Below are 69,511 nucleotides of genomic sequence, written 5' to 3'. Positions count from 1 at the left end.
TCCCAGCTTTAAGGGCTGCATCTGGTGAGGGCCTTCTTGCTAACGGGGACTCTGGAGACTCTGGAGGTGGTGCAGGGCTTCACGTGGCAAGGGGGCTGAGTGCACTAGCTCAGGTCTCATTTACTCTTCTTATAAAGTCACGGGTCCTACTCCTATGGTGACTCATTAATCCATCAACACATCAATCCATTAAATCAATCTATTAATCCACCAACGGATTAATTGATCTAAGAGGGCAGAGCTCTCATGACCCAATCACCTCTTAATGACCCCACTTCTCAATACTGCCACATTGTGGATTAAATTTCAACATGAGTTTTGGAGGGGACAGATATTCAAACCATAACACCCAGGTAGCTCTGGAAATGGTGCAAGGCCCTAGGCTTTGTGTGTCCCTCCAATGGGGGAAGGGCCCAGGCTGGGGGAGGCCTCGTGGGGAAACCAGTGGCAGCAGCAGCCCCTTCCCAGGTCCACTGGAGTTGGCCACCCCATTCCTCCTGGCAGGGCCTCTGGACACAGCTTGAGGAGAGCTCAGAGAGGGGTGTCCAGCTCTGGGGGAGCTCAGAGAGGGGCATGAGCTGATAGGGAGGCTCCTTAGAATGGTCTGAGAAGGGATAGCATTGCAGTCCGGGGACGGTGCAAACAACAGCCGGGTGTGACATGTCTGAGCTGCTGGTCCTGCTGGCCCCGGGCTGCCCGGGTCCCCACAGCTGAGGTTTGGCCTCCTCCATGTCAAGCTGCCCTTTCTCCTTGTGTTTCTGATTTCTGCTTTTCGGACATTCAAGCATGCCCTACCCGCCTTCTTCCCAAAGTTCTGGCATTTTTATTGATCACCCAAGCAAACTGAAAAACATCATATATTCGCTGTCACTGTAAGGGGACATTCAGTTCCTCCCAAGGGACTCTCATAGTTGGCTGTCTCCACAAAGCTGGGTGGATGATGCTCATTGTCAAGTGGCCCAAGGCACACCTACACTCACAAATTCATACACAGAATACTCTTACATTCATGCACATATGCACACTCACACTCATATACTCACACACATGCACACATGCACACCCACACTCATACACTCACACACTCATGCACACAGTCACACACGCACCAAGGTGAGAGGCAGCACAAGACCCAGGGCTTGGCTGAGCTGGTGTGGGTTTCAGTCCTTCGCCCAGGTCAGGGTGAAACAGTAGCTTTTCTCCAAGTTGTCAGTGCCAGAATTTCGCACCCCCTACACATGAACCCTCCTCACCTTATGCCCCATGTAGCCCCTCACTCCTATGCACCACTGGGAGGTACCCAAGCTTTGTGGGCACTGTCATCTGATCTTATGCCACTTGGCAACAGGAAAAGCAAAGGCTTGGAGATTGAGTGGTTTGAGATCAGACAGCTGCAGGCTCTCAGAGAAAAGGGCCCAATGAAGCAGAGAAACTCCAAAAAGTCAAAAAGTAACAAAATATGTTTATTTCAAAACCATAACTGCCCAGCTCACCAAAGTTCCATAAAACCTTCTACCACATTGCACCAGCGGCTCTGTTGGCATGGATACTGAAGACTCAGCGTCTTGCCAGACTGAGACCAAAGGTGGCGCCTGGACATTGCCAGCCGCGTGGGAAATGACAGGAGGCCCGATGGCAATGGAAGGCAGCTCCCAGCTGGCTTCAGGTAAGTCCCCATCATGAGGCCAGCCAAGTGAGGGCTTTCGCCCTTGGCCACAGCTGTCCTTGCCAGGGTGGAAGAGGTGGGGAGGGCACTGGCTCGGGCCACACTGACATCAGTATCATCATTCTGTTCTGATGAACCATGAATAGGTTCAGGGACACAGCTGACCCCCAAACATGGCCTTTAAAAGCCTAAAACTCTGGTTACCAAGTCCTTGCCCCATCTATGGGGACTGGGGAGGTGCCTGTCAGCCGGAGCAGGTGGAGGAAGCAGGCCTCAAGCGACAGGCCAAGGCAGGCACATGCATGTAGGGCCACCTGAGATGGGGGGCTCCCAAGCCCAGCCAGGTGTGCCCTGTGCCCGCTGGGCCGGTGGCCAGGTGAGTGCATACTGTAGCTCTTGAAGAAGGGTCCTGGGGCCGGCAGCACCTGCATCCTTTGGGGTCTTGTTGGAAAGGAATTTGCCTCGCGTGGCCACAAGCCCTCCAGGACCTCTAGTGCAGCCGCAGATAGGAGGGGGCAGAGTAGTTGAAGAGCAGGAAGTCCATCTTGTAGAGGTCGAAGAGGCGCCGCTGGTAAAAGGGGCTGATGTCCCGGAAGAGGCGGGCTGCCAGGTCTTGGGAGGCAGCGGCTGCCCGGGGCCGAGGCGGCGCGGGGAAACTCAGGTCGGGCGCGCCGGCCAGGGCCAGTACGAAGGCCGCGTCCTCCGCCAGTGTCTCGAACTTGCCTACTACATCGTAGCGGAGGCGGCACGGGTGGCAGAGCGCATGCGCGCGCTCCCAGTGCTCATTGAAGGGCTCCTCGCGCCGCGTGCGCGGGTCCAGCAGGTAGGCCAGGAACTCGGCGAAGCGCACGTCGTGGCCGCGGGCCCTGGCGACGGGGAGCGCGCGCGGCCGCAGGCGCTGCACGATGCGTGCGCCGTAGCGCCTCTGGAAGTCGGCGCTGTAGGGGCGCGCGAGCTTGTTGCGGTAGGCGGACGCCAGGCGCTCGAAGGGCTCCCGCACGAACAGGAAGGTCAGGTAGGCGCGCAGGCGGCGGTTGATCTCGGCGGGGCTGAAGTCGGCCAGCGAGGGCAGGCGGCCGGGCGCGTGCGCCTCGTGTGCGGGGATGGCGCGCGGGTCGCCGCGGGCTTTGCCGCTCAGCGCCAGTAGCACGCGCTTCCAGTTGGTGCAGGCCACCTTGGGCACGTAGCAGTAGAGCAGGCCATGCGTGTCGTCCACCAGCACGTGCCGCAGGTCCTCGGGCTGCAGCAGGCGCTGCCGGCGTGTGTGGCGGCTACAGGCGCTGCTCAGCAGGTCGCGCCGCTGCCGGTGCACCTCGGCCAGGGCCGCGAGCGGGTCCTGCCGGCGACAGGGGACAGAACAAGGGGACGCATCAGGGCAGGCGGGCTCCTTGACTCTGGTGCTGCCCTGAAGGGCTGTGCTCCGGAATTGGGGGCAGGAGCTGGGCCGGGCACAGACTGGCACCCCAGGGCTGCCACTGATTCCTGTGTGGCTTGGGGCCCGGACATCTATCCTGGGCCTGGATTTGGGAGAAACGGATTCTGACCATGCTAAGGCAGGGAGAAGGACGGGCTGGGTATGCTGTGGGGCGCTCAGAGGAGGAGTGATAGGAATTGTGGCATCAGAGTGTGCTCCCTGTGAGTACGGGCACACATGGGCTCCTCACTATTTACTAAAAGCAGGAGGCTGCACAAGAAGCAGCGCTGTTGAATTCCATACCCACCTGAAAACTGCAGCCGCTTGCGGGCTGTTCGGCTGCTTTGCCTCATTAATAAATGGGCTGATTCTTTACTTACGAATCGGCACTCTCCTTTGCACCCCCACACGCCTTTTCTTCCCCCAGCAAATTCTCATCTCAGCGCTGAGGCATGAGGCTTGCCCCTTCTGAGCCTGCCCCTCCTCTGAGAAGGAACACCGACTGGCTTTAATCTAGCACCAGCTGTGGGCCAGCCGCCTCACCGCTCTCCAGATTAGGTCTGGACTCCCGTAGCCTCAGCCATGCAGAGAACCAGGCCAGCGCCTCCAGGCTTCCAGCTCCCCTCTCTTCAGATCCCTCCTGTTTCACGCGGGGTTCTTATCTCCAAGATTAACACCCCTACCTATATTTTTTGTGTTAAGAGTTCATAAAAGAGTTTTAACTTCTTAAAATTACATTAAGTGCTTTCAGGATATAATTTAAAAGACAACGAATTGGTGAGGATGTGGAGAAAGTGGCGCCTTCACACTTTGCTTGTGGTAATGTAAAGGGATGCAGTTGTGGAAAACAGCTTGGCAGTTCCTCAAAACCAGTAAACATGTGACTCAGCAATTCCACTCCTAGGCATATTCTCAAGAGAACTAAAAACATATGCAAAAGCTTGCACATGAAGTTCATAGCAGCAGTATTCGCATTACCCAGAAAGCCTAAGTGTGCACTGCTGACTGGGCACATGTATGCGGCCATCCATGCAATGGAATATGACTCAGCCATGAAAAGGAATGTGGTGCTGTCACACACCGCCACATGGGTTGACCTGGAGGACGTTATGCGAAGCGAATAGGACAGTCACAAAAGGACGAGTGCTGAACAATCCCACTTAGTGAGGTCCCTAGAGCAGTCACACCCAGAGAGACTGAACTAGAACCTGAGTGAACTGTGGGGGACTGCTGATAGACACTGAGCTGCTTTTGAGGGTGATCAAAATGTTTGGAAATTAGATAGTGGTGATGGTTGCAAAACCTTGTAGAAATACTGAAAACCAATTGTATAGTTTGGAAGAGTGAATTGTATGGTATGTGAGTTCTCAGTTCAGAAAAAAGCCTTCAGGGTGTTTCCATTTCAGAGGAGGCCAAAGCAGCCTTTGGAGGGACACTAGAGCCAGGGCCTGCTTGGGAGGGTGTGACGCCAGAGGGGTGGGAATGTGTGTGTGGTGCACGCATGTGGTGTGTGCCTGTGGGGCATGATATCCCGGTGAGGTGTGTGGTGTGCATGTGTCTGATGTGTGGTGTGTGTGTTGTATGTGTATGAAGTGTGTGTGTTGTATGTGTATGAAGTGTGTGTGTGTGTTGTGTGTATGGTGTGTGTGGGGTGTGTGGTGTGTGTGTTGGTGCGTGTATGGTGCATGCATGTGGTGCACATCTTTGGTAGGTGGTGTGTGTGTGGTGCGCACACCTGCAGGGCCTGCGGGCTACCCTCTTCTCCAGGCTACCCTGGCGCACCCTCTCCTGTCCTCTGCTCCCTGCAAGGCCTTCGGCGCAGCTGTTCCCTCTTCCCTCCCTCCTGTCTGCCTGTTGACTCTTGCTCTTCAGCCTGAGCTCCAATGTGCCTTCTTTAGAGAGGGTGTTCTCTCCCCCATCTAAACTAGGACCCTCTCAGAAGAGCTCTTGTTGCACCTCATACTCCCCTTTAGAGCAGAATTAGTTAAGTATTAGTGTGGGTGGTTAAGTATCAGATGACGTCTTCCCCTGCTGAACTGGTGGCTCTATCAGGGGAGGGACCTGGCCAACCTGCTTGCTGCTGGATCTCAGCATCCTGACCACAGCCTGCATGCAGTAGGTGCTCAATGCATGCTGTCCAAATAAGTACTTCTGTGTGTGTGTGTGTGTGTGAGAGAGAGAGAGAGAGAGAGAGAGAGAGAGAGAGAGAGACAGAGTGTGGGGTTCTTGGTAGTGGTGCATAGTTGTATGTATGTGTTTGAGGTTGTGTGTGGTCCCTGCAGGCCTCTAGCTAAAGTTGGGTGTGTGGGCCAGGTAGCTGCCTGGTCCATCTGCTTGAGAATCACACCAGGGGTGGGGTTCCCTGCACGCCTCCCCACTGCAGCACACACTGAGATTTGGGCTCCCACTAGACTGTGAACTCCCTGAGGGCACGTACAGGTTCTGTTTTGACTTTTTTTTAATCCCCAACATGAAGAACTGTGCCTGGCCTCGGATTATTGATGGATAGGAAGATAGGTGGGTGGAGACCCCAGATCTCTCATCTTACCCCCAAGATTTGCCCTTGTCACTGCTCTCTGACAAAGCCTGGGTTTGGGGAGGATGCCCTTCCGTGCCCCAGTGTGGGTTCCAGACTCATGCCAGCAGATCTGCACTGTTGCTGTCAGGCTTCTGGCTGGGATGGAGAGGGCATGCCTGGGGGTCAGAGGTCTGTCCACCTACCTGGTCCAGGTCATAGAGCTTCTGCAGGGGACTTCTCCTCTCCCCACCAAGCCAGCTGGAGCCCAGAGCTCTGTTTCCAAATGCTGTGGGCATAAGGAGAGAGGTATCGCCACCACATCAGAGGGACTTGCATAGACCTGGGGACTTAGCCAACCCATCTAGGCACATTTGACCCATGCCTGGCACTCAGTTTCCTCCCCAGGTCCTGCCTACCTCCTAGGGGCTTGATGGAGTGGGAGATAACAGGGGGTCCTAATCGGGCAGAATTATATCAGGGTAGTGTCTTGTGTCATTCCTGCCCCCATGTCCTACCCTCCAAAGTTGGAGGGTGCCGGGCAAGAGGGGACAAGTGGGAAGGTGGTACCCAGCCCACCAACCCTCTAGAAAAGGCCAGATCACCCAAACTCACCTACTGCCATCTACCCTGGCCTCATGCCTCACCCCTGTGGGGGTCACCAGGCTGGCTGGCTGCCTAGCACCCCCAGATCCTGCATATGGGCAGCCAGAGAGGTTCAGGCAGCAGTGGAGATGGCACAGTGGGCTTCAGGCTCTCAGTGCCGCCTTGCTAGGCTGGGTGACCCACTGTGGATGCCTGTGGCCTCAGTGCTTCCCCATCAGGGAATATGCTGCTTCACATAGAAGCAGGTTTAGCCATCTCCAGATGAGGAGAGGGATGCTGTCTGTCTGTCTGTCTCCCGGCTGGGGACAGGGATGCTGTCTGTCTGTCTTCTGGCTGAGGACAACCATGGTGTCTGCCTGTCTCCTGACTGGGGACAGGAATGCTGTCTTTCTGTCTCCTGGCTGAGGACAGGGATGTTGTCTCTCTGTTCCCTACTGCACTCCTTAGTTTTCCTAGAACTATTATAAGTAAAAATTCATTTACCTGTAAGTTTATTATTTTACTCAAAATCTGTTTTAAGGAATACCATTTCAAACATAGTCAATTAATATTAATATGTTCTCAGTAATATATGATCATATGCTCCTGGATCCCATTTTTCATGAATATTATCATGTATATTAATACACTAATAAGGTGTAAGGCAATTTTTGAAGAGATCACAAAAACTGGCAAGCCTTTAACTAGGCTGCTCAAGAAGAAAATAGACTCAAATTACTAAAAACAGGAAAGAAAGAGGGGATATTACTACTGATGTTAAAGAAGCAAGAAAGGATTATAAGAGAACTATGAACAATTGTAGCCGAACCAATGAGAAAACATATAGGAAACAAATTCCTAGAAAGACAGAAATTTCTGAAATTGACTCAAGAAGAAATATAAAATCTCAACAGGCCCATAACAAGTAAAGAGGTTGAATTAGTAATAAAAAAAATTCCCACAAAGAAAAGCCCAGGATCAGATGGCTTCACTGGTAAATTTTACTAAATGTTTGGAGAATTAACACCAGTCTTTCATAAAGTCTTCCAAAAAAACAGAAGAGAAGAGAACACTTCCCAACTCATTTTATGAGACCAGTATTATCTAGATCCCAAACCAGACAAAGGCATCACAAGAAAAAGGAACTGCAGAGCCATGCCCCTTAGGAATATAAATACAAAGTTCTCAAAAATTATGGGCAAACCCAAAATAACATCCTATGAAAATGTTTATACACCATGACCAAGTAGGATGGATCCCAGGAATACAAGATTGGCTAAATATATGCAGATCAATCAATGTAATACTCTATATTAATACAATCAAGAAAAAAGCCCACACACTCATCAGTAGATTCATAAAAAGCATTAGACAAAATCCTGTACCTTTCTTCATGACAAAACACACTTAACAACAGATTAAGAATAGATGGAAACTTTGCCAAACTGACAAAGGGCATCAACAAAAAACTCTCAGATAACTTAATAGTGAAAGACTGGAATCTTTCTCTCTAAGATCAGGAGCAAGGCATGAGTGCCTGCTTTTGCCACTTCTATGAATTGTACTGGAAGTTTTAGCCAGGGTAATTGGGCAGGAAAAATAAATAAAAGGCATCCAGTTTGGAAAGTAAGAAGTAAAACTATGTCTATTCATAGATGGCATAACCCTGTATATATAGATAGAAAACCCTAAAGAATTCATAAAACATTAAAGCTAATAAGTGGGTTCAGCAAGGTTGCAGAATATAAGATTACTATACAAAAGTCAATTATATTTCTGTACGCTAGCAATGAATAATCAACATTAAAAATAATAAAGTAATAATGAAGATGTTGATAACAAAGGAAGTATACGACCTGTACACTGAAAACTAAGATATCATTGAAAGAAATTAAAGACCTAAATGAACAGAAAGTCATTTCAGGTTCATGGATTGGGATACTTAACGTTGTGAAGAAGGCAGTACTCCCCAAAGTCATCTACAGATTCTTTGCAATTCCTACCAAAATCTCAGCTGCCTTTTTCTGCCAAAATTGACAGCTGATCTTTAAATTCATGTGGAATTGAAAGGATTCAGAATATCCAAAACAATCTTGAGAAAGAACAAAGTTAGAGGATTCATATTTCCTGATACCACAACTTTACTATACAGCTACAATAATCAAGACTGTGTGGTGCAGGCTAGGAGAGGCATTTAGATGAATGACATAGCATTGAAAGTTCAGAAACAAACCCTTACATTTATGGTAAGTTGATTTTTGATGAGGGTTCCAAGACAATTCAGTGGGGAAAGGACAGTCTACAATAAATGGTGCTGAAACAACTGGATATTCATACGCAAAAGAATGAATTTGTACCCCTTCTTCACACCACATACAAAAACTAACTCAAAATGGATCATAGCCCTAAACATTGAAGTTAAAACTATGAAACTCTTAAGTGAAAACACTGTCATAAATCTTCATGACCTTAGAGTAGGTGATGATTTATTAGATATGACACCAAAAGCACAAAGCAACATATTAAAAAATAGATAAATTGAACTACATCAATATTAAAAACGTGTGCTTCAAAGCACACTATCAAGAAGGTGAAATGATGACCCACAGCTGGGAGAAAATATTTGCAAATTATCTCTCTGATAAGGGACTAGTACCCACAACGTATGGAGAACTCCTACAATGGAACAACAAAAGACAAATCAATTTTTAAAATGGGCAAAGAATCTGAATAGACATTTCTCCAAAGATACACATACGGCCAATAAGCACATGAAAAGGTGTGCGGCATCACTAGCCATTAGCGAAATACAAATCAACACCACGAGGATGGTTTAGAGACAGTAAATAACAAGGATGTGAAGAGGTTGGAGCCCTCACATATTCCTGGTGGGGATGTAAAGTGGCGCATCCATGAGAGAAAACAGTTTGGCGATTTCTTAAAGCCAAGCTTAGAATTACCATACAACCAACCCAGCAATTCCTCTAAGTATGTTCCTAGAACTGAAAACTTGTGCACACAAAAACTTGTGCACAAATGTTCCCATCAGCGTTATTCATGATGGTCCCAAAATAGAAAGAACCCGAATCCATCATCTGGTGAATAGATAACAAAAATGTGTTGTATCCATAACATAGGCTATTAATTGGCCATAAAAGGAATGAAGAACTGACTTATGCTTTCATATGGCCGAACCTTGTAAACGTATGTTAAGTGAAAGAAGCCAGACACAAAAGACTACCTAAGATACAATTCCATTTATGTGAAGTCTGTCTTAATATGTTCATAAGAACATTGAATATTCGTAGGAATATGTTCAAGAATTCAGGAACATGTGAGAAAAGAAGGATAAATATTTCTGTGATCCTTGGCTTTCAACAAAATGAAGTCTATAAATGTAGCTAAGAAGAATATATTCACTAAAAAGATTCAGTGACTTTCCTTGAAAGAAACTTCTGGCACACCAGTAAACCTGGGAAATCTGAGGAACTGGTCTGTTGGCAAACTGACCTAGAGCAGTGGTTCTCAAACTTCAGTGTGTGTGGGGCCCATGGAACTCAGAGTCGCCAGCCCCACCCCTGGGGTTTCTGCTCCAGTAGGTCGGGAGTGGTGCCCGAGAATCTGCATTTCTAGCAGCTCCAGGTGAGGCTGCAGCTGCTGCTCTGGGAGCACGCTTTGAGACCGACTGTGCTGGTGCAGTGCCCGGCAGGCAGAACGTGGTCTGTGCTGGATAAACAGAGCTTCGTGGGAGAAATAGATGGCATCTGGACGGGCCTTGCACTGGCCTCCAGAACCCTGCTGCATGTAGCCAACACCCACCGTCCAGGATCCCTGCCACCCCCTGCCTGCCTCAGGCCCCCTCTGCGCCCCAGGCCATGTCCTGTAAGGCCCAGGAACAAGGGCTAGACTCCAGTACCCAGGCCATGTAGAGGGGCTGAGGCCCTGGGAGGCTCAAGGCTGCCTGTGTCTTATGGCCACTGACCGGCCCAGCATTTGCCCTTCGGTCTCCAGATTGAGTCAGAGATCTGAACTGCCAGACCTGTCCTAGGAACGACATTGTCATCAGAAAAGGAGCTGACAGGACAGGACAGCAATGTTGGCTAGTCGCACAGGTGTGGGGAGGCCCAGGCTGGGTCTGGCCACTGCTGCTGGCCTGAGTGTAGCAGCAGCCATGGGAGCTCCACTGGCACCACACCAGGCAAAGTAGGACAGGGCAGGGTGCCCAGTGAGAGGAGGCCAGCCCTTCTCACCATCTTGCAGATTAAGACTTGTCCCTTTCCTGGGGGCTGTGACTGGGGACTGAGGAAGAGCTGGTGCTCAGCAGCCCAGGTCTGTGGGCAGGGGGAGGAGGGGCAGTCGCAGTGACAGGAGCAGACCCAGGCCTGTCTCCGCCCCAGGGCCCTGCTACTCAGAGGCTCTCAGCCTTCCTGAAATGCTAGCCCTTGCATAAGGCCTCTCATTTCCTGGCCAGACCACAGCCTGTAGGAAAGCGGGTACCATGACAGACCCCAGGGGCCAGAGGGTAGAAGGGAAAAGGGAATAGGCGTCAGAGAGAGGCCCAGAATAGCTACGGCCAGTGATTACAGGGCTGGACCGCCTCCGCCCAGCCCCACCCTGCCTGCCACGTAGCCCGAGGAGCCTGGGCTCTGCAGATGGGCAGGCTGCCATGGAGGGAACAGATGGACATGGGAAGTCAGAAGGGGGGTGTCTTGAGGATACCTGGGTCCAACCCTGACTTGGGCAGCTGGGGCTGGCCCCAAACAGGGCTACACTGGGGGATCCCCCGGCTCCATCCCCATCATTCCAAACCCCCTTGCCTGTGTCCTCTGTCCCCCAGCCCCTCCACTGGGCTCTAGGTCACAGGCCCCCTGCCACCCTCTGCCAAGGGGACAGTGAAGCAGACAGGCCAGGGAGAGCCAGGCAGCATAGCCCAGGAGGTCCCCATCAGAGTAGCACAGGGAAAGCCACGTGGTGATGCTTAGAAAAAGGAAACAAAACCAGCAGGAGGTTAGGGAGACAGGGGAGAGAAGAAGGAAAGGACAATGGGAGGGAAGGAGCAATGGGGACGGGGGAGGGGGAAGTGCCAAAAACAGTGACAGAGACAGGGAGACAGTGATGGATGACAGGGCCGAGGCTGGGAGAAAGAGGAGGAGGAGACAGCAGGGTGGAGGGTGCAGGCTCAGCGCAGTGCTGGGTGCTTAGTGCACACTGACATGCCTACCCCTCTCAGGTAGAAACCATAATTATCCCACTTGACAGATGGGGAAACTGAGGCAAAGATACTTGCCCAAGGACTCACAGCTTCCTTGCTGTGCCAGAAACAGAATTTGAACCCAGGCCACTGGTGTCAGCGTCTGCACCCTTAACGCCCATGCTGCCCTGACTCTGTGTGCCCCCTCATCCTGACCATGACACCTGTCCCTCCTCATGGCACCTGCAGGCCAGTGGGCCCCGTTGCACTGACCCACGAGGAAATGCCAGCCCAGGGAGGGAGAGTTGAGAGAGCTGCTCAAGGCCACGTGATTGCCACACACAGGACACCTGCACACATCATTTTGCAAGGCCTCTTCTGCCAGTCATGATACTGGGTGAAACACTGCACTAGAAACCTACAGCAGAAGCATGGCCATCATCCTCTGCATGCCCACCACCCGTCGTACGCCCACCTCAGCCAAGGCAGGGCTTGCACCCCGGGCAGGGTGAGGGCACAGTCATGATGTGGGGGGATGCTGTTTGGAGACTCCGCAGTCCAGTGAGCAGAGATGTTGACACCCAGCTTCTGGTTAATAAGTTCCATCGGGTCACAGTGTTGCAAGAGCAGACAAGCAGGACAGCCAGGCCCCAGCAAGCTCCTGCCAGCAGGCATGGGCTCCCAAGAGGCCTCCGAGGGCCTCTGCCCTGCCCATTCCTTCCCCTGGGGGCTTTCTGGGGTCACCTGCATGTCTCAGAGTCAGGGACATTCCTTCTGGGAATCAGGCCCAAGGGAGGGACACATTGGACAAGGCCTTTTCCAGTATTATAAGAAGCAATTCTGCTGTTTAGGGGGAGAGAACTAGAGCTCTCCCTGTGTATTTAGTTCAAACTCCATTTGCTGAATTCCTCAGGCCATCTGTAGTGGAACCCCGATCTGCCCAGATCCTCGCTGGGCAGTCCCGTCGGCTGTGCCTCCAGAACCCTCTGGTCTCCCACTTTTACCTCCCCTGCCCACAGCCAGCCCTGGCTAGGTCTCAGGGCTCTCCCTGGGGCAATTAGCAAGACTGGAGGAAGATGCCTCACCTGTGTCTTATTTCTCCTCCCCCCACCTTGGTGATCTCTAAACCCACAGGGCTTCTCGCACCTCACAGCAAACCCTGGTTCCCACCCAGTCCCTCCAGTGCACTTTACTGCTGAAATCTTTTGCTTTCTGTATAAGTTGACCCCTCTGGAAGGTTAGTTCTACAAGGAAGGGGACTTTTTGCTTTTCTGTACCCTGCCAGTGCCAGTGACTATTTTAAGACCGATGCCCTCTGACAGTCATAGGAAGAACACCCCAACCCCTAGCGTGTCATTCAAGGCTATTCATGACTGAACCCCAACTTAGGGTATCTTCCTGCCTCCGGTCCCACCACTCTCTCTCAAGGACCCAGAGCTCCACCCACAGCACATTGCTTCACACCCCAGGCATTTCACTCCTCCGTGCTTTTGTCTGTACCATTCCCTCTGCTTGCAGATTCCTCTCTCATTTTCCTATCTAGTAAACTCCTATGCAGCCTTCATAGCTCAACACCAATGCCTCTGCTTTGTAAAATGGCAAGAAAAAAGTTTTGGGGTTTCAACTGGGATTTAAATCCTGGCTCCATACTTCCTGGCTTGAGCAAGTAACTTCCTTTCTCTTGATCTTTTCTCCTCTGCAAAATGGGATTGCCAATTCCTGTTCTGCAGAGCTGCCCACTGCCAGCTTGTCTCTTCTCACTGTACTCTCTGGAGGTCTTCTGAGCTCTCGACACTCCAGCAGTACCTGAACATGGACAGCAGCATGGGGAACATCTACCGATTCGGCCCCAGCAGCCGCTCCCTCTCCCTTTGCCAACCCACTAGAGGAGGAAGTCTGCCAGGCACTCAGCCCAGGTGGTTCTGATAGGCTACCCTCCGTCTCCACCTGCTGAGATAGGCATGTGGCCCAGGCCTGTCCAATCAGAGCCTTCCAGCCCTTCCTGCCACCTGATTGGCTCAGAGATGGGCACGTGAGACCCAGACCAGGCCAATGGATGCCTCCTCGGGACTTTGGCTAGAACCAGTGGCAAATGAGCCCTCTCTAGCTTTGGGCTGGGTTTGCTGAGCTGATGCAGCTGAGAATGAGGCTATGGCAGAGAAAAGCCAAACTATAGCTGGAGGTGTGATCTGAACCCCGAGATCTATGCCTGTCTGAGGCAGAGGCACCTGGCCTTTTCAGTCACAGGTACAGACCCACTCCCTCCCAGCTGAAGGGAGTCTGAGTTGGGTTGGGTTTGTCCTCGCCGAGGCTACCATTGTGTGCCATCGGGTGGTCCACAGTTTCAGCTTCTTCGACTCCCTGAGGGTGAGCAGGGGCTGGGATGGGATGCAGAGCCCCACCTGGCTCCAAGAGGAACACCTGTGACTCCAAACACTGGGACAGGGCTCAGCCCTGCGGCTGTGGGAATGGAATGGGGGAGGGAGCCTGGTGCCAACATCACTCTCGCCAGTATCTCAGAGGCAGAAGATATAGAGCCGAGACCTTGGGCTTTCATATTAAAAATGTAAGTTCCTTGAGGCAGGGGTATTTCTAAGTTTTGTACCCGACTGTCTCCCAGCACCTAGACATATGCTTGGCATGAGCAGGCAACCAACAGGTCCGTGGTCCATGGTGTGCCAGCCATGGGAAGCATGGCCACCATGCCCAAGAGACCCAGGGATGACAATGGAGCTGCTGCTGGGCCCTGGGGGTGAGGGTGGGGTGCTGAGGGCAGCGGTGCTCTGCGCAGCTGTTCCACCTTTCTGGAATCTCCTCTTCCCTGGGACTCTAGGCATTAGGCCAGTGCTGGTTGTGGAGCCCTGGGGCTTAGGCTGTAGCCCTGAGGGGGCTGCCACAGACCTCTCCCTAGTAGAATATCTCTAAGCTCCCTGGGGCAGCAGGAGCCCCAGGTCTGAGCCAGGAACCTTCAGTGGCCCCTTGCCAAGCTTACAGCAGCAACTCTTGCTTTGGAGAAGGAGGGGACAGTTCTGGGCCTGCTCTCCCCGGAGAAGGGGCTGAAATTCCTCCTGGGTTCCGGAGCCCTCAGCCCCAGGCTAGAAGCCCTCACAGGCCACAGACCACATCCCTTCCAACCCAGGCGTGGCTGCAGAGACACTGCAGGCCCTAGTGAGGCCATTTCCAGATGCCATGGGCAAGGCATGCCCCTCCAGCAGGACTAGCCTGGCAGGAAAAGACCTCTTGCAGCTGGGTGCCCTCCCTAAGTGCCACCTGCAGGCCCACAAGCACAGCCTCAGCCAAAGCTTCAGCTTTGGGCTTGGGAGGGAGAGAAGCCAGTGGGAGAGGCTGGACAGTTTGGTCTGATTAACTCTTGCTGACCCAAGGTCACTGACAAAGCAGTGATGGCTAGAAACAGGCCATGGGAGAGGTACAAGAGAGCCTGACAGAAGCAGACAGAGATTCTGAGAGATGCTGTGTGAGAAGCTCATGGCTAAGGGCAGGATACGCCAGGTGGGAAGCCCAGCCTGCACAAAGGCTGTGAAGGGAGGTTCGGAGCCAACCTCCTAACACCTGCTGTATCTTCCCAGGCTCTGCAGGAGAGGGAGAGAGGTCAGAAGGAACAAAGTCCAGAAGGTGACTAGTACCTCTGTTTTTCATCCCTCAAACCTGGGTGGAGTAGGTGACAGGAGAGAAGTGTCCCACAGAGCCATGGGGATGCAGACACTCCATGCAGCCCCTCAAAGATGTATGTGTCTTTGCAGACACTCCCCAGGACCCAGGCGCTTAGTTGTCCTCTAACATCCCACACTAAGCCCTGAGGGGCCAGTAGCCACCAAGCCCTGCCCTGTCTTAGTACTGGGTAAACATCTGTCTGCTTAGTGACTGGGAGGACAGAGGCTGTGGCAGACACAGACACTGAGTCCACACCCCAGACTGCCAGGAGACTCTCCACTCCATACCACCAGCCAGCTCATGGAAGGGGGACGGAGGGTGGGCTGGAAAGACAGACCCCAGCCCTATCCCATGGGCCTGAGGAGGCATCCAGGTCTGGCCTGCTGTGTCTGGACACACAGGGAGCAGGGGGCAGAGGGCAGTGTGAGGGGCAAGGGGGATGGGCAGAGGCCTTCCCAAGCCCGGATATCCTCAAGTCTTGGGCCACTCCTGCCGCCACAAGAGCCCCAAGCCCTACCTGGTGTAGATTTCAGGATGGAGTAGGGAGTGGCACCCAGTGCACAGCAGGACAACCAAGGGACCTGACTGAGTGGCCCAAGCTTCCCCTCCTACGCGCACAGGCCGAGCGCGCTCAAGTCCAGAGGCTGCCGGGTGCATAGGGGAAGGGGGCGAAGGTAAGGGAGATGGCCTTTCCGGATTGGCCAAATGTGCCCCACCCCCCACAACTGACCCCCGTCTCCAGGCACGGGCTGTGGGACCCAAATAGTCACCGCTCCTGGAGTGGGGAGATAACTCTGGAGGAGGAGCAAGAGCCTTTGCTCGCGGGAGGTGTCTTTCGGCCCCCCACCAGCGCCCCTGCCCGCCACCCCTACCCCCAGCTAGGAAGGAGATGACAGGTGTCCCCGTCGCCGTCGAGGGGTCAGGCCGCGGTGGGAAGCGCAAGGAGCCGGGTTTGGTTGTGGGAGAGCGGCGGGGCCGGCGAGCACTCACCTGGGCCCAGGGCGCGGGGCGCGGCGCACAGGAGTAGGAGAAGCGCGGTAACCAGACAGGCGGCTGCCAGCCCGCGCCGCCGCCAGCAGCGCATCCCCATGCTGTGCCTGGCGCGCGGCAGAGGACAGTCCGCTGCGTCCGGCTGGCGGCGACTGTGCCAGGGCCCGAGACCCGCCCCTAGCCCGCCGGGCCCTGGCAGCGCAGCGCCTACCAAGATGCACCGTGCAGGCCAGGGGAGCACGGAGGCGGGACCCCAGTCCCCTACGAGCCCCTGCGACTCCCTGGGGATTGAGGAGGCGGGCCACAGTGAGGCTGCAGGCCCGGTCCTCTTTTCGTGCCCCCATCCTCACCCCATGGGGCCGAAGTCCAGGGCTGGAGGGTGGAGACTGATTGGGGAAGCCCCTCGCAGCTAGGCCCCGCCCCTGGGGTTTCCCTAGGGATGCCGTCATCCACCCAAGGCCAAGAGGCACTGTCACCATGGCATGGCCCCCACCCCCGCGAGGTGTCCCCTTGCCTTTTTGCTGCCTTAGATGCCAGGGGCCCAAGGGCTGATCTGGGATGAGCCAAGGAGCCTAGGAGAGTGTCCGGCTGTCCATGGCTCTCCGGGACCCCAGCCCTCAATAGCAGGCCTGACTGTCCTTTCTCCTCCACCCAAGGCTACCCTGCAGCCTTGCTTTCCTCCGGGGTCTCCAGGTCCTGCCTGAATCTAGCTCATGTAGGTCGGGCTAGACTCTGGACAGAGAGGTAGGGTGTCAGCTTACATTTTCCGGGCATGGAGCTTGTTGTACCTCATCATGTCACCCACAACTGCTCTGGGCACCACATGAGCACTGAGGACTTGCCAGGGACTCTGTGTGTCTGAGTTTATGTGTCTGTTTTGCGGGGTGGAGGGGCGAGGTGAGAGTAAAGTCCAGAATTTGAAAGATGCATATGTCCAGCTAGCCCAGTGGGTGGGAGCCCACGGCCCAACCGCAGGGTCTTGCTGTGCAGAAGTCAGGCTAGCAGGGAACCGGAGGGTGCAGCTGGCACTGTGTGCGCTGATGAATTCACTGGAGCCAACATTTAGCAGTGTGAGTGCATGGGATAGGCTACTGTGTTAAACTCCAGGGTTTTCTGGAGATTTTTGTATAAATTTAAGGAAGACAAGTGTAGTTTTGTTACATGGATATAATATGTAATGGTGAGGTCTGGACTTTCAGTGTAACTGTCACCTAAATAATGTCATTGTACCTGTTAAATAATTCCTCCTCCCTCCCACCCCACCCATTCTCCTATCCTTCCAAGTCTCCAATGCCTATTATTCCACACTCTAGGCTCTGGTTATTAAACTGCTCTTGAAAAATCTGGTGACTCCAAATTCACCTGGTCCCACTTACTGCTGTGGGAGATTAGAAAAGTCACTGCACCTCTCTATGCCCCATTTCCCTGTACAGGGGAATAATCCTGAACCTCCATATTGTGAAGATTAAATGGGATATGGGAAATGTTTGCAGCGGTGCCTGGCACTCACTGAGTGCCAAGTAAGTATTTGATATTAGTAATTAATTTAATTTATGGTTACTGCCTGTTTCTGGCGAGTTGCTGGTTTCTGTTACAGTGGTGAAATAAAAATTTCCTCCTATTACATTTATTTAAGTTGTGGATCTCTTTAAGGAAGAATATTAAGGAAATAATAGTTCTGCTGGTTTTGTGATACAGCTTTAAATGGTGTTGATGTTCTCAAGGACAGAGGCGTGGGAGTCCCCCCTCACAGTAAGCCAAAAGCTTCTTATCATGACTTTCCTGGCCTTGGGGAACCTCCAGCCCACCCCTAGACTGGCCTAGGACCCATGGATTCCAGGTCATCCGCATTCCCTGCCGGCCCTAACTCGCATCCAAAGGTGCCTTCCAAATTTCCCCGGACCCGCATTCTCTGGCCCCAGTGCCAGCCCTGGAATCTTCAGCGCGCCTTATGTGCTGCCACCTGGTGGCCAAATTTGGGAATAACATCTGAGCCCTTTTTTCAGAGATGTCACTGGAGACAAGTAGAGAGATGGTCTTGGGTCTTGGGGTGGGAGGATGCAGATCCTGGCTAGACACCTGGGGCCTCAGGAGCTTCCCTATGAAGATGCCCTCTCCCAGGGACTCACATTCATTCAGTCATTCAGTCATTCATTTGAGGGATATAGGACACCCACTCAGTGCTGAGGCTCCAGTGAGAGGGCAAGACTCATGCAGTGTCTGCCCTCACAGCATTTCCATTACAGATGGGAAGCATGGAAAATCTGGATAAAGAGATGGTGCAGTGAATGCTACTGTGAAGAAAACACAGCGGGTACCAGGATGGGAAGTGTGTCTGGTGTAAGGAGGTTGCTGGGGCAGGCCTCAGGAGGTAGCATTGGAGCAAAGATTCCAGAGAGCAGAAACCAGCAGGTGCCATTGCAAAGGCCCTAAGGTGATGTTCCAGTGGCTGTTGCTAGGTAATGAACTGCCCTAAAATTTAGCAGGTTAAGGCAACCATTTAAATTTTGCTTACAAGTTTGTGGATCAGGAATGAGGGAAAGGGCTTGACTGAGTGCTTCTCATGGGAGTCTCAGGCTGCCGCAGTCAGATGTCGGCTGGCCCTGTATCACTGGGAGGCTCACCCAGGTCAAGTGTCCTGCTGACTCACGCTGGCCGGGGAGCTCTGCTGGGCAGTGATCTGAGGATCCCCTCAGGGCACCCTTCATCCTGGGGGTTTTGTGGGGCACCCTCCAGCCTGGGGACCTCCTAGGGTACCCTCCGGCCTGGGGCCCCATGTGCTTGGACTGTTCCCATGGAGCCTGGCTGTGTGGCCATTTTCTGACCTGGCCTGGGGCTGCCTTTTACACGAAAATCGTTGAGGCAGGACCAGACTCAGGAGTGGGGCCACGCCCCCCAGCAGTGCCCAGGAATTTTCAGGCATGTTTTAGAACCACCATGGCTTGTCCCAGGAGCAAAAGGGAGGCTCTGGAGTGGGCGAGAGTGGATGGGTGAAGTCAGACAGGCAGACAGGGAGTCCAGATCCCAAGGGTGGGTTTTTCTAAGCACGGAGGAAAGCCATCCATGAAGAACTGCTGAATCACAGGTGCCACCTCTGCTGCTCTGTGGAAGGCAGGGAAGAGGTAGGGACCAGGAGAGGAGACAGAACTGTCTCTGGGAGACATGATGCTTTTTTCATGGAGAAAACCATTAGAAAAATAATACCTCATCTTGTCTGGTTTGTGTTCTGTGTGAGGTGCTATTCTAAACCTTTTGTGTGTGTTATCTCATACGATCCTCAGATGCATTCCAGGAAGTACATAAAAGACTTTGATTTTACAGATGAGGAAACTGAGGCACCAAGAGGCTCAGTAACTTACCCAAGGACACAGCTAAGGAGTGGTGTAGCCAGGGTTGTTTGAAGCAGGCAGCCTGCCATTTTTAACTTCTGTGAGATATTCATTATTATTAATATTTTGGGGGGGCTATGGAGTCTCGCTCCTTCAACCAGGCTGGAGTGAAATGGCTTTGTCTCAGCTCACTGCAACCTCCGCCTCCTGGGTTCAAGCGATTCTCCTGCCTCAGCCTCTCCAAGTTGGGATTACAGGCACCCACCACCATGCCCAGATAATTTTGTATTTTTAGTAGAGATGGGGTCTGGGAAGTAGAAAAATTCCTTTTTAAAGTTACCTATCTTGTTAAAGAATAAGTGTGCTAATAACTTTGTTAAGCCCTATCCTATGTAGCTGTTAGACATGCCATGCTTACCAGCATGTAGTACATTCTATGTCCTTGTACCTTAACCAAAATATCTGTGCTAGACATGCTCACAGACATGTCCCAGCTCTCCATTGCTTTTACCTGTTTAGAAAAGTTTTAAGTTGTTAGCCAGCGGGGTTTTAGTTTAGATTGTGAGGTCTGACTCCAGCCAATGGAGATCAGACACAGCAGTAAGGACAACCCCAGATGCGTAAGGAATAAATTTGTGTGTTTTCCTTTGTTCGTTGTACTTTTGTGGCACGATGGCTAGTGAGGGTACCCTTCCTGCAGTTCAGGAAGTAAAAATTGCATTGCTGAAACATCCTTTATCTCAGTGCTGATTCTTTCTTTGTGGCGCTGAGCATCTATTTCCAACATCTGTTTCCAACATGGGGTTTCACCATGCTGGCCAGGCTGGTCTCAGACTCTTGACCTCAGGTGAGCCACCCACCTCGACCTCCCAAAGTGCTAGGATTACAGGCATGAGCCACTGCGCCCAGCCAAGATCTATATACTTCTACATAGTTTGGCAATGTTTGTTTGTTTTTAATTAAACTATTTGGGATCACTAGGTTTGTGTGCAGTTGCAAGGAGGAAAGATTCCGTTTCTCCTTTGCCCAGTGTCCCCCAGTGCTAGAATCTTGCAGAGCCACAGTGCAGGTAGCCCAGTTGGGATAGGGCATGGAGCCATCCACACGACTTTTGTACAGTGTTCGCCTTTCCACAAATTGGTTGCAGACGTTTAAAACTCAGCAGATGTCAGAAAACCTGCTGGATTTCTGGCTGCTCTTGAGCCGTGAGATGAGGGGCCTCCTGTGCAGCGCACCCTGAGACTAGGTCTCAGTGCAGTTTGCTGAGGGTCTGTCTGTTGCGGGGTGCAAGGTGAGCTGGGGAGGGGAAGCAGCTGACCAAGGTACACTCTCCCCACCCTGAGGGGAAGGGGACCTGGGGTTCTTAGGGGCTGCTCCCTGGGCAGGTGGGGAGAGGCTGCTAATTCCCCAGCCCTTCCAGCTGCCCTCTGAGTGGGAAGAGTAGACTCAGGGTCACCAGAAGACGCCCTTGAGAAGACAGCTGAAGGTGCTGGCCGCTGGCGTCCAGGTCATGCAACTTCTTCTGTCTTGTGCACTCTGTTCCTAGGACCTGCAATGGTGCCTGGCATGAGAAGGATTGAGTGGGGGATGCTTAAGCCTGGGCGCCTTTCTACATGTCTGCCCCAGGTGGCCCAGGCTGGTGAGGAGCAGAGATGCAGCAGGCCCAATGTGAGAACAAACCTTTTCCTCCTTCATTCACACAGCACGCTGAGCCCCAGTCACCAAGTGCATGTGGGCTTTTCCAGCACCTAGCTCTCCAGCTGTGTGTTCTCTCTAGCTGGGTGTCCCAGTCACCTCAACTCTGACACCACCTGCCGGGGATGGCATGAGATCCCACAGGTTGAGGGCTCAGTCCCACAAGACCGCACCCCCACTTCAGATGCTGCAAGCACGGGTTATGGTCTGTGCTTCAGATCAACTGGCTATAAACCGAGGTTTTCAGCGTTCTTTTAACTTGCTAGTGTGGATCAGAAAACTCAGGGAAACACTTTATTATTGATGTGTACCAGTTTCTAACAAAGGATAGTACAAAGAATACAGATGAACAGCCAGATGGAGGAGATGCCCCAGGCGAGGTGTGAGGAAGGGGCACAGAGCTTCCGTGCCTTCTCTGGGTGTGCCCTTGGGAACCTGCCTGTGCCCAGCTGTTGGGAAGCTCTTCTGAACCCTGTCCTTTTGGGGTTTTTGTGGAGGCTTCATGACCTACACGATTGACTAAATCATTGGCCTTTGGTGATCAACTCAACCTTCAGCTTCTCTCTCCTCCCCAAAGTCAGGAGGATGCTGAAAGTTCCAACCCTCTAATAACAGGTCGGTTCCCTTGCCAACCAGCCCCCATCCCGAGGATATCAGGGATCTGCCAAGAGTCCTCTCAGTAGAACAAAAGAGCTCTGCTCCTGTCACCAAGGAAATTCCAACAGATTTAGGAGCTCCATGTCAGGAACCAGAGTTCAAAAACCAAATGTTAGAACAAAAGATTCTCCTAGAGTTTCTATCTACCAGGGCCCTAGGAGCTTTGTGTCAGGAACAGGAAAGAGACCAAAAACTGTTTCTTATTCTATCACAGTCTCACATCGCCCCATTAAGGGTGCCCTCCCTGTGCCGCAAAAGGGCCAGCGTGGATGGGAGGGTGCTAGAGCCAGACCTCTGGGCCCTCAGGGCTCCAATCCGAGCTCTTCCCGTGACTGGCTGTGTAACCTTGAGCAAGTCCCATCCCCCTCTCCACCTGTTTCCTCATCCATAAAATGGGGCAACGAACCCCTCAGGGCTGACTCACAGGATGCTCTCTGAGGAGCGAGCGCTGAGAGGCAGCTGGGCATCCACGTGCAGGCCCTGTACTGGGGCTTGCCTAACCATGCTCTGCCCCTTACTGCTGAGTGGCCCAGTGCCACCCACTTGTGTAGATAGGACACAGCCGAAGGGACAGGGCTGGTCAGGCTCTGAGCTGGATACACCCAGGTGGGTCACCTCCCCGGGACTGCTAGAATTCAGTTGCCGCCACTTCTTGGTTGTGTGAGTGAGACCTGGGCCTCAGTTTCCCCATCAGTAGTGTAGGGCTCATGAAGAATGCTTTCTGGCAGAGTTGTTAACATATTTGGGGATGACAGTCATCCCTCAGGCAGGTCCTTTGAAAAGAGCTTTGGGAGAGGGTGGAGCGGTATGCCCTCCTCAGCTCCTGCTGGGGTCACACTGTTCCTGTCACCCAGCCCCCAGTGGGAGGTAGCAGGAGGAGAGGGTGTCTGCACTCTGTGCCCGGCCCAGTATCACACGGCTCCCCAGCTCCCATCGTCGAGATGCAGATCCCCACATGGAGTGTTTGGTTGGTGTGGTGCCCCCGAGGGCTGCCACAGCACACCCCAGCATTAGAGCCCCACCCACCCCCTAAAACTCCTCAGACAGCACAGCCCTCCTGGAAGGGAAAAGGGCCCAGCCCTGCTCCCCAGAGCACTGCCCTCTGCAGAGCACTGCCTTCCCCTGGTCAGCAGTGCAGGCGGCTCGCCTGAGGCCAGTGACCCTTGGACCTGCACATGGCTCCCTGCACAGGCCTGGCGCCCAATGAGGGGTGGGAGGAGTGGCACTGGGGCTGGAGGTCCCCCCCACTGGGCCCTATCTGCCCAGTCTCTTTCTGGCCTCCCCACAGTGCTGGCCTCTGCCTCCATCTCAGCCACACATGTCTAGCCTCCAGGCTCTGTGCTCTGGCCTGCCCCTGCGGCCCCTCCCAAAGAACCGAGGACGCCAGGCTGGGGTGCCCCATGCCCCAGTCAGGACCCCTGGCCTCAGCCCTGCAGAGAAGCAGGTAAGCAGTGGGTCCGTGCTCCTGAGGCCTTGGCCTCTAGACGTCCTCCAGGTGTTCCACGGCGAGCACCCCGGCTTCCTGCCCTCTCAGTGGGAGCTCCTCAGCCATCCACCCTGGCCTCCAGGGACTCCAACTGGTGGGGTGCAGTGGGTGGCGGGCTCTGTCTCTTGTGTGCAGCCACCCCTGGGTGCAGGATCGCCATGCCTGTTTACAGGTGAGGATCCTGACGCTCAGGGTCGGTGGCCGGTCAGTGGTGGCACTGCGGTCACCTCCAGTGGGAGGAGGCCCTGGGTGGGTGTGAAGTGTTACACCCGGCACCGGGTCCACCCCAACATGCAGAACATTTGCACAAAGGTCAGCTCTTGTTTTCATTTGAAATTGTTCCTTCCCCACACCTCTGGAGAACTTTAGGCTGTGTGGCTGAACACTGTGGCTGGCAGGCGGGTGCTGGGGCGAGGTGGGCTGAGGCTGGCGTCCCCTCACCCAATGGCCAGGCAGGCCAGGGATGGTGCACACTTGCTGGCAGTGCCCAGTCTGGGAACCTGCCTTTTGTCATTTGTAAGCTTGAGATGAAAATCGTGACCCAGGGGTCATGGAGAGAGTAAATGACATAAAGTGGGTGACACGGTTATATAGACTTTCCTCCTTTTCTGTACTGGAAACTATTCAAGAATTTCAGAAACACTAGAGAAATGGAAACTGCAAACAGGCATAAAGATTAAAAGAGGAATCCTACCTCCCAGATAGAGATGGCTGCCCTGTGCACCAGAGCCCCCTGGCCTTTCCCAAGCCACCCACAGAGGCCTAACAGGATGCAGTGGGGACAGTGGGGGTCGCTCAGGGCAGAGCCGGTGCTGGGGAAAGGGGAAGCAGGTTGTGGGAGTGGGGTGGAGGGGAGTTGGGGGGCTAGGAGTATGCTGGGGGTCCTTGTGGGAGTAGGGCGCTGGGGGCAGGTGGAGCTGGTGTTGGAGGGAAAAGGAAATGGAGGAGAAGCCAGCAGGATAGTAGGGTAGGTGATGAGTGCCAGGAAACAAGGGGAGGGGAGGTGGTGGGGGCTGAGGGGTGGAGGGAAAGTAGGTGGTGGGGGCTGAGATGATGTGGGGGTGGGTAGGTGGTAGGTGCTGGGGGGCAGGAGTAGGGTAGATGGCAGGCACTGGGGGATGGGGGGGTAGGTGGTGAGCATTGAGGGTGGGGAGGATAGGTGTCGGGTGTTGGAAGTGGAGGGAGGGTAGGTGGTGGGCACTGGGGGGTGGGGGGAGGGTAGGTGTTGGGTACTGGGGTGAGAGAGGGTAGGTGGTGGGCATTGGGGGTGGGGAGGGTAGGTGGTGGGCATTGGGGTGGGGGAGGATAGGTGTTGGATGGTACAGGATAGGTGGTGGGCATTGGGGGTGGAGAGGGTAGGTGTTGGGCACTTAGGGGGCAGGGGAGGGTAGGTGGTGGGTGCTGGGGGTTGGGGGGAGGGTAGATGGTAGGTATTAGGGGGTGGGGGAGGGTAGGTGTTGGGTGGTGGGGACGGGGGAGGGTAGGTGGTGGGTGCTGGAAAGGGGGTGGGTAGGTTTCAGGTACTTGGCGGCAGATTGCAAGCCGGTGATCCAGTCCCTTTTCCCCTCCCCTTGGCCCATCTCCACGGTTGTCCAGGTGGTGTTAATGTTTCTTCCCCCTTGATCACCTCCCTGCTGGGTGCCCGTGCCTAGACCTTCACCCCAGAGCACAGGGAGGGCCCTGCCACCTGTACATCCCCTGTGACGCGCTATGGCTGTGTTCAGCTCCCGGGGTGTCTTGTGCTGGGAGGAGAAGGCACCTCCAGGTGGAGGCGTGGCCACCTGGGTTTTGCTGGGGTGTGTCCCCCTTTGCTGGAGGGTCCGGGCGTCCTGGAGCAGGAGTGGGTGCGGAGCTGCCTCTCCTTCATGGGCAGGCCCTGAGTCCCGCGGCTTGCTTTCTATTTTTTATTTAAATGTGTTTTGTTGATCTTTAACCTGGGTATTTGAAGATAATTTTTGAGATAAGAAGTCGAATGTATAAAGGTGTAAGTTCCTCAGTTCACCTTCCAGAGTTGCCATGGCTTTATTTTTTTTTTGGCATTTGTAAGCTGAAGATGAAACTGATGACAGCAGGGGAATCCCAAATGAAGTAAAGTAGGCCACACGGTTATATAGACTTTCCTCCCACTTTTTCTTTACTGAAGACTACTCAAGAGTTTCAGAAACACACTCTATGCATCTGTGGGGTGCAGAAGACATCTGTGATCCTTCTTAAAAATACACAGGAAAGCACCTATGCGACGGTTTTTTCCAGATTGTTCCTTCTTGTGCCTTTAGAGTGCCCTGTCTTCAAATGGCTGCATAGTGTTTCATTATTTGGATGAACTAACGTGCACATCATTCTTTGCTGGTGTTTAACAGAACTCTCTCTGTGACTAGAGCGGGGCCTTCCTTTGCCAAGTTAATCAGGACACTCTCAGCATGCGCCTGACACAGCTCTCACCGTGCACAGGGAGACTTCAGTCACACGACAGCATCAGTTCCCCCATTAGAAATGTCTTCAGTACCTCCCCCATGTGCAGTTTATCCTAGTGACCCTTTTTCCCAAATCCACCCCACCCAAGTGCCTGTGCTGGGCACCCAACAGCAGATCTGAAGATGGCTGCGCATCTGTGTCCCTGTCACTACCAATGTCCTCCTCTCCTGAACTTCTTGAGGGCAGCGGTTCATTTTGGGGTCTCCACCGGGTTCATTTTGGGATCTCCAGTGACAGCAGCAGATGTTTGCTGGATGAATAAGAGTCGCCCTAAGAGCCCTAACTAACATCCCATAAGATTTCAGCCGAAGGAGGAACCTGAGAGGACTTCTTGGAAGAGGCGGCTATGGCAACTTGGGTAGGGTTCTTAGCCTGGGAAAGGAGAAATGCCCAAGAGTTTGGAGACAAGGGGAGGCAGTGTGCAGAGATGTGGAGACGGGTCTGTCTGAGGTGTGTCAGGATGGAGGAGGTTCCGTGTGGACCAGGGCTTGGTGTTGAGCTTGGAGAGCCAGACCCAGCTGGCTGATGGAGGACCCTGAATGTCAGGAGCAGCATGGCCTTATCAGACGGGTAATAGGGAGCCCATGAAGGTTTCTGAATAGGGGCATGCCTGCTGTTTAACAACACCCCTGCCCCAGAGTATAAAGGCTTCTAAGGAGGTTCCAGAGGGGTGAGGTGGGCAGAGGCCTGGCTGGAAGAAGGGATGGGCAGCATGGAGGCCCACAAGTGTGGGAGATGACAGCTTTGACAGCTGGGCACTCACACGTACTTATGTGTGCCTGGGGCTGTTCTAAGTACCTCAACTTATTGAGTCCCCAGGGCAGCCCTCCAAGGTGGGTACTGTTATTATGCCCACTTTACAGATGGGGAAGGGGCAGTCAGAGAGGGGGAGTGTGTGTGTGCCATGTGGCAGGCTTGTGTCACAGCAGCCTGACAGCCACTGCAGCCCGTGCAAGCCAGAGTGCTGCCCGCACTCAGGAAGTCTGGCTGCAGCTCCTGGCTCTCAACGCAGCCTCGGCCTAGACCCTGATGAAGGCTGGGCTGGAGGGATGCAGGGACAGGGGTGACTCAAACAAAGCCAAGCCATTTGGATAATGGCCATCATTTCTGGCAGAAATAGTGGCAGTCAGAAACTTTCAGGTGGGTGACGTTTAAAAGTGTGCTACTGCCCCACAAGCTGACTGCCAGGTTAGAATGAAAGTAAGTCCTAGGCTGAACACACACACACACACACACACACACACACACACACACACACCCTCATCTGTGGGCTGAACAACGTTACAGGCTGGCATCTTTTCATTTTGGTGCTCAGCCACCGTGCAGGACAGGCATGTGCCTGGCACAGGTGCCCTGATGCCTGAGGCAATGTTCTGTTACTGCCTGTATTAGCTTCCCACGTCTACTGTAATAAATCGCCACAAGTGCAGTGGCTTAAAACAACCCTTGTTTATTCTTCTGCAGTTCCAGAAGTCAGAAATCTGAAGCAGGTGTCACTGGGCTGCAATCAAGAAATGGTGAAAGTGCAATGATATTAAATCATGCTTTTCTTTGCTTTCTTAGTGTGTCTTGTAAACCTCATTTTTTGGCACAAATATTACATATCAGATTATCCTGGTTTACCTTTACATGTTGCAACAGTTCATTTATATATATACACATATATATGTATATATATATATACACATATATATGTATATATATATACATACATATATATGTACATATATATACACATATGTGTATAATATGTGTATATATATATACATATGTGTGTGTGTGTGTGTGTGTGTGTGTGTGTGTGTGTATTTAAACACTTTAGAGACAGGATCTAGCTTTGTCCAGGCTGGAGTGCAGCAGTGTGATCGTAGGTCACTGGAACCTCAAATGCCTGGGCTCAAGCCATCCTCCTACCTCAGCCTCTTGAGTAGCTGGGACCACAGGCATATGCACCATGCCTGGCTATTTTTTAATTTTTTTGTAGAGATGGGGGTCTCTTGATGTTGCTCAGGCTGGTCTGAAACTCCTGGCCTCAACTGATCCTCCTACCTTGGTCTCCCAGAGTGCTGGGATTACAGGCAGGAGCCACCGTGCCTGGCCTTATATTTTTCATAGCATAAACATATAAAAATCCTGGCAGGGCCGTGCTGTTTCTGGAGGGAACTGCATGCAGTCAGTGCAGCATTGCCCACTGTTCCATGGTCATCGGGAAGCAGTGGGCCCCATCACACCACGCAGCCCTTCTTGAGAACAGTGGGCAATGCTCAACCTGAGACTCCTCCTCTGCTGAAGTTGCCAGGGTAGGCGGAGGCACTGGGCGGCCCTTCAGGTCATCCACAGGCCTGTTGCAGGGCCTTGGGCAGGTCATGTGACCTGTGTGAGCCCCATCATCTAGTTTTAATGCTGAGAGCTGCCGCTAGTCAGAGGTGTGGAGGATTAAATCCAGGCCAGTGAGAGTGAGCCTTCCTTTCCCACTTAAAGAATATTTATCGCAGGCCTATTAGGTAACTCTAGACACAGGATGAAGTATTAAGCCAAAATATATGACAACTTTTGTGAACTAAATAAAACCGTGAAATTGCAGATAAAAAGATATAGTTTATCCTGGAAAGAAAAAAAACCCTTGATATAAAATAATCGACATTAAGACATATCTAGGCTAAATTACTGAATTTCAGCAATAAGGAAAAATTCAATGTTTAGCAGATGGAAATTTTATACAAGAGGAAAATGTGGCAAACAGAGCTTTGGGGCTGTATTTAGGCTTTGGAAAAGTTGCCAGAATGTCCTTTGCTGAGGGCACAAGTTTGTGCTTCATTTCAGAACAGATTGAGCTTCTTACATGTTTCGCTTTTAAGAATGGCTGATTCACTTCCATCAACTGACACCATTTTAAATGCACTAATTTTCACAGAACGTGTGTTGTACTTTTTGTGCTGTGTAATTACCTGAACAATGTTTCTAATGCAGTTGACACAACTGATTATGCAAGAGGTCCTCCTCGTGCAGCACATTGGTAAAACATCCCGTCAAGCCCCAGGGCTGTGTCTGGCACTGCCTTTAGAGCAGTGAGGACAGTGGCCTCAGACTGCAACTACCGCCTACCAGCAGGCTGTGAAACCAGTTTAGGGGATGCGAGCAGTATTGATTTGAAAGTGAAATGAAAGGAGCTAGAGAGGATGGATGTATTAGAACCCACATAGGAAAGCTGAGATTTGTTCCACGGAGTAGGGATGTGTGTATCTGGGCAGCCATAGCAGTTGATTCCTGTGGCTCATGATCAAGAGTTCATGTGTGTGTGTAAATACATGTTGTTTTTGACAGCTTTTTCTTGTATGCACCTGCACAGGGTACTTAAGGCTTTGCTGGGTCTACTCTCCCCACTGGAGCCTCTGCATCCTGCACCATAGCCACAAGCCTCAGGCAGGCCCCTTTCTGATCCCTCCCTGGGGTAAGCAGTGCCATCCTCAGAACAGATGCTTCACCCTAAGCAAGAAGAGAGAGGGATCAGTCTGCCTTCATGAAAGGGGCAGGAGGGGGCAATCAGGGAAGGCTTTCTGTAGGAGGTGACACTGTAGATGGGCCTGGGGAGAGAACCAGGCAGTCTCTAGGTGGGCAACAGGCTTCTGAGTGGAGCAGAGACAAACCCATGTGGGAGGAGGATGGCCCATTACGGGGCCTCAGAACACCCAGCCCGGAGCTCCAGCCCCCATCATCTCTTCACTCTCCTCCCACAGCTGGCACTGAGGAACGCCCTGCGCTACTTCCCCCCAGATGTCCAGAACATGCTGGCCCCAGAATTTGCCCAGGAGCTGCAACTGTATGGGCACATCTACATGTACCGGTTTTGCCCTGACATTGAAATGAGGTCAGCCTTGTGGGCACAGCTTCAAAGGGACCCAGAGGGGCAGGCAGCTCCTGCAAGGGAACATGGGGGAGTCAGTAGTGTGGGGGAAACCCAGTCTGTCCAGACTAGGAGGCAGGGGAGAGAAGATTCTGTGTCGTCACCTCGGGAGCTGGAGCCAAACGCTGGCTGCAGCCCCTGAGCCTGGCCAGAAGACGGGGGCAGCTTCTCAGGTCTCTCAGACCTGGCCCATCTGTCCTGTGCAGCCAGTCCTATGCAATTCAGGAGCCAAATTGTATACAAAACCCCTTTCAAAAACTAGGGCTTGTCGTTCTGCCAGAGGGTAGGGAGATCTTTAGGGAGCTCTGGCAGTGACTTCACATACCCCACGATCTCGATGAGGGTCTTAAGCCACACTGTGCACAGCATCCCTGGAGGCCTTGTGGTAACGTGGTCTGCCAGGCCTCACCCCAGGTTCAGACCCAGCAGTTCTGGAGTAGGGCTTTGAGTCTGCATTTCTGCACTTGATTGTTCTCGAAGGTGCCAGTGGCCCAGGCTTGCCTTGAGACATCCCAGGGAACGCTGTTCCCTTTAAAGTAGGAGCCATGTTCCTCACTCCAGCCAGTACCTCTGGTCCTGGCACCTGCTGGAGAAGTGGTGCCCAAAAGTGTTTGTTGAGTGAATGAAGAAACAAATGAATAAATTTATCTTACCCAGAGGGAGAGGCTTCTGGAGAGCAGCCGTCAGTTCCGCTTTGCCAGCAGCTATCTCCCAGGTGGACCATGTGAAGTGGGGAGGCAGGGTAGTTGGGGAGGGGCCTGAATGCCCCCTCCCTGGAAGCTTAAGAACTTCAGCTAAATAAGCAGCACAGAGTTGGCCCTAGTGGTGCTGGAGGCCCCACTGTACGCTCCTGCAAACCCTGGGTCTGGCTGTCCTTGCCTGTTCGGCCAGGGGCTGGGTGGGGCGGGGCTGGATGCTGCACTTTGGCAGGAAGGGCAGCCTGGCGGCTGGGCTTTGCATTGCAGGGCCTACCCGGTTGAGCAGTACCCCTGCCGGACAAAAGCGGCTGCCGCCATCATGCACATGATCATGAACAACCTGGACCCTGCCGTAGCCCAGGTAATAGCCAGGGAAACTGAATGCCAGCACTGCCCAGCAGAAACAGAATGTGAGACACACATGTCATGCTTTCACGCTTTTAATTTTGAGATAGTTATAGACACAGGCAGTTGTGAAGCTAGTAAGAGAGGTCCCTGGTCCTTCCCTCAGCTTCCCCCAGTGGTTGCATTCGTGGCTGTAGTGCAGCCTCAAAACCAGGACGTCACCGTGGCTGCAGTGGACACACATGTAATTTAAAAAATTACATGAAGGCCGGGCGCGGTGGCTCACACCTGTAATCCCAGCACTTTGGGAAGCTGAGGCGGACGGATCACGAGGTCAAGAGATCGAGACCATCCTGGTCAACATGGTGAAACCCCGTCTCTACTAAACACACAAAACATTAGCTGGGCATGGTGGCGTGTGCCTGTAATCCCAGCTACTCAGGAGGCTGAGGCAGGAAAATTGCCTGAACCCAGGAGGCGGAGGTTGTGGTGAGCCGAGATCGCGCCATTGCACTCCAGCCTGGGTAACGAGCGAAACTCCGTCTCAAAAAAAAAAAAAAAAAAAATTACATGAAAAAGTAAAAATAAACAGATTTACACCATATGTTATTCATGCTGATATATCCAAAATCTATGTTTTTACTGTTTGTTTGTTTGTTTGTTTGTTTAGAGATAGGCTCTCACTCTGTTGCTGCAGTGCAGTGGCTTGATCTTGGCTCACTGCAGCCTCAACCTCCTGGGCTCCAGCGATCCTCCTACCTTAGCCTCCCAGGTAGCTGGGACTACAGGCACCAGCCACCATGCCTGGCTCCAAAATACTATTGTTTTAACGTGTAATCAATGTAAACATTATTAATGAGATATTTTACATTTTTTTCATACTGAGTCTTTGAAACCAGGGATGTATCTATGCAGGGAGCAGAGCTGAAAAGCCACATGTGGCGGGTGGCCACCATATTGGGTGGCATGGATCTGGCCACATGTGCCTGTCATGGGCACCCTGAGCCAGTCTATAGAGCAGCTCCCCATATTTGAGAATGGAATGCCTCTCGGGTGTGTTCCTGCATTTCTTGGGGCAATATGTTACTAGAATGTGACCGCTTCACCTAGTAGGTGGGAAAGCCCTAAACCCTGGCCCTGGCCCCAGACCCTGGTCACACATCAACCCTGCCTTTGAACCCAGGCTGAGTTCCCAGAGTGACCCCAGACCCAGATTCACCCCTAACCCCAAGCCGAGCCCCTGCTCCAGTCGCAGCTGGGGCCCGTGTTCTTGCAGATGTGTCACCCTTCTGGCTTCCCCCCTTGCCCCATTGTGCCTCCAGGGGATGGGGGCCCTTTCTCTCCCTGTCTGTGATTCCATAGGCCCTTCCCGGGCCCTCATCTCAGATGACCCCACGTCTTCCTCAGTTTCCCCAGGAGCTGGTGACCTACGGAGGAAATGGGCAGGTGTTCAGCAACTGGGCTCAGGTACTGCGTACTGTGTGGCCTCGCCCCACCCTGGCCTTTCCCCTAGTCTGGAGCTCTGGCCTAGGATCTTACAAACCCGTGGCTCAGGACACAGGCCTCTGCCTCCCTGGTGCCTGAGGCTCCAGCATTGGAGAGTAGGTGGGGAAGTTTCAGGTTACAGGAATGAGTGAGGTGGTGCTGAGGGAGACACTAGGGCCGGAGTGGAATAGAGACCTGGGGGCCTGCGGGAGCTCTCTGGGTGTGGACAGTGGTGTGGGGCTGGGCGTGGGGTGCTGCTTCCGCTGACAGAGTCCCTATACTCTGCTCTTCCCCAAGTTCTGGCTGACCATGTTCTACTTGTCGAAGATAACAGAGGAGCAGACTTTGGTCATGTACAGCGGGCACCCACTCGGCCTCTTCCCCAGCAGCCGCAGCGCCCCACGGCTCATCATCACCAATGGGATGGTGGGTCCCCATAGCTGACCCAGCTCCTGCCCGGGGCTCCAAAGAGCGTGTGCTGACGCTGGGAGGAGAGCCCAGTGCCCTGACGCTGTCTGTCACCCGCCGCGGATCTGTGCTCACTCTCCAAGCTCTCAGCCCCACTCCCTGCCCCATCCTCTTCTCCAGGTCATTCCCAACTACTCCTCCCGGACGGAGTATGAGAAGCTCTTTGCCTTGGGGGTTACAATGTAAGTCACTATTTCAGTCTATTCAGGCAGTGTTTCCCCAATAGCCATGGGTCATTATAAAGCAAAATGGTGATATTAAATACAAGTCTTGAAAAACACAATCACAGAACTGTAGCACAATTAATTTTATTTTTACATATTCCCTAGTAGTTTTATGTATATGCTTATAAATTTTATATTCTTGAATGCAAGAGAACCTATAATTTTAGATGCTGCCTTTTCCAATATTTCATTATGAACAATTTCAAACATACAGAAAATTGACCGAATTTACAGTGAATGTAAAAAAATTTCTGTGATGAATATGCTACCTACCGTACTCACCTTCTCATGTGGCTATCTGTCCCTCTACCTATCCATCCATTCAACTTGTTTTTTTGATGCATCTCAAAGTCAATTGCAAATATTACTTACTGGAATTAAATATTTGTTTACAGTTTTTTTTTCTTTTGAGGTAAAACTTGCATATAATGAGATGCACACATCTTACATGCACCACATTTTGGGTTCTGACAAAGTATGCATCTGTGCAACTAAAACCCATCAGGCACGGAATGCTGCCATTGCCCCAGAGAGGTCTCTCACACCCCTTCTCAGGAAGTGACAGCTTGTCGTTTGTTATAAAGGTAATACAAACTATTTTTTTTCTTTTTCTTTTTGTTTTTTTAATTGAAATGGAATTTCACTCTTGTTGCCCAGGCTGGAGTGCAATGGTGCAATCTCAGCTCACTGCAACCTCCGCCTACCAGGTTCAAGCAATTCTCCTGCCTCAGCCTCTCAAGTAGTTGGGATTACAGGTGTGTGCCACCATGCCCAGCTAATTTTTTGTATTTTTAGTAGAGATGGGGTTTCACCATGTTGGCCAGGCTGGTCTCAAACTCCTGACCTCAAGTGATCTGCCCACCTCGGCCTCCCAAAGTTCTGGGATTACAGGCATGAGCCACTGCACCCAGCGATGTACACTGTTTCATCAAGCATTATAAATGGAGCTACAATGAAAAGGAGATCTGTCTCACATCCTAGATTCTCCAGTTGACAATGTCTCCTGTGTCCTTCCGAGCACTTTCTATGCATGAGGACTTGGTGATTTAGGTGGTTAGACCGTTCGAGCTGGCCTCTGTGCCTTCCCTTTCCCACCTTCACAAGACAGCTAGGAGATTGTTGCATTTCAAGAAGCAGGTCTCGAGTATTCTTCCTTTACCTGCAGTGTTCAATTGCACTAATTTATTTAACCCTCTTGCTTCTCAATCTGGCTTGCTTCCATGACACAGTGCAAGGCCCTGTTCCTCTCTGATACTAGGTGTTTTATGGGGCACATACGCTGCCACTCATTTCTATTGTCTCCAGTGGAGGGGCATCTCAGCATCTTCAGGTCTTGGCCCCTGCATGTGAAGTTGTTGTGAACATTGTTGTGTGTGTCCTGCCTGGTGTAAACATGTAGCATGGGCGTGCTGCCCATGTTCACCTGGAGTCCATGCAGCCAAATATTCCCCAAAGCGATTCTTCACCAATTACACTACTTTTTTTTTTTTTTTTTTTTGAGACGGAATCTTGCTCTGTCGCCACGCCAGAGTGCAGTGGCTTGATCTCGATTCACTTCAACCTCTGCCTCCCAGGTTCAAGTGATTCTCCTGCCCCAGCCTCCCGAGTAGCTGGGATTACAGGTGCCCACCACCACGCCTGGCTAACTTTTGTATGTTTAGTGGAGATGGATTTTCACCCTGTTGTCCAGGATGGTCTCAATCTCTTGATCTCGTGTTCCACCCACCTTGGCCTCCCAAAGTGCTGGGATTACAGGCACAAGCAACCATGCCCCGCCCTATACTACAGTTTTTAACAAAACAAAGTCTGCTTGTAAATTGTCTGGGAGGCAAGAGGGGACCAGGGTGTTCATAGCCTTCTTGTGTTCTCTCTCTATTTTATGTAAAAGAGAATATATTAATGCCTCTTGTGTAGTTAAATACTAATTTTCAACCTTCTAAAGGGAGTGGCTGGGAGGACCTGGGTCTGGCACTGGCTGAGCCCTGGGTTGGGCTTCTCTCCTTGTGGTCAGGTATGGCCAGATGACAGCAGGTAGCTACTGCTACATTGGTCCCCAGGGAATCGTCCACGGCACTGTGGTGAGAGATGGGGCCATGCCTGGCCATGGGTGTCCCAGCATAGGGGGTGGAGGGGGCAGGCTGGGAGTGGGCAGCGAGCCCCCACCTTTTCTCCCTGCAGCTCACCATGTTGAATGCTGCACGTCGGTACCTGGGCATCGAGGATTTGGCTGGGAAGGTCTTTGTCACCTCTGGGCTCGGTGGAATGAGTGGGGCTCAGGCCAAGGCCGCAGTCATTGTGGGGTGCATTGGCGTGATAGCAGAGGTAAGCTGGGGGGTCCTGGCCTTTGTTCATGCCTGCATCCCTCCCTCCCTCCTTCCTCCAGGAACCCTCACACCACAGACTCCCTCTTCCTCCCTCGCCCAGACTGCCCTCGCCTCCTTCGCAAAGCCTCACTGGACCTCACTGGGTGGGGTCCCATGGCCGCGTAAGCTTCCTGCCTTCAAAGTGTCCATCACCCTGCATGGGCACTGCCTGTTGGCTGCTCTCCCACAAAACTGTGACTGTCTATATGTGGGTATGGCTTTCCTGTATCCCACCACACCCCTGAAATACAGATGGGAGGGAATGAATTGTGTGAATAAATGAACTCATAGACTCCCCATCTTGAACAGGTGGGGAGGCAGACAGGCCATCCTCCATAGAGTGTAGGCAGCTTTTCCTCAGTGACCCCATCTTAGTTCTTTGAGTTTCTATAAAGGAACACCTGAGGCTAATTTATAAAGAAATGAGGTTTATTTGACTCAGTTCTGCAGGTGGTACAGGAAGCATGGCACCCGCATCTGCTTCTAGTGAGACCTCAGGAAGCTTCCACTCCTGATGGAAGGTGAAGGGCGCTGGTGTGTCACACAGTGAGAAAGGGAGAGTGGGGAGAGGAGAGGGGACTGCTGGACCTTTTAAACAACCAGCTCCTGTAGGAACCAGCAGAGCAAGAGCTCAGTCGTTACTGCAAGGACTGCATCAAGCCATTCATGAGGAAGCTGTCCCTGTGACCCAAACACCACCATCAGGCCCCACCTCCAACATTGGGGATCAAATTTCAACATGAGGTTTGGGGGACAAATATGTCCCAACTGTAATAGGCTCTCACATCTTTCTTTGGTGGGTGCTAAGGAAAGGAAGGGAAGTAGGAAGTGGAAGAGGCAAGGAGCCTTGAGGCAAGCCTTGGTGATATGCGCCAGTGCGATTTGTACTCAGTTGATGTCAAACCTGTGCCATACATACCTGTGATTGTTAGGAATGCACTGAGCTGCAGGTAACAGGAAGCCTACCTACAGCGGCTTGTGTCAATAGGGTCTTATTTTTCTCATGTAACCAACAGTGCTGGCATTGGTCTGCAGCTCAATGATGCTAATATCTCTGGATTCCCTTGGGCCTCCTTTGTAGAAATAATTGCTGCCCCCTCCCCAGCCATCCCATCCATGTTCAAGACAGGAAGACCTCTTGAACATGAGAGGGAAGTGTCTGCTACAACTCTATTTCATCAGGAAAATTATGTCTTTAAACCCCCTTCTTTTATCTCATCGGTCAGGCTTGGATGAAATTGATGTTCTTATCTACAAGGGAGGATGGAGATTGTGGACAGGTCCATGTGATTAGCTTGGAGGCAGATCTTCTCCTGGGGCTGAACTGTGTCACCCTGAACCCCACCTGGGTTCTGCTGATAAGGGAGGCGGGAGAAGGAATAAATAGTGGGAGGGCAGCTCGTGGTGTCTGCCCTGAGACTGTGTTATAGAAAAGCGAGGGACCTACAGGGGATGACGCATTCATAGATGAGGATGATACACTTAGGGAACATTTGTAACTGGGTGGTTCCATGTCCCACTGCCCCAGGTGGATAAAGCTGCCCTTGAGAAACGCCACAAGCAGGGCTGGCTGATGGAAGTGACTGACAGCTTGGACCAATGCATCAAGAGGCTCAGGTACAGCTCCAAGCTCGACTCCAGACACCTGACACATGGCAGTGGGAAACCACAAGAGGACCCCTGGGGGGCAGCTTGGTGTGGGCCTGTTTAATGCCTGACAGCTGTCCACACGTGGGCACCACACATACATGCACACACACACACATGCACACAAGGGCTGGCCCGCAGATGGTGATAGGGCAGAAGCCTCTGGAAGGGCCTCCAATATTCTGTTGTTGCCGGTGTGGAGGTGGCCACTGGGCTGCGGGCTTGGTGCTCAGACACTTGGCTCTGATGGGCTTCGGACAGCCTTCTCGGGGCTCCCGTGCTCTGCCCTGGTTCTGCGAGTTGTGTTTTTCTTGCTGTGTGGTCTGGTAGAGCCGGCCCCTGGTAGGGGCTGCCTCGAGCTGTTGCAGTGGCAACTGGCAACCCGGCGAGGCGTGCGCTCCATCCTTGTGCTCCAGGCCAGAGCTTCCCCCATGGAGCTGAGGGGCTGAGGGGCAGTCTGTGGGTTTCTTCTTGCCCTCCCCCTTGCCCCACTTGCCCCGGCGATGTCTTCAGCAGTATTTCAGTGGGACAGTGTGAAGATTGCCCTGGGGACTTCTCCTTGGATGCTGCCTTTGAAGCATCTTCTCAATTTACTGTGCAGAGCGGAGTCCTGTTTGGGGAAGGCATATCGGTGCAGTGGTTCCCCACCTGGCTGCAAGTAGAATCTCCACAGGGGCTTAAAAGCTGTTTTGGATGAAAATGTCAACCAAAAATTTGAGAAATAATGCAGTAAATTATTTCGACCTAGATCATTCTAAAATACCAATCCAACCACATTGCACCCTCTTCAGAACTCTCAGATAACTTTCATCAATGATAGAAGAAACTCCACACTCCAGGTGTGCTGTGAAGGGCTTCCCGACCTAACTCCCATCCCTGTTCAGACTGTTTAGCATCCTGAGTGTGTGCACATACACACACACACACACACACACACGCACACGCACATAAACACAACACACATGCATACATATAACCACACATAAACACATAAACACACATACACACTTAACACACGTGCACATACATACACAGAGGACGCACACACTAACACACACATGCACACATGCTTGAACACAGCACACACATGCACACACTTGCACACACGTGCACGCACATAAACACTCAGACATGTGACACACATACAACACACATAAACATACTGACACAGCCACACAAATACATGACCCACACATAAACACAAACACACAGATACAAACACAGACACACAACACATGCATGCACACACATGCAAACACAGCACACATGCACATACGCACAAACACAGACACACAGACATACATGCACACACAAACATGCATAAACACATAACATGCACACATGAAAATATACACCTAACACATACACATAAACATGCATAAACAACACATACACACACATGCACACACAGCACAATTCACATACATATACACACATAAACACAAATACATAACATACAAACATGAACACATAACACATACATAAACATACAAGCACACATAAACACACACTAGCAACACATAAACATATACACATAACACAACACAAATGCATGCACATAACACACATTCACACACATATACATGCACAAACACACAGACACGACACAGCACAAACACATAAACACACATCAACACCATACACACACACAGACACACGCACATGCCATAAACACACGCAGACCCACACACAAACAACACACATGTACATGCCCACAACAGATATGCTCACACACATACATACACATATGCATATACATACATATACATATATATGTACACATGCATGCACATATATATATACACACATGAACACACACACATACACATACATCAAAATCAGTTTAAGGAATTGCTTCTAGCAACCTGTCTGCCACACTTCCATAGCCCCTGAGCTGGGGAAGACCGATGGGAATGGAGTGAGCTCCTAGGAGCTCACGGTCCCCTCCGGGGTCCTTCAGCTGGGATCGCAACAAGCCCTGGTTTAGACTGGCCTTCCTGCTGCCCTGGGGCTTTGTGTCCTTCCCTACTTCGTCAACCTTTCACCCCTGGGGGAGAGGAAGTGCCTGGCTTCCTCCGGCCTCTCCAGGCCACGCCCAGGGAGCAGTAAATCTGGTCTCTCACGGGGGCCACTCCACCTTCCCTGCATATTGTTGCCTTTTGGTACCTCTACAAACTGCAAGGACTGTTCAAATCTTCTGTTCCCCAAAATGTGCTTTGATTTTTCTTGTCCTATTTTTCTAAATAATTTTGGGAATCATCTTTAGTGAATTCTACAACTCTGGGACCACCTTGGATGGGTTCTGTAAAGATCCCTGTGGAGGTCCCACATCAATAACCCGAATTACATGGATCGCCCAGGCAGAGTTTTGCTGCTTCCATGTTGGTTTTCTGGTCTGGGGTATTTGGGTCTGGGTTTTCCCTTTATAGTTAAGTCAGGATCCTGCAGGCATGCTTCATGGCCCCTGCCATGGGCCTCATGATTGCACACGATACCTCTGGTGGCCTCCTGGGTCTGCCCTGTGTGCAGCTGGGGTGCAGGTGTGTCTGGGACACCTATGCACAGGTGCAGGGGGCCACCTGTTCTGCTCTTGTGTCCTTCCAGGGAGGCACGGAAGAAAAAGGAGGTGCTCAGCCTTGGTTACCATGGCAATGTGGTGGCTCTTTGGTGAGTGGGTGGGGGGTGGGAGTTAATAACCACCTTGGGGACCCAGATGGGCCCACCTGAGCAAAGACCCCAGTGCTAACCAGGAGCTGTGGGACACAAAGCTTTGAGCCTCGGTTCAGCGCCACCCTTGGTGGCCACACCCTTACCCAGGCTCGGGGCGGCTGTCCCTGCCCTGTCCACAGGTTCTCTTTCCACGGGGAAAGCGGGGTCTAGCTGGGGTTGTGCCTGCTGGATTTGTGGTTGGGAAAATGTGCTTTGATCCTCACCTGGCTGGACCCAGACTCTGGGCCCAGACTGTGCGTGGCTTGCACTGACCACCCCATGGCTTCCACAGGGAGCGCCTGGTCCGTGAATTGGACACAACAGGGGAGTGCTTGGTGGACCTGGGGTCAGATCAGACGTCCTGCCACAACCCGTTCAATGGCGGCTACTACCCTGTGCAGCTCAGCTTCACAGAGGCCCAGAGCCTCATGGCCTCCAACCCTGCTGTGTTCAAGGACCTGGTCCAGGAAAGGTGCTACTCGGGGTTGGGGATGGCAGAAGCATTTGGCCTGGGCAGACCACCTTGTCCTGCTCTGGCTGCCACCTGGTTCTCCAGCAACCAGCTATGTGGCCTTGGGCAAGACCTTAACGTCTCTGAGCCTCTGCCTCCACCTGTCAGACCAGGTCATGACACACCTACCTCTTGGCAGTGCAGGGGGACAAGCTGGAGTGACATTTGCTGAATGCCCAGTGCAGTCCAGCATGGCACTGAGTAGATGCTGGGGTGTGAGGCCCTCTCTGGAGCATCTGTTTTTCCCCAGGGCCTGATGGGGTTGGGGACCAGAAAATGTTTGTTTAGGGGCCGCCTGCTGGGTCTTGAAGGGTACAGAGGTTCTAAACAGATGCCAGGGGTGGGGGCATTCCAGGCAGGTGGGGCTGACCCAAGGATCAGGGGCCGTCGAGGCAGCAGTCCAAAGGGAGCACGGTGGGTGGGGCTGCGGGTGCCACATGTAGGGGGCTCCAGAGCTTCGCGTATTGGTGCTGACCCATGGCTTGTTGCAGCCTGAGGAGGCAAGTCTCAGCCATCAACAGGTTGGCAGAAAAGAACTTCTTCTTCTGGGACTATGGCAACGCCTTCCTCTTGGAGGCCCAGAGAGCAGGTAGGAGGGAGGAAGAGGGAGGGGCCACCACCCTGGGCCCAGCCTCTTGGGCCAGCACCCCTGGCTCCCACCTCACTCAGCCACTGGTGGCCCAGCGAGTCCCGACCAAGGCTTTGCTGTGCCTCTGCCAGGCCTTCTGGACACCGGCCCTCCTGGGTGGCTCGGCCTCCCTGGGCCTCAGTTTCTCCACGTGCTTTAGGAACATAAAGTCGCATAAGAAGAGCAGGTTCAAGACTTGGGCACAAGGTCCAGTCCCAAAACTGCAGCTTTCCTTTTTCATGATGGAAAGTTCCTTCTGTAAAATGGGCAGTTCTTTCACGGGGTATGAGATCCAAAAGGCACGGTGTCCATAGTGGGAAGCCCTCCAGCTCTGTGCACCTCCCTGTAGGTGGCAAGCTCTGGCACTGGAGGCTGACGTGGCATCCATGGCAAGCAGATGCACCCTGCGCCCGGCCACACAGATGGTGGCATGCCAGCCACACATGCCTCTGCTTTTCTTTCACATGAAAAAAAGACCTCAAGGGTCCTTCCTCAGCCTCCCACTGGGCCCTGTGTTTAAGTTGCCATCTAGGGTGGCCCTGGGTGTCCCACCTTGGGTGGTGACTGTCCGGGCTCTGCCCACAGGAGCAGATGTGGAGAAGAAAGGCGCCTGCAGGACGGAGTTCCGCTACCCTTCCTACGTGCAGCACATCATGGGGTGAGTGTTGGGCAGCTGCCATGTCTAGTGTGCCCAGTGCCACCCCTGCCCCCTTAAGGGTCTGGGTCCTGGGCATTTAGGTTGGAGAAGCCTCAGCCTCTGACCATCCCTGAGGTCCTGCACTGAGACCTCCACACTTCCCCAAAGTGGCCAGGCTCCGTCCATGGATTTTCCACCACAGGCAGGCAAGTGAGGAGGAAATGCAGACGAGAGATACCTCCTGCAGGACCTCAGTGAGAACAGGGGACTGCAGGGCCCAGAGGCCAAGCCCACTTCCTGGCAAACACCCGCCCCTGAACGGTGCGGAGCTACCATCCCACATCACAGGCCCATGCAGGCAGCCGATGAAGCCCAGCACCTGCTGTGGCTCTGGGAGCTGTGAACCACTCTAGCCCTGGGGGGCAGGTCTGGGGAGGGCCAGCAGCCCAGGACAAGCAGTGGACGAGGACATTAGCCAGAGAGGAGGCTAGGCCGAGCTGAGGAGTCTGGGCTTTCTGCTGTGGGCTGGGAGGGGGCCACACAGCTTTTGGAAGATGTGCCAGTCCTCAGTGTGTGCCACATGGGACCGGAGAGAAATGGAGATGAGAAAGGCAAGTGCCACTCCCCGTCAGGCTCCCTGTGGGGTGCAGAGCACTGGCAGCTGGCACTCCCGAGAGGAAGGGCTGCCCAGGAGGAGGCACCCCCTAGCCTAGCAAGCGCAGGAACCCAGGGAGGGCCCAGATCACAGCATCCTCCCCCCAGGACAGCTCTGCCCTGGAGCCTGGCTCCTGGGAAGGTAAGCTCACCTAGGGCGAGTTCCCCAAGGCCACGACCCCAGGTTGACTCTCCTCTCAATGTGACTGTCACTTTTTGGCGACTGCTTTTCTTGTCATGGATAGTAACAACTGGGGGCATTTCTGTTTGCCCAGATCTCGGCTCCTAGCTCCTAAGGCTAGAGATGGTGCAGCCAGGAGGCAGGGACAGAGGGCTGGGGGAACTGGACACAGAGAGGGGACAGGGAGGACCCTGGAACTTTCTGTCTGATGATGGTTTAGGGGTTCCATGCCCCACTTCTGGACGCCGAGCTGTCCTCACTGGTGTGCTAACACCTGCACCCCTCTCCCCGGCCCAAGCCAGTGGGCCCAGTGTGAGGAGGCATCTGTGCTCGCAGGGACATATTCTCCCAGGGATTTGGGCCTTTCCGCTGGGTCTGCACATCGGGGGACCCCCAGGACCTGGCAGTCACAGACGAACTGGCCACATCTGTGCTGGAGGAAGCCATTGCTGATGGAGGTGATGCCGTTGGTGGGGATGCCCATGGGTGGGTGGTCCTCCAAATCTCCCACCTCCATAGAGACAGGCTTCCATAGCAGGCCCACCTAGCAGCGGATTCTGGGAGGGAACCTGGGTTCAGATGACTTTGTGAGTTTGGTGGGTGCTCAGCTGACAACACAAAGGGACTCAAAGAAACCTGAGTGATTCTCAAAGCTCCTGGTTCCCAAGTGTTGTTCTCAGCTATGAAGACACAGTCCCCACCCACACCAAGCCTCTGCCCTGAGCTCTGCCAGTGAGGACCTCTGGCTGCAAGTGACACAAAGCCCCTCAAAGTGGCTGAAGCAGGACGGTCCAGGGCTAGGGTGGGCAGGCAGCAATGGCTGAGGCCAGGATCGCTGGGCAGCCCTAAGCACACCTGGGTCCCTCTCAGACCCTGCACATGGCTGGGCCAGTTGACAGCAGTGCTTCTAGCTCCTTCTTGCTGCCATCTGTGATGACGCCACCTCCATATGGGCTTCCACTGGCCTTCCACACCCACCAGGTCCACAAGGGTCTCCTCCGCCTCAGGGTCCCCCATGTTCATCCTGGGGTTTGCTGATGCTGAGTATTGGTTCCACCAGAGAGTTGTGTTTTTCCATGTCTACATGGTCTGCCTGTTTTTTAACCCACCTTTGTTCTTGTTGAGTGGGTCTGACGTTGTTGTTTTCTGGTTATTTTATGATGCTTCCTCCATTGTTGCAGTTTTTACCCTGGTCTCTCTGCAGCTTTCCTACAGGTCAGGTGGCCTTTCTGTGTGGGTCACCAGCCACTGCTGTGTGCTTCACACCTCTGGGGCCCATCCCCATCCTGCTGCTGGCCAGGTTCAGTGGGCTGGGCAAGGGCCGGGGTTACACAGACCCAGGGCAGGAGAGCCAGGCAGAGGGGAAACACGGCCACCTGTGCAGGAGGGGCCGGGCAGGGGCACAAGCAGGAGGGCAGGGGAAACAAGGGCCTTCTCCTGGGGGTCTGGCCAGATGCCTCCTGGGCCTCCCTGGTCCGAGAACAGCAGGCAGCTAGTGGGGATGAGCAGCCCTCTGGAAAGAAGCCCTGAGCTGCTGCACCTGCGAGGCTCCTGGTTTAAAGACTCCAGGCCTGGCTGTTTTCCAGCCATGCTGACCCAGCTCCACGTTCCTGCAGTGCACATACTGTGGCATTGCCACCAAGCAGATATTAGTCGATGGCTGTGAAGTCACAGGAGTGAGGGATTTCTATTACCTTCAATTTTAGTATGATTTGAATCTGTGTTAACCACTGGCTCACACAGTTTCTGGAAAATTACCAGTCTGCTTCAGGAGCTGGTCAGGCTGGCTCCCGTGCCTGCTCCCATGCACACACCCTCCATGAGCTTGACTGGCTAGCTCCTGCCCAGGCCAAGTTCATTTCCACTTCAGGGACTTTGCGCAGGCTGTTCCTTCTGCCTGGAATGCTGTTCCCTCAGACCTTCCGGTGGCCAGTTCCTTCCCAGCCTTTAGACTCAGCTTGACAGCCACTTCCTCAGAGAGCCCCCATACTCACCACCCTGGGGGCCACCTCCCCACAGTCTTGTGTTCCTCATGGCCCACAGCGGTCTTTATTCTTGGTGCCTTGCTCAGGGCTGGAGTACAGTGGGCACTGAAGAGCTATTAGTGGAGGGACCGACTACATCAGGCAAGTGCACTTCACTGCGCAGCTGTGGATTAATTCAAGGGGCCATTGGCACTGCCAGTTCCCAAATTCAGGAAGGCAGGGGTGGGGTGGGGTGGGCTCCCTCACCTTGTGTCCTGGCTCAATGGTGGGCTCAGGGCAGGGTCTGTGGTGAGTGGCAGGGCCTGTGCTGAGCAGCCTGCCCGAGGGCAGGTCTGTGCCCCTGCATGGGCTCTGACACTGGCTCTCCTCTCCCCTGCAGTGAAGGCGTCTGTGAAGCTGCAGTACATGGACAACATCCGCTGGATCCGGGAGGCCGCCAGGCACCGGCTGGTGAGTGCCCGGGCCTGGGGGAGGCTGGGCTAGCTGCACTATCAGGAGACTGCTCGGAGGTGTGGGGCTGCGGATGGGTGCTCTGCCTGGCCCACAGCCTCCAGCTTGCCAAGCCCTGAGAGGGTGCACACATCACACCTCATGTGACTATTTGTGCCAGCTCCATGGTGGCCACACTAGGAGGGGAGGCAGCAATTGCCTTGCCCAAGGGGCTGCTGGAGAAAGAAGCCCAGGTGAGGACACGGAGATTTTCGAACCCTTGTGTACTGTTGGTGAAGTGGTGCAGCCACACGAAAAACAGTAAAAAGCTTCCTTAAAAAATCAAAAATAGAATTACCCAATGACCCAGCAATTCCACTTCTAGATGTGTAGCCCAAAGAGTTGAAAGCAAGGACTCAGAGAGATACTTACACACCCACATTCACAGCAGCACTATTCACAATGGCTAAGCTGTGGAAGCCACTCAGGTGTTCACTGATGGAAGAATAGATAAACATTGTGGGCTCACCATGAGACAGAATATGACTCGGCCTCAAACAGAAGGGAGTGCTGAACATGCTACAACGCGGATGAACCTGGACCACACCGTGCTAGGTGAAATAACCCAGTCACGGAAGGGCAAATACTGCATGGTTCCACATCTGTGAGGTCCCCAGAGCAGTCAAATTCAGAGACAGAAAGCAGAATGGCGGGTGTCAGGGGCTGGGGGATACGGAATGGGGAGATGGAGGGGCAATTGGTTTACATTATGAATCAACTTAATACCACTAAACTGTGTACTTAGAAATAGTTAAGATGGTACATTTTATGTAATGCATATTTTGTAATTTAAAAAATTGAGGGGAAAAGTGTCCTGGGCTCTGGGGTAGTGACCAGGGTTGGACAGGTCATTCTTCTGCCTATTAGGCAACAAATAGAGGTGGCCCTGCAGGAGAAAAAGTCTGGGCTCCAGAGCCAGGCTGCCTGGGCCTGCTCCATGCCTTAATCTGCAAAGCGGAGGCGGCGGTGATGTGTTCAGAGCAGGTCCCTGTGGCCCGGCTTGTGCAGGGCTATGTTGTGGGGCTGAGTTGACAGACGTGTCTTGCTTGGTTTCTGCTGGGTGTATGTGCTGGAAAGCACCAGCAGGGAAGGGCAGGTGGGGCTGCCTCACACAGAGTGGCCAGGGAAGGGGTCTGGCATGTGTGTCCAGTTCTACATGCCAAGAGGGTGGCAGCCACATGACAATCGGGTAAGACAGAGGGACCAGTCTGTGCAAGGCTCCATGGTGGCAGCAGGCTGGGTGTACAGAGGACAAAATGGAAAATAAGTGGGCAGTTGAGGCACATGCCTTTGGCCATGGACCACGTCTGAACTAGTGGGTCTTGGCCCAGGAGTCCTAGTGCTGGGAGGGGCCTGCCCCTGTCCTGGGCTGTCTCGTCCATATGCAGTGATTTACATTTGTGTCCAGCCTCAGAGCCCCCCTGCCAACTGCATATCTGTGACAGTGCCAAGTCAGAGATGCCAAGGACAAGACTCGGAGGCTGGAGCTGTGGGTCAGTGCAGAGATGGGGTGGAGAAGAGAGGGGATGGCCTGAGAGGATGCCAGCATGGCTGAGAAGATGCCAGCATGGCGGGAGGTGCCAGAGTCGAGGGTGTGAGGGGTGGACGCCACAGCTAGAGCAGCGAGCAGGGCACATCTGCTTTGACTTAAAGTACCCTGGAGATCGTGTGCCTCCTGAGACTTAATGTTGCTTCCTTTTCTGAATGGTGACTGCAGAAAGTTGCCTTATAAATGTTTTGATTTACTTTCTTTTAATGTACACTCTTGACAAAGTGGGCAATGCTATGTCGGTTCCTCACCAATTTTTTTTTTTTTTTTTTGGATCCAAAAGATTTGAAAATCTCTGCAGTGCTAATTCACACAAGTAGTTTTTCCGAAAAGTATTTGAGGCAGCTGGTGTGAGTAAAATAAGGCTGTTCTCTAGGAACCCATGAGGGAGGAATAAGCAGCTAGACTCATGCGCCCGGCCAAAGCTGAGCTGGCGGCCAGGTGCACAGCTGCCTCTGCGGCCCAGCCCTGCTGCCCTTGGCTCCTGGTTGAGCTCACCAGCAGCTGGGGCAGACACCTGCATCTTCTTTGGAGAAACCAGGGTTTCTCAGCATCAGCGTACTGACATTTGGGGCTGGGTAAATCTTTAATTATGGCAAATTGTACATAAACATAAAATTTACCATGGTAACCATTTTTACCATTTCTGGGTGTGCAGTGCTGTGGCCTTAAGCGCATTCACACTGCTGTGCAGCCATCACCACCACCCATCTCAGAACTTGTTCATCTTCCCAAACCAAAACTCTGCCCCTATTAAACACTAATCCTATTCTACTCCCACAGCCCCTGGCACTCAATGTAAGAACCTCAGAGAAGTGAGATCAGACAGTGTTTGTCCTTTTGTGTCTGACTTATTTTTCTTGTCATGATGTCCTCAGGGTTCATTTATCCATGTTGTAGCATATGTCGGAATTTCCTTCCTTTTAAGGCCGAATCACATTCTACTGGACACCCAGGTCATCTCCACCTCTCGGCTGTTGTCGTGCTGCTGTGAACACGTGTGTGCATGTATCTCTTGAAGTCACTGGGGGCTTCACCATCGTGGGGGCCGTCGTAGGGTGTTTAGCAGCATCCCTACCCATGCTAGCAGCACCCAAAAACATCTACAGTCATTGCCAAATGCCATCCTGCTTGAGGACCGTGGGGCTACACAATAACTCATTTTGTGTGCTGAAGCTTTGTCTCCCTGGGGCAACCAACAGTTACTGTCAGGAGATGCCATTGCTGAGTGGCTGAGTTCCTGGGTGCGGCAGACAGACAGAGGGCTTAAGGCCAACCTCTGGACAGGTGGCTCCACCTCTCTGGGCTGTATCCTCATCTGGAAAATGAAGCTTATGATGAGGATGACAGTGTCTTCCCATAAGACTCATAGCCGAGGGGCTGTGTGGGGTACTTAGAGTGAGGCATGCCCAGTGCAAATTGGCCCTAGGTGGTGGTGATGTCATCACTGTGAGATGGAACAGGAGCAGTGCTCACAATAGGTAAACTCCCTGGAACACAAGTGGCTCAGGGGCTCCAAGGCCCCTCTGGGGATAATCTGGGATTGGGGAAGGTGTCTGGGATCCCAGGCTGCAGTGGACATGGGGGGCCAGTGTAGCTGTCTAGTGGGCTGAATGTGGGGACTCACCTCAGGCCATAGACTTAAGATGTACCATGCACCTCAGGGGTCCTCCTGGACCTTGTGAGAGGCACTCAGGCTGCCAAGGACCATATCCCATGGTGGAAGTGCTGCCTATGTCTCCCTGCACTACTGAGTCCTGGCATTGCTGCCCGTGGCTCAGATGCCTGTCACTCTTCTGTCCAAAGGTGGTGGGCTCCCAGGCAAGGATCCTGTACTCGGACCAGAAGGGCCGCGTGGCCATTGCTGTGGCCATTAACCAGGCCATCGCCCGGGGGAGGATCAAGGTAAGGTGTTCTGTGCTCTGGGGAAAGCATCCCTCCGCCTCTTCCTGCTGCCCTTACTGCCCTGGGACTTCCCGCCTATACCTCAGCTGCACCCCACAGCCTTCTGGGTGGGGAGACCCCGCCGTTGGGCCTTGGCAGCCCAGTACTCAGGAGCAGTGGACCAGCCCCTCCCAGAAGCTTACCTCCCAGGGATGAGGCCCAAATGTCTCCTCTTTAGGGAGACCAGGTTTTGCTGAAGGCTTTGGTCCCTGATATCAACTGGGTAGAAGGGTTCTGCTGGGGAGGTGAGGGTGAGGCGGCCATGAGGGGGAAGGAAGGCCTCAGGGAGCAAGAGCAGTGCTTGCAATAGGTAACCTTCCTGGAGCACAGGTAGCCCAGAGGCTCCAAGGACCCTCTGTGGGTAATCTGCAATTGGGGGAGGTGTCTGGGCACCTGGCTCTGTGTGTCAGGCTCCATCATTGTCCCCTGCTGTGTGACGTTGGGCAGGTCTGGGGCCTTCTCTGAACCTTGTGTCCCTCTTCTGTGGAAAGAGAATAAAAAGCGTGTGTGTGAGGATTGAGTAAGTCTGCTTCCACAAAGTAACTTTACACATCTTTATAGAGCTCCCTTTTCTCAAGCAACGGCAAATGTCCCTAGCTTTTGCTAATTTTGCTCCGAATCAGCCAGACCCGCCCTGAGGACGGAACCCTGGGCGTGTTCGCTCCCAGAGGCTCTGGCTCCTTCTGCCACAGAGTTCTTGTGGGCGTCTCTCTTTCCACAAGTTCTAGGAATGTTACTGGTCAGATATAACAGACATTGGGACCGAGGTGTGAACGCCACCCTGGGGTCATTCTGGGGGTGGCACCAGCAGCAAGGGCAGCAGCCAGCCCTGCTGGGGTACAGCCAAACGTGCCTACCCGGTGCTTCCTGGAAGCCCAGGTGTTCATGGGAACTGCTGGGAAGCTCCAGGTGCACTTGCCCCGGGCTGTGGTCAGCCAGCCAGCACAGTAAGTGCTGTGGGTCAGTAAGCATGCGTTCATTCACTGGACAGTGCTTGGCTGCACATGGCCTCTGTGTGGCATGTCCTAACCAGTGGGGACACAGCAGAGAACAAGACAGACCTGTGTAGTGAAGGGAAGGGCGACAGACGCAGAGCTTAAGGCACACATTGAGACAGGGTTTCAGAGGGTGAACGGCAGGCAGGAAATGAACCTGGTGAAGAGGGTGGTCATGGCAGCCTCTCTGAGTTCTGACATCGAGCTGAGACCTGAATGGCCAGTGAGTGCCAGAGCATCTGGAGATGACGTGGGAACAGGCCTGGCCTGTTGAAGGAGAGAGAGGCGGGCCTCTTCATTCAGGAGCACAGAGCATCCTCTGACACAGGGGGCCTGTGAAATTTCAGGATCCCCAGGGTGGGGAAGGGGAGATCACGCCCATCAACCAACCCCACCAGCTTTACGGGACACTTGGAAGAAAAGTTTCCGGGGCCTGGGGATAGGAATAGCTCATCTTAGCTAAAACAGCTGAGCTGCTCCCTGTGTGCACAGTGAACCACCCACGTACTGACCTGCCTGCTCCCTCTCCTGACTGAAAGGTGCGGAACCAGGCTGACATGCTCCCCATACTGGGTGTTAGACGGCTCCCCTTACCCTTCTCTTTAGTAAGGGTTCCTCCCAGTTCCTTCATTCTGTTTTTTAAATTGCTGGTTAGAACTCATTTTCTTTCTTTCCTTTTTTTTTTTGGAGAAAGTCTTGCTCCATAGCCCAGGCTGGAGTGCAATGGCGCTGTCTCAGCACATTGCAACCTCCGCCTCCCAGATTCAAGCGATTCTCACGACTCAGCCCCCTGAGTAGCTGTGATTATAGGTGTGTACCACAACACCCGGCTAATTTATGTATTTTTAGTGGAAAAGGGGTTTTGCCATGTTGGCCAGGCTGGTCTTGAACTCCTGACCTCAAGTGATCCCCTGGCCTCTGCCTCCCAAAGTGTTGGGATTACAGGAGTGAGCCACCGCACCCAGCCAGGACTCATTTTCATAGTGGGACTGCCGGTGCACAGCACAGGGGAGCCAGCTGACCCGCCCTGTCTGACCTCCAGGGCTGCACCACACCCATTACACGAGGGCTAAGCAGCAGCAGGCTGCCTCTCTGGGGTATCTAAGCAGCCAGAGATTCCTGGGGAACAGGGAGTACTGCCAATGAGTATATTAAAAAATCAAACTCAGTGTGAGTGCTTTCTACGTGCGAAAAGTCTCTGTCCTCACAGAGACTGGCAGCACAAAAAGGCTTATAGCAATTGCCTCATCCAGGAAACCAAGAGCTATTCCCAGAGGGAAGTGACCTGCCCAAGGTCTTATGGTAGGTACTGCCAAATACTCCCCCATTGATGCCCTCTGACGCCTGTGGGCCATCGGCCAGCCACGTCCCTATTGCACAGGTCAGGGACCAGGCTGCCTGTGGCTTGAGCCCACACTAAGCAGAGACTCTGACTTATAACAATTTTTCTGCTTTACAATGTGCAAAGTGACACTTGTTCAGTAGTCCCTTGACATGCAATGAAGTTGAGTCTGGATGAGCCAATCGTCAGTTAAAAATACTCTAAGTCACTTTTTACTTATCCAGATGTAGCTCCATTGTAAGACGGGGAGCACTGGCACGTAACACCTGTGGGGTTAAACCCCAGCTCATGACTTACTCGCTCTGTGATGTAGGGGAAATTTCTTCTCCTCTCTGTGCCTCCACTTTCTCGTCTATGAAGTGGCCATGATAACAGTCGTGCATATCTGGACAGGGTGGCTGTGAGCACTCGGTGAACTCACACATATATTACACCGGTGCTGCCGGAAACGTGAATCTATTCCAAGCTACAGATGACATCAGACATAGTTGTGAAGAGGGTCTATTTCCCAGGTGGAGAAATCCAGTAGGTTCTGGTGTGGCCTGCCCCATGTCCTCTGCCTTCGCCAGGCAGCCATAGTGGACACCATTGGCTGATAGCTTCTGTCCTTCCATACACAGGCGCCGGTGGTCCTGAGCCGAGACCACCATGACGTGAGCGGCACTGACAGCCCCTTTAGGGAGACCTCCAACATTTACGACGGCTCTGCCTTCTGTGCAGGTGAGGAAGGCGAAAATGTCTTAAACTTTAATGTTAGATTTGGATTTTATCAAACATTGGTACATTCAGTCAGTCACAATGGTTCGAAAGATGTTCTGGCATCTGAGAGGCTCAGCATAGAGTGACCACCCCAGGACCAAGCGGCTCTGGGATGTGGGACTTCCAGTTGTAAAACTGGCGAGTGCCAGCCACACCGGGCTGGCTGAGTGCCCTGGACGTGGGTGACCTTCAGGCTGTGGGCGGCCAGCTGTTTCCTTGTCTTTCCAGATCCTAGAGCTGCATTTCTTGCCTTTTTTGGCTCCTGGTCTCTTCCCCATCTTTGCAGCCTGGCACCAAGAGAAGGGAGATATTCTTAGGGTTCTCCGTGATCATCTCTGTAGGGTTTTTGGAGGAAGAGCCTGCAAGAGGGTGCAAACTCCTTTATCACTGTCCACCTAGGGGCTCATGGTCTCAGGCTGGCCCATGCCTGTCCCTTAGCAATGTGTTGAACTTGCAAGGTGACCTGCTTGGGCTCTGTTTTTCTCTGCAGATGCTCTCACTACCCAGCTTTCAGGTTGGATGGTTGTCCTGGGACCTCAGTTCCCTAATGGGGTCAAGGGAAGCCATTCATTTGCAGTTTGCTCCTCCACCCCCCTTTTTGAGAGTAGCAGTGACTCTCTTTGGCACTCTACTTTTCTGAGCTAATGCTGGTTCCACATCCCTTTTAATTCTTTTGTTCCCTCTGCTTCCGGGGTGCTTTACCTGATGCTCAGTGCTGGAGAGTGCCACCATGGGACAACTAGGCATGTGTCATTTTCTCCTGCGCCAGCTCTAGCTCTGCCAGCACACATGACTGCTGCTGTGAGAGGCCCTGTCCCTAGAGCCTAGTTGCCGCCCTATCCTTCCCGCCGAGCAGTGCTGGCTCAGCCAGTGGGGCCTGCTGATTCCCCCACCCAAGGCTGGCCTGACTGGGCCTGGCGCCTACCCAATGTAGGGGATAATGGGTGGGGGCGTCTCTATTTCTGCAGACATGGCCGTGCAGAACTTCGTGGGAGACGCCTGTCGCGGAGCCACCTGGGTCGCCCTTCACAACGGAGGGGGTGTGGGCTGGTAAGGTTTCAGAGGATGGGGTGTGGGGCTGATGTGAAAGTTTTGGGGGTTCCTTTGGGGCAGGGCCAGGCTGAGGTGCCTGTCCTGGGCCCTACCTCCCTGGTCACCTGCTCTGCCACACCTTTGTGGAAAATGTGTTCCTCAAGGGAGCAGAGACAGAGGGAAGAACTTTAGGAGAGGGCTTGCATTAGCCACCCACCTCTCTGGGTCTCCCCTGCTGCGTGAGTCTCGGAGGCCTCTTACGGAGGCTCAGCAAGAATGGTAGCTGCCCCTCTGTCAGTTTCCAGCGTGTCAGTTTCCATGTGTTCCCATGGAATTCCTGGTGCTTTCACGGCCAGGGTCTTGTCATTCCTTCTATGACCACCTCACTTGAGAGTGCAGGACCCAGCCAAGGCTCCCAGGGCGGCTGGGCTGAGAGCAGGAGACTTGGAGTCTTGGCTCCCTTCTCCCCTCAGCTCTGCCTCTGCCTGGCTGGTCTTTCTGAGAAAAGGGCCCTAGGTCTGGGCTCCTGGCCGAAGCTGGACTCTGGGCTGCAGGGAGCAGCAGGCGGTGCTGCAGCTTTGGAAGGAGGACAACACCCTGCCCCCTGCCTGGCTCCAGTGGCCATCTCCAAACTGGCCTCTGAGCCCATTTTGGCCAGATCAAGCGGTCCCCTGCCCTCTAGAGTCAAGTCCCGGCAGAGCATTGCGACAGGCTGGCTTGTCTTCCTGTCCTTGGAGGCTGCAGTTCCACACTGTGGCAGTCAGGTGGCTGTAATTAGAGGAAAATGTGACTGAGAGCATGTCCTTTGCGACACAGGGGCTGTAGGAAACCCCAGGTGGAGAAGGGCTGCCTGGCCACTGGGTATCTGGCATTTCTGCACAGGATTTTCCAAGTCATTTCCAGAGGGCAAAAGAGTGGCTCTGAAGGAGGCTGAGCAGTTTGCCCAGGGCCACGGAGCTGGCGGTAGAGCCGGGATATGGGCCCAGGTCCCCCAGGATCCATCATCATTGCTGATAGACAGCCGAAGGCAGGAAGGGATGGGGCTGGGCAGGCTGAGGAAGAGTGCGCACCCTGAGGGCCTTGGGGCAGGGACAGCAGGGCCAGAATTCAGGTGGACACAGTGCACTCTGCCCTCAGGGCTCCCAAGGCAGGGAATGCTCCCTCCAAATTCCTAAGTTGCTCCCCCAAGGTTTCCCCCGGACTCTGTGGACAGGGACACAGACTGACCAGATGCTGGGACCTATACCCTTTTACCCTGTTGTCCTTGAGGGGTCTTTTGGGAAAGTGTCACAAATTCACCCTGGGACCCATCACACTTACACATATACTTAATGCAATCCATCGGTAAAAAAGTCTGACCCTCCACCATGGCTACTCCAAAGGGACACCACTCCCAACAACGTCCCGACCATGGCTACTCCAAGGGGACGCCCCACCCCCGCAGCTCTGCAGCGTGGCTCTCCTTCTTTCATGTTGTTCCCTGTTTCTAGGCTGCATGCTCACCCTGACATTCCTGGACTGACCTTTCCTTGTTTGCGCTTGTCTGTTGGCCCCACTCCAGGACAACCAGCGACAGCTGTGTGTTGTTTCTGGCCTCCTCTGTGTCACTGTCTCCCGCAGCCCCTCTTCCTGATTGCCCGTTTGCCATCTGTCTTTGTGCCATCTGCCCAGCACTCACGTTTAGACGGGGCATTGCCTGGCTGGCCACAGCCCCACATGCTCAAGTAGATGTCTGGACCTCAGGCTGCAGGACAGGGCCATCTGGCTGGGTCATCTAGTGCAAGAGATCAAGACAAGAGCCAGGCTCTTGTTCTTGCGTTGGTAGAATCTCAGAAAAGACTTCTGATCTCTTTTCTCTTTTGCGAGCGCCCAGTGAGAGGGGTGGAGCCTCCCTGTTGGTGCTGCGGCCTCTCATGTGAGAGGGCCAGTTCCCGCGGCCGCTGAGGGCCTGCTCAGGCAGCCTCTAGGCAGCAGGTGGGTGGGCATCTGGGAGCCTACCTCAGGTGAGCAGACTTCCAGTGGGTGTTCCTGACTCTACCTCCACTCTTGCCCTCCTTTGGAGGCCCTTGGTGCTGACCACCAGCTCCTGAGGTTCCCTGGATACTGGGGTGCCAATGGGTTCTGACAGCCCCTCCCATGGCCACATTGAGCTAGAGCTTTCTGACGCTTGCCTCCAGCTTTCAGAATCCCGTCTCCTGTTCTCCTGTCCCTTTCTCCTCATCCTTATGGGTTAAATAATTCCTCTGCAGTCCTGTGGTGAAATGCGGGAGGGATAGGGATAAATGCCTGTGTTCTATCCACCATCCATTATATATCTGGATATTGACACTTTTTCACACTAAACAATGTCTTAAAGTACATCTGAAACTTGAATGTGTACAGAAATCCTCTGAGGATATTATTTAAATGCAGATTATTGTAAAAATGCAGGTCTGAGTTAGGCCTGGTGGTGCACACCTATAGTCCCAGCTACTCAGAAGGCCAAGGCAGGAGGATTGCTTGAGCCCAGGAGGTTTGAGTCCAGCCTGGGAAACATACTGAGACCCCCTTTAGCAAGCTCCTGGTAACACTGATGCTCTGGCCTGAAGACCTCTCTGAGTAGCCAGGGCTTCCAAGGCCCTCTGTCTGTGCACACAGCCCTCCTGCATGTTCCTGCAAGCCTTCTGCCCCTGCGCAGGGAGGGTGATGCCCTGATGGACAGCCCTGGAGCACAATGGTTGACGGCAGGAGTTCTCAGGCCATCTGCCTGCACAGGGTAGGCTTGCTGTGCCTTTGTTTCTCAATGAGGAAATAAGCATAATAATAGTAACTGCCTTGTAGGCTAGGGGTGAAGAGGAAATGAGCCGATCATAGCTAACACTTGCAGAGTGTAACACATGCAAGGCCCTCTTCTAAACTATTCATGTATGTTAGCTCATCGAATCATGTACTTTAATACATCTGGCATTTATGTTTTTCTACTTTCATGTTTTTCTCAAAGGTATAGTTAATTGTTCCAGCACCATTTGTGAGTAATCCCAAACTTACCATTAATAGCAATGCATTATTGTTCCCATTTTTCTGGGATCTGCATGTCCAGGGTTCCACTGTGGTCAGTTTGCCAAGGTCACCTGAAGCCAAGTGACCTTGGTCTCTGACCCTGTGGAATGCAGGCTTCTAAAACAAAATCTGTAGTTCTAATCTCCAAGAGGCCTCTCTAGTGCTCAGGCCTGGGCGTGGCTGTTGCTTCTCTGACAGGTGAATGTTAATGACTGTAGATTGACTCGGAACACCTGGAAGCTGGTGGGAGGTGTGAGGGCAACCCATTGCAGGACACGGACCACCCAGGTGCAGGGATGCAGGGTAGTAGGCAGCACAGCTGGCTCACTCACAGGAGGGGTGATGCAGCTTCTGGGACCAGGAATGGGGAGTACAGGTGGCTGCAAGGGGCACAGGGCATCTTGGTTTCCTGGTGAGAACTGGCTGAGGTTGTGGTCAGTAGGATCCAGGCTGGGCAGAGAAGCAGGGAAAGCCGGATGAGCCAGAAGGATTTGAGACTAGGGAAACCAGATGCACATTTTTGGTGCTGGAAGAAAAAGGAACAGATTTACTGCAAGTGAGGAACAAGAGGCAGGACGGACACGTTTGCAGCAGTGTAGCGACAGGCGTTTACAAAATCAAGGGTGCTTCTCGTGTGTGACTGAAAGCTGAGAAGACTGAGCAGGAGCCAAGGGTGGATCCTTCAAGGGTAGCAGCTCCAGCTGGTAGGTGGACAGCTGAGGATGGGAAGGCTGTTCCAGGCTGATGGGGAACAGCTGCAGTACACAGGCATGGAAACAGCAGCAGAGCTTCAACACACTTAGCGAAGTTCAACACATCTACTAGGGAACAAATGAAAACAAGAACTTGTCAAAAACTGTTAGAGGCAGAGAAATGCATTAATTAGAAAATCAGAAATATTGAAAATAAAGGAACTTAGTCTTTGGGTCAGGTAATCAGAAGGACCCCACCATACTTGAGGCAAGCAGAAAGAAGAAATAAGGAAGATAAAGATCATAAGGATAAAATCAGGCAGGCACAGTGGCCCATGCCTGTAATCCCAGCACTTTGGGAGGTCAAGGCAAGAGGATTGCTTCAGGCCAGAACTTCATGGCCATCCTGGGCAGCATAGCCAGACCCCATCTCTAAAAACGATTTTTTTAAAAAGATAAAACCAGGGGCCAGGCGTGGTGGCTCACACCTGTAATCCCAGCACTTTGGGAGGCCAAGGTGGGCGGATCACCTAAGGTCAAGAGTTCAAGACCAGCCTGGCTAACATGGTAAAACACTGTTTCTACTAAAAATACAAAAAATTAGCCAGGCATGGTGGCACATGCCTGTAATCCCAGCTACTGTGGAGGCTGAGGCAGAATTCCCGGAACCTGGGGGGTAGAGGTTTCAGTGAGCCGAGATCGTACCATTGCACTCCAGCTTGGGCAACAAGGGCAACACTCCATCTTACAATAAATAAATAAATAAATATATATAATAAAAATATATAACCAGAAAGGGTGATGACTGAGTTAAATAATGCAAAACACACCAAGGGGAGTTTGCTTTATAGGGCAGCACTCTGAGAATACATGGAGGAAGGGGCCACAGCCCACAGGGGGTGACCTCCAATGGGTGCTGGAGGTGGGTGCGAGGCCGATGGGCCCAGCACAGAGGGCACAAGTGGGCAGAGAGGCGGCAGGTGGTCACACTGCTCTCAGCTCTGCTTGCCTGCACAACTCCTGCATCCACCAGGTTGCAGAGCCCGGCAGCATAGGGGCCCCAACCCCGACACTGTCTCAAGCCAATGCTTCCAAAACATGGGCTTCTGCCTGCTCTGTGCAGGGTTGGGCCCAAGGAGTGAATTGAAAACTCCTCTCCCTCCTGCAGGGGTGAGGTGATCAACGGGGGATTCGGCCTTGTCCTGGATGGGACCCCGGAGGCAGAGCAGAGAGCCAGGCTGATGCTCAGCTGGGATGTCTCCAATGGCGTAAGTCAGCCCAGGCCTTACCACCTCCTCTTCTGTCCCATCAGTGGCTCTGCCTCTACAGATCGCAGACCTGAGAGTGAGCCCTGCCCCTTCCTCCCCGGAAAACAGTCAGGAGCGCAGCTGGCTGGTCCCTGCCTGTTTGGCCATGCCTTTCCTCTCCCGCCACTGTCAGGGCTCCCTCCTCAGCAGACCACCCCTGCGACTCTGGCGACCACTTCCAGAGTCTCCCGTGGGTCTCCTGCCTCTGTCCACACAGGCATCCGCTGGCTGCCCCAAGTCTTCCTCTGGGAGAGCATCCCTGTTTTCTCTCGATGGTCCCCAAAGGCATGTCAGCAGCTTACGCTGGCAGGGCCTTCAGCTGGGTGACCCCCATCCACATTTGCTATCACACAGCACCTCCTGGGCATGGGGACAGGGGCTGGATTCCTCCCATGACCACAGCACAGCAGCCAGGAAGGGGAAGCAGTTCAAATGGAGGTCAGGTCAGGTTATGATGGGGAGACAGGTGGGACCCAGAGAATGGGAGGATGCTTGGAGCCAAGGCAGGAATTCAGACAGCTTGGTTTACTGAGAGCCCCTGGGCTGGGCCTGGAGTGTGACCATGAGGACAGAGGGGGTACTGGCAGGAGACTCCCCCCAACTCACCGGGAGCTGCAGGGCTTCTGGTGGGGCTGGGGATGGAGGTCTGCATCTTGGAGCAGTGAGGTTTTGTTCTAGGAGGTGCCCCGGTTGTGGCATGGAAAAGTGGGTTGGGGCAGGTGTGGGGACCATGTGGATGGCGAGGGCGGGGGTGGCAAGAATGGCAGAAGGGAATGGAGGAGAAGGTGTGGTGTTGTTCAGGGGAGAACAGGTGGAGGGAAGAAAGCAGACTGCAGGGAGATTGCGAAGGTAGAGCTCAGATCTCAGGTAGAGGTGGATTCTAGGATTCTAGGAGGACAGAATGGAGGGAGGTGCTGCGGAAGACGTGGGAGGCGAGGCCATTCTTGGAGATGGGTGAGTGGGACTGAGTGTGACAGCCACCAGTTTCAGATCCCAGAGGAGGGCCAGAGATAGTGAGGCTGAGTTGGGGTTGGGGATGGGGCAGACGAAAGAGGACAGCTGGCTCCATGGACAGCGCTGGCCCCAGGACAGCCTCGAAGCAAACAGGGCCCGAGTGTGGGAGCCAGGACTCATGTGGGGAGCCCGGTCATGTTGACATGGACTGCTATCCTCCTCCCTGCCCCAGGTGGCCCGGCGCTGCTGGTCAGGGAACCGGAAGGCCTATGAGATCATCTGCCAGACCATGCAGGAGAATAGCGGCTTGGTGGTGACACTGCCCCACGATGTGGGGGATGAGCAGGTGCTGCAGCAGGCCCTGCAGCTCTGAGGGAGCCGACAGCTGCAACCCCTGCCTCCCTTCCTCCCCAGCATCCTCACCTGCCCAACCACGGTGCACACCCTTCCTGCACACCTGCACCGCCTGCACTTCTGACACAGCCTCACATGACCCTCATGGTGCCCTGCACAGGGTGCCACCACAGCCTGATTTTACAGACAGCCCGCTGAGGCCCAGAGACGTGCAGCCTTCTGTCCACAACCATGCTGCTTGCCTGGGAGCCCTGAGGGCTGTGAATGTTTGTTCAGGGCCAAGTCTCAAGCCTGCCTGGGGGCCCTGATGTGAACACTAGCTGAGCATTCCCTGGCCAGGATGATCACACCCTCTGCCTCCTGGCTGCCTGCCAGCCTCCCCAAAGCTCTGTCTGTCTGCTGCCCATCTGCTGTCTGTACAAGCACTTTCTGGACCCTTGGTGCCCTGGGCTGCTGGTCTGGAGGAGTCCAGGAAGGAGGACAGACCTGGAAATAAAGGGTTCAACAGAGCTGTGCTGCACTGTGGGCTGGTGGGATGGGCAGGCTGGGTCTTCCCTAAGGATAAATACACACTTATTGGGGAAGAAACGAGAGAGCGGGGGCACCCCTGCACAGTCTGAGGGGTACAGCAAAGGTGACCACAGGAAGTGTATTGGCCCCTGAGGCTGGAGTCTTGCACCCCTCCCCCAGTCCCTCAGCCCGGCAATGGCTGGGTTCAGAGCTTCATGAGAGGTCACCAGGGTGAGGGAGGTGGCCTCCGTCAGGGCCAGGACTCATGAATCTCATTCCCTTAGCTGGGCCCACAGGGGACGACCAAATGCCTTGTCCTAAACAGAGAAACGAGAGAGAGCCTGCAGGGTGGGCCACTGAGGACCACAGAAAGGCAGATACCCCTTGTGTTTGTGGACCGGAGAGGGGCAAGCCAGCTGGGTTCTGGGTCCCCACACACCTTAAAGGGGAGCGGCCATTCTCCCCTTTCCCTTATGAGCAAAAGCCCGGTTTTGTGTGGGCAGCAATATAGGGTAAAAACCACCTGATTCTCCACCCTTCCTTGCTGTTAGGAGGGACTGTTAGCCTAGTCCTGGCCCACGAGATGAGGTGGAGGTCTGCAGGGCAGGGCTTCTTGAGAGGCCCATTTCTCATAAAATGGACAGATCTGAGGGGTTGCTTTTTGCCTTCACTTCTTCTTCCTGCCAGAACCAATATGTGGGGCCTCGAAACACAGCAACCAGGGGCAGCTGCCACATAACGCCTGGCACCAAGGCCCAAACAACAGAAATGAAACACGTTTGCAGGCTGGAAGCCCAAGACCAGGTGCTGGCTGAAGTGATTCCTGGTGAGGCAGCTTCTCGCTGCACCCCCCCATGGCAGAGACAGAGAGGAGAAGGTGTTACAGAGAGAGGCAGAGGCAGAAAGACAGAGAGAGAGAGAGAGACAGGACAGACTGTAGGGGCTCATGGTCTGTCCCATGTCTCTGTGAAAGCACCCTGCTGCATGAATCTGCACACACATCTTAAGAGCAGCCCACAGGGCCCTGGCATCACTCTTTTCCCATCTGGCACCTTTTCTCTTGAAGGACAGGCAGGGCTCCGGTGGCGTCCAGCTGTTCACAGGCCCCCTCTGGGCTCCATACCAAGCCATGCCAGGGAGCAGGTGACTTCCCTAGGCCACTGCATGACAGCCTGCTGCTGGCTGCTGCAGGGGGAAGTGACAGCTGACTCCCATGGGGCTCACGGCAGAATTGGGGAGGGGCCACAGATGTGGTCGCCATGGCTGGAACAGTGTGGCTTCTGATGTGTTCAGTGCCATCTTTTCTTTCAGAAGGCAAGGATATATAGTCCAGTTAGAAATGTTTTCATCAAAACGACTAAAAGAGAAACCAATTGACCATGATGAGTATAGGCTTCAGTTGCCTTAACAGTTGGAGCTGAGAACAGCTCAGGCCCCATAGTGCAGCGTTAGGGTTCTCTCCCTGGGCAGCCCCTGCTCCCTGCAAACCCAGGGTCCCTGGGAACCACATACTTTCCTTGCTGGCAAGTCCAGGTAAGGGAGGGAGGGCCTGGTGGAGTGACGCACTCTCCCATTCCAGTTTTCCCAGAGTAGACAACCACATAGGGGCTTGTGACAGAGCTTGACCACAGTGATTTTTTTTTTTTTTTTAAATTTTTTAGAGACAGGGTCTTGCTGTCTCTCTCAGGCTGGAGTGCAGTGGTGCAATCATGGACCACTGTAGCTTTGAACTGGGTTGAAGCGAGCGATCCTCCTGTGTAGCTAGGACCACAGGAGCCCTGCACCACACTCAGACTGCAGCTGTGTTTTGTTTGGTCTGTCCTGTTTTTTAAAAATTTGACTTTGTCACCAATGTTTACAAACTGGGAGAATCCCAGAGCTTATTTTTTGAAAATCGAGATACAAGGTGACACCATGCTCTCACCACCTCTGCAGTGGCGATCTGCCAGGGGCCCTCTGCACTGTCCTGGCTCTCTGCACTTGACCACAGTCCCTTCCAATTCCTACAGACCCCATGGTGAGCTGGAAAGTGCATGCTGTTTGTCCTGTGGCATGAGCTTCTGTGTTTCCTGCGCCCAGTTGCCTCTCATATCTGTGTGACTTACATGACCTCTGCTGGGATTTGAACCTGTGACCTTTGATAAAGGAACACCCTTTTGTTCTCGGTAAACTCCATCCCCACTCCCATCAAAATTTGGGAATCCTGGACACTTCTGTTAGCAATCTAAAGATCCACGTGATGCCTTTAGCCTGAAAGAGGTGCTGGGCATCCAGTGATACCTGGGCTGGTGGGATTTCGCCCCAGACACAAATGAATCTGAGCACGCATGCATGTGTCATCTGTGTCCTTTCCCCTGGCTTCTCCAAACGCCTTCCCACACAGCCTAGAGAGTGCAGGTCTGGGTGGCTGAGGTACAAGCTCTGTGGTCCTTGTATTTTTGGGGCACTCCTTTGAGACTACCAAGTTCACGTCTCTGCCTGAGCCCCACTGAATGACATCCTTGAGCTAACTCAAGCCCATTTGGTGAAGGGCATGTCTGACCCTCGCCAGGAGTCCTGTTGCTCCTTGCAGAGTGTCTCAGCAGAGGGTGTTAGAAAGAACCGACTATCAGATTTGAGCTTTGGTTGGGTGAATTGGGGGAGACTAAAGAAGCAGGATTTGCTCTGGATTGGCTCTTACCAGAGAGCGGGTCAATGCCACGACTGGGTTTCCATCTAAATCCTATATATAGAGAGGGGGCTGCGCAGACAGACAGGCTGTCAGGGGTATAGAATCAGTGGCTGCTCACTTCAGCTGAGAAAGGGGGTGCTCAGTGTCTTGTAAATGGCACAGTAAGTGACCTCGCTTTATCTGGGCGAAGACACTTCGTAAAGTGGCCTTGCTTTGTCTCATGTCATCATGGCTCAGTGACCTTGGCCTATTTGGTTTTATGCATGATGGTTCAGGTCTTACAAAACAGTGGCACAGCTATAGCACCCAGCCAATTCTGTATGGCAGGGGCTGCCCTTTTTCTTTCTCAGTCCTCTTGATTTTACAGATGAGGAGACTGAGGCACAGAGAAGTTGTGTTGGTTTAAAGATAGCTGAAAATTCTTTTCACTTCCCATTGAGAGGTGGTGTACAAGTTCCTCTTGCCTAGGTCTGCAGTGTCTTGCGACTTACTTTGATCATGAGAATGTGGCATGATCACTGCTGCGCAACTTCTGGGTCTGGGTCCTAAGAGACGGCAGCTGGAGTTCTAGCAACACACCCTCTCAGAGCCCAGCTGCCATGCTGGGGGGGCCTGGTGAGCTGTGTGAAAGACCAGGACAGCAGCAGCTGCCAGACCCTGACTTACAGCGGTGACGAACCTAGTGGCCGCCTGCACTGTCCAATGTGGTAGCTGCAGGCTGTCCACAGTGTGTTCAATATTTGACATGTGGCTGGTGTGAGGAACTGAACTGTAAAATTTGGTGTTTTAATCCATGTAAATCAAATTTGATTATATTTCATATGAATGCACAGTAATGAATCTCTTAATGAATACTTTCTGAGAAATGCATTGATAGGTGATTCCATCATCGTATGGAGGTCATAGAATATCCTTTCACAAACCTAGATGGCACAGCCTACTACACATCTAGGCTATGTGGGATAGCCTACCACTCCTAGGCTACCTACCCGCACAGCATGGTACTGTGCTAAATATTTTAGGCAATTGTCACACAACAGTAAGTGTTGTGTCTCTGAACATAGCTAAACATAGAAGCGATACAGTAAAGATAAAGTATTAATATAAAATATTAAAAACTGGTACACCCTTATAGGGCACTTACCATGAAAGGAGCTTGCAGGACTGGCAGGTGCTCTGGGTGAGTTAGTGAGTGAGTGGTGAATGAACGTGAAGACCTCTGGCATGGCTGCACTACTGTGGACTTTATAGACACTGAGCACTTAGGCTACACTAAATTTATTTTAAAATATTTTTCTTTCTTCAAGCTGGGCATGGTGGCATATGCCTGTAGTCCAGCTAACTAGGAGGCTGACCTGGAAGGACTGCTTAAGGTCAGTTGGAGGCTGCGCTACGACTGCACCTGTGAATAGCCATTGCACTCCAGCCTGGGCAACTTGGGGTGGACTTACTGAGTCATGTGGAGACTATGTTTAGCTTTCTGCAGAACTGCCAAGCTGTTTTCCACACAGCACCGTTATACCTACCAGCAATATGTGAGGGTTCCAATTTTTCTATGTCCTGTTTTAAAAAAATTACCGCTATTTTAGTAGGTGTGAAGTTGTATCTCACTGTGTTTTTATTTGCATTTCCCTAATGACTCATGATGTTGAGCATCTTTTTATTTGCTTATTAACTGTTTGTATATCTTCTTTGGAGAAATATGTCTATTCAAATTCTTTGCCTTTTAAAAAAGTGGACCATTTGTCTTCTTGTTGCGTTAAAAGTGCTTTATACATTCCAGATAGTAGATCCTTATCAGATATATGATTTGCACACTCTTCTCCGATTCTGAGTTGTCTTTCACTGTCTTATTGGTGTACTTTTAACTGAGTAAGTTTTTAATTTTGACGAAATCTAAGTAATCTATTTTTCTTTCTTGCTGGTGCTTTTGATATTATAGCTAAGAAACTATTCCCTAATCCAGGGTCACATAGATTTACACCTATTTTTCTTCTCATAGTTTTATGTCTTACATGTAGGCCTTTGCTCTATTTTGAGTTAATTTTTGCCTCTGATGTGAGATACAGGTCCAAACTTGTTCTTTTTGATGTGGAGATCCAGTTGTACCAGTGTCACCATTGTTGAAATGACTATTCTTTCCTCCACTGAATGGTCTAGGAACAATATGTTTTTGGCAAAAACCGATCTATGTAATAGGTGTATCGTACTCTTTTTAATGTTATAATTTGTGTTACTTTTAAAAAATACTGTTAATAATAAAGCATTCATGTATTTAATAAACATGCACCAAAAGTCTTCCTGGGCGCACACTGTGAATAAAACACAGTTCCTGGGCTCCAGGTGCCTATATTCCAGAGGCAGGGAGAAACAGTGAAGGAGCAGGGAAGGGACACACAAAACAACAGGTGATGAAAGCTGTAAGAGCAAACAGATCAGACAGAGGTGGGAAGTACGGGACTGGGTAAGCATGTGCTTTGGATAAGAAGGGCCGCAGAGGAATCAGAGATCAGCTGCGCGAAGTCCCTGAGGGTGGAACCAGCTTGGCCTGCTCGAAGAACTGGGAAAAGGAGGTAGGGGGCGGGAAGGGGTGGGGAGCATCGGGAGAGTGGCAGAAACTGAGGGCAAACAGGTCGGAGAGGGTAGACCAGCAAGGCCCTTCGGTGCCTTCAGGGACAAAGTGGGGAGGGGCATAATTTGATGTGCAATTTTTAGATCATAAAACCCTGCCCCGTGGAGAACAGGTGGGTAGGAGCGAGTGGAGTGGAGACTGATGACCAGCTAGTAGTTATTTTTCAAGTACCCAGGAGTAAAGTGCGGGTTTGGATCTGAGTGGTGGTGAGGGTGAACTAGAGAAGTTCAGATTGAATGTGGAGGTGCACGGTGGGGTGGGGGAGGGCGAGGAACAGGAACAGTAAGTAACTCAGCTGTTGCAGAGTGAGGTTGTGTCCAGTTTAGTAGGAAATACAGTTGGAAATATAGGCAGGGGTGCTATCAGGGAGGCCCCGTGTGCCAAGCAAGGCCCTGGGCCGATGCAAACGAGGTCTGTATGCCAGCGGCGGCGGGCAGGCTTGCACTTCAGTGAGCTGAGGGAAGGCGTCCAGCCTGGTGGACAGGTTCGAACCCTGAATCTGCTGGCTGCCGGCTGTGTGACTCGAGCTCTCCATGCCTGTTTCCTCACTCTTAGGGTGGATGCGCACTTTCAATCAGCTCAGACAGGCACTGCCCCAGGACGCGGTCAATGCTGTTAGTGTCTGAAATACTAATATGATTCAAAGTCAGACGAGCTTCGTCTTCCACCCAAGACGGAACCAGAGAAAAGCGCTCAGCGTTCGGAGCCTAGCCCCTCCCATCGGTCCCGCGCCCCGCCCCAAACCCCGGTCCGTCCCGGCGCTCCGCCCCTACCCCGGCGCCCATCAGTCCCGCCCACGTCACGCCGGCCCAGCAGGCCTAGCGCACTGCCCCGCGGCGCCCGCGCACGCGCAGTTCCGAGCCGGACTCTGCGCCGGGCCTCGGCGCGGATCGCCTCCCAGAGCGGCGCGCGCACACCTGGGCGGGGCGGGCTGTGCTGCGTCCGAAAGGGCTCCGACGCCGTCGCTGGGCTCAAGATGGACCTCCCGGCGCTGCTCCCCGCCCCGACCGTGCGCGGAGGACAACATGGCGGCGGCCCCGGGCGGCTCCGCCAGGCCCCAGCGTCGCTGGGCCCTAGCCCAGTGCGCCGCCGCCTGCTACTGGTGCGGGGCCCCGAAGATGGCGGGCCCGGGCCGCGGCCCCGGGAGGCCTGCGGGCCGAGCCCGCCGCCCGCCGAGGACGACAGCGACGGTGACTCGTTCGTGGTGTTGCTGGAAGTGCCGCACGGCGCCGCCGCGGAGGCAGCCGGGTCACAGGAGGCCGAGCCTAGTTCCCGAGCCAACTCCGCGAGCCGCCCCGAGCAGGGCCCCAGCGGCCCGGCCGCTGCCCCGGGCCCCGTAGCAGTCCCGGCGGGCGCCGTCACCATCAGCAGTCAGGACCTGCTAGTGCGCCTCGACCGCGGCGTCCTCGCGCTGACTGCGCCGTCCGGTCCCGCGACCGCGGGCCCCGCCGCGCCCCGCCGCGCGCCGCCGGCCTCCGGCCCTAGCGCGCCTCGCTACCGCTGTCCTGAGCCGCAGTGCACGCTGGCCTTCGCCAAGAAGCACCAGCTCAAGGTGCACCTGCTCACGCACGGCGGCGGCCAGGGCCGGCGGCCCTTCAAGTGCCCGCTGGAGGGCTGCGGCTGGGCCTTCACGACGTCCTACAAGCTCAAGCGGCACCTGCAGTCGCACGACAAGCTGCGCCCCTTTGGCTGCCCTGTCGGCGGCTGCGGCAAGAAGTTCACTACCGTCTACAACCTCAAGGCGCATATGAAGGGCCACGAGCAGGAGAGCCTGTTCAAGTGCGAGGTGTGCTCGGAGCGCTTCCACACGCAGGCCAAGCTCAGCTCCCACCAGCGCAGCCACTTCGAGCCTGAGCGCCCGTACAAGTGTGACTTTCCCGGTAACCGCGCGCTCGGGGGGCGGGCGGGCTGCGCGGTGCTGCAGGCAGGCCGGGGTGCCACGTCCGCCCCCCCAGAGAGGCCTGCCAGGTCTTAGCAAGCCGGGCACGCAGGCTCTTCGGGGTTTGTGTTCTAGCTCCTTCCATGTCATTCCATTTGAGATCTTGGCCCTGCCTTGCTGAAGTGTTTTCGACGGCCGGTAGCGCAGATCACCACAGTTGCGCTTCCCAAAGGTGGCGGCAGCAGATCTCCTTAACCTGATTGCGCTTGATGAAAGCGGCAGCGCATCTCCACAGAGTGGCACGGAGCTTATGAGACGGGTCCTTATTTTCCTCAGTCTCGTCGTTTATTTACGGGGTGCACACACCATGCTGGAGGAGCAGAGATGAATGTGGCCAGATTCAGGACCTTAACACGCTGGGGGGATAGCCACAGGTGTGCGCACATCCTGGCTTTTGTGTCTTTTATACTTTGATTTCCGTTGAACTTCACAGTCTTGTGAAGTTTTAAAAATTAGCCGTCTGTGAAGGTTAAAAACTTCATTTTACAGATGAAGAGACTGGGGCCGAGCATCGCGAATAAAGTTCGCTGCCGGTTCTTTCTCCACTCTGTTGACCTGCAGTTGTTGGGAATGTAGGACTCCAACACAGTGAGCTCTTCACCAGGGTAGGCAGCTTTCCCTGCTCTCACAGGGATAGGGTTCCTCCACAAGGGCCAGAGAGGATTCCTGCCTGGGAAGGCAGAGAATGGGGTGGGCTGGATGGCAGAGCCCAGGTGGAATCCCTGGGCTGTGGTGAGGGCCCAGGAAGAAGGAGCAGTCATTCAAACAGAAACTGGAACGTGTGCCTAGCATGCCCCTAACGTGTATATGCATACAGCTCTTCTAATAATGTCCTCAAACAGGAATTTTGAAAGGGTGAGATGAAAATTATGAATGGAGTTTGTTATTTTTTTCCCTCGCATATGCCTGTAGACTGTCTTGTGCATCCCTCTTCAGAGAGAACGTGGCTCGAGGCCACTGGCTCAAAGCCTTTTTCAGTCATACACTATTGGGAATCTGATGGTGGCTATTTCCCTGCTAAAAGAGTATCGTTCTGTGTATGCCACTAGGAAGGTCAGGGACCCTGCCTGCTTCCAGGCATTAGATCCCCTGAGGGTTTTGTGTTGGCCCAGTCTTGAGACTTCCTGTGTGAGATGAGATTAGATGGTTGGAAGCAGGAGCAGGACCAGTGAAGCATCATCAGAGGGCCCAGACCTGAGTTTCCTGAGGGCCTAAGCCAGGCAGTGGGAGTGGTGGAAGTTCTAGCAGGTGAGATTGCAGAGGGAGAACCAAAGGGCATAATTATCTATGGGAGTGCAGGGTGTTCTTGCAAAGGCAGAGTGTCTGTGTTGAGATTTACATGACCAAGTGTGTGAACACTCCAAAGCCCAAAATACCCTGGGATGATTTTTGGACTAGATTGAGGCCAAAGATCAGCATTTCCTGTTTAGATGTTGCTGGGGAAAGTAGGGTTCCTTGGGCTGACACTTTCGGGCAGTGTTATGCCATGTACATCTGTGTGGAAGTTCATGGGCATGATGGTATCTCATTAAAGGCTCTGGGAAGAGCTGCAGCAAAAACCGCTGTTGAACATCCTGTAGCCTCCTATTATCCACCCTGTTGGAGCCCTGAATGTTTCTGTTGGAAGAGCAGCATTGCTGTGGAATTGCTGAGGCTTGGCTGCTGTGGCTGGGGGTTAGGATGGAGGTGAAGATTACAAAGCAGAGAATCCTAAGGAAATGGCAAAAGGAAAAAGAAGCCAAATAGCAAGGGACCGGGCTGGCAGTTGAAGGGTGTCAGGGAGGAAATTTGGATATGTAGAGAATGCAATATCACCCCCAGGGGGTGAAAAATCCTGTCTAGTAGAGTGGTTTGTAACCTTTCAAAGATCAACTCTACCATACAAAATCTTGATTCTCAGTATTTGGTTTCCCTCTTGGGGTTCTTGGGTCTCAGCATTAACATTTGAGTTCATGGAAGGTACACTAACTGTGCCAGTAGATGGCTGTGAACAGAGGACTTTCTCTTGATTAGTTGCTTCATCTCCAAGTCATGTCACAACAGGTGGCCAGCATGTGCCTATTGGCTGCCATTAGCCACCTTCCTGTGGTGATCACAAAGCCAAGCATTAACAGTCATCCCTTTTTAGAGAGTGCTTCTGAGTCATGTTTTTCCTTGTCTGCTTCAGTGCTAACAGTGTCTGGTGGGTGTGACTAGCATTAGCTGTGTCGTATAATTTTTGCCACGCTTTGAGCAGGGTTTGTGTTTTCCTTGTTTAGGCTGTGAGAAGACATTCATCACAGTGAGTGCCCTGTTTTCCCATAACCGAGCCCACTTCAGGGAACAGGAGCTCTTTTCCTGCTCCTTTCCTGGGTGCAGCAAGCAGTATGATAAAGCCTGTCGGCTGAAAATTCACCTGCGGAGCCATACAGGTAATGCACTAGGGAACGCACAGCATTCAGATCCGAGATTTGTTTTCATTGTAGCTGTTGGAGTTGTAAATTTTATGCTGTGTAATTTTTTTCTTTTATAAGGTGAAAGACCATTTGTTTGTGACTCTGACAGTTGTGGTTGGACCTTCACCAGCATGTCCAAACTTCTGAGGCACAGAAGGTAATCCTTACATGTGGGTTTGCGTTATCAGCTTTGAAAATGAGTGGTTTGTCAGCAGCAGAAACTGATGAATGAAATGTCTGTAGACTTTTTTAAGTTGTAAAAAAAAAAATAGGAGTTTTGTTAATTTGGAAAATTCAGAAAACTATAAAAAGAAAATCTCATCACCTGAAGACAGTTTTTTCTATGTATGCTTTTAAAAAACCTTAATTGGCATACTCTGTTCTTTTAAAAAAAATAGTTCCAGTTTTTTAAACTTTTTTAACATTGTAGAATAAGCTTTCTTCACGTAATTACAAGTTTTCTTGGTGTAATGACAACCCTGGAGGCTGTGTCCAGGTGACACCCAGCATTTTACATAGATCTTCTATCTTCACGACAACTCTGAAGCTGATGTTCTTATTCTCCCTGTTTTACAGTGAGACTCGGAGAGATTTGGTGGTTTTTCTGTGCTTGCACACCTGGCCTTTGAGGATTTAATGTAAAAATGTCACTTAGGAAAAGACGCAGTCTTTACAAATTGGCTTAAGAGAGTCCTTTTAGCATTGCAGCTGGTGCTCTGCACATTTCTCACGGCCCTCTATTGCTGGAAAACTT

At 53.0% G+C, this 69,511-nt stretch overlaps 3 protein-coding genes across 9 annotated transcripts in view; 2 read left to right on the top strand and 1 right to left on the bottom strand.

Annotated features, from left to right (window-relative positions):
* Nucleotides 1-1,442: 1,442 nt before the first annotated feature.
* CHST13 (carbohydrate sulfotransferase 13) lies at nt 1,443-16,635 on the bottom strand. Its single transcript, XM_032269228.1, has 3 exons — nt 16,034-16,635; nt 5,802-5,884; nt 1,443-3,002 (listed from the first exon to the last, which is right to left on the bottom strand). Exons 1-3 carry the CDS (start codon nt 16,131-16,133, stop codon nt 2,157-2,159), a joined length of 1,029 nt encoding a protein of 342 aa, XP_032125119.1. The 5' UTR covers nt 16,134-16,635; the 3' UTR covers nt 1,443-2,156.
* A 6,334-nt stretch (nt 16,636-22,969) lies between these two features.
* On the top strand, nt 22,970-59,079 carry UROC1 (urocanate hydratase 1). Of its 2 annotated transcripts, none has more exons than XM_032269226.1 (20): nt 22,970-23,158; nt 29,413-29,543; nt 30,545-30,638; nt 32,030-32,089; nt 32,405-32,533; nt 32,696-32,757; nt 34,811-34,877; nt 34,978-35,121; nt 36,691-36,779; nt 39,414-39,476; nt 39,811-39,990; nt 40,521-40,618; nt 41,243-41,315; nt 42,466-42,587; nt 44,494-44,564; nt 47,959-48,057; nt 51,054-51,153; nt 52,161-52,242; nt 57,124-57,223; nt 58,449-59,079. In XM_032269226.1, the coding sequence occupies exons 1-20, from the start codon at nt 23,033-23,035 to the stop codon at nt 58,587-58,589; spliced, it is 2,031 nt and encodes a 676-aa protein (XP_032125117.1). In that variant the 5' UTR covers nt 22,970-23,032; the 3' UTR covers nt 58,590-59,079. The 2 variants fall into 2 exon arrangements, with proteins under 2 accessions (XP_032125117.1, XP_032125116.1); XM_032269225.1 differs by having other exon boundaries at nt 31,985-32,089.
* Nucleotides 59,080-65,275: 6,196 nt separating this feature from the next.
* Nucleotides 65,276-69,511, top strand: part of ZXDC (ZXD family zinc finger C) — a 38,218-nt gene continuing 33,982 nt past the window's right edge. For 4 of the 6 annotated variants that reach the window (XR_004265617.1, XM_032269221.1, XM_032269220.1 and 1 more), the window contains exons 1-3: nt 65,281-66,263; nt 68,581-68,733; nt 68,836-68,914. Coding sequence is in view for 5 of the 6 variants with exons in the window: in XM_032269221.1 (XP_032125112.1) it covers nt 65,360-66,263; nt 68,581-68,733; nt 68,836-68,914 (1,136 nt within the window). In the remaining variant the exon portion in view is untranslated. Of the gene's footprint in view, nt 66,264-68,580; nt 68,734-68,835; nt 68,915-69,511 lie in introns of all 6 variants that reach the window. The other 2 variants (XM_032269222.1, XM_032269223.1) reach the window with 2 other exon arrangements.

Source organism: Sapajus apella, unplaced genomic scaffold (genome assembly GCF_009761245.1).
Source record: "Sapajus apella isolate SASKATOON/1434 unplaced genomic scaffold, GSC_monkey_1.0 scaffold190, whole genome shotgun sequence".
NCBI lineage: Eukaryota > Metazoa > Chordata > Mammalia > Primates > Cebidae > Sapajus > Sapajus apella.
Note: the sequence above shows the minus strand (reverse complement) of the source record. Positions and strands in the feature narration are given on the sequence as shown.

Bases quoted from the DNA above. Each gene is read 5' to 3' on its own strand.
- CHST13 (XM_032269228.1), bottom strand. From the start codon at position 16,133: ATGGGGATGCGCTGCTGGCGGCGGCGCGGGCTGGCAGCCGCCTGTCTG. The intron at 5,885-16,033 runs GTGAGTGCTCGC...TTATGCCCACAG, and splicing joins GCCCCGCGCCCTGGGCCCAG to CATTTGGAAACAGAGCTCTG. The intron at 3,003-5,801 runs GTAGGTGGACAG...TGTCGCCGGCAG, and splicing joins AGCTCTATGACCTGGACCAG to GACCCGCTCGCGGCCCTGGC.
- UROC1 (XM_032269225.1), top strand. From the start codon at position 23,033: ATGTCTAGCCTCCAGGCTCTGTGCTCTGGCCTGCCCCTGCGGCCCCTC. The intron at 23,159-29,412 runs GTAAGCAGTGGG...CTCCTCCCACAG, and splicing joins TCAGCCCTGCAGAGAAGCAG to CTGGCACTGAGGAACGCCCT. The intron at 29,544-30,544 runs GTCAGCCTTGTG...TTTGCATTGCAG, and splicing joins TGCCCTGACATTGAAATGAG to GGCCTACCCGGTTGAGCAGT.